The sequence below is a fragment of the Sorex araneus genome, chromosome 2 (assembly GCF_027595985.1).
Source record: "Sorex araneus isolate mSorAra2 chromosome 2, mSorAra2.pri, whole genome shotgun sequence".
Classification (NCBI taxonomy): Eukaryota; Metazoa; Chordata; class Mammalia; order Eulipotyphla; family Soricidae; genus Sorex; species Sorex araneus.
The window spans coordinates 6,778,733-6,850,821 of NC_073303.1; the positions used below are offsets into that span (position 1 = coordinate 6,778,733).

At 42.2% G+C, this 72,089-nt stretch overlaps 4 protein-coding genes and 1 pseudogene across 4 annotated transcripts in view; 3 read left to right on the top strand and 2 right to left on the bottom strand.

The window, feature by feature from the left end:
- LOC129402399 (leukocyte elastase inhibitor-like) overlaps nucleotides 1-459 on the bottom strand; it is a 7,105-nt gene extending 6,646 nt beyond the window's left edge. The window contains exon 1 of the mRNA XM_055128904.1: nucleotides 292-459. Within this exon, the coding sequence (XP_054984879.1) occupies nucleotides 292-459 (168 nt within the window). The remainder of the gene's footprint in view (nucleotides 1-291) is intronic.
- Nucleotides 460-10,673: 10,214 nt separating this feature from the next.
- LOC129402401 (putative olfactory receptor 1F12P) lies at nucleotides 10,674-11,875 on the bottom strand (annotated as a pseudogene).
- A 22,608-nt stretch (nucleotides 11,876-34,483) lies between these two features.
- Nucleotides 34,484-35,443, top strand: LOC101540607 (putative olfactory receptor 2B8). The gene has a single exon (XM_055129222.1). It carries the CDS (start codon nucleotides 34,484-34,486, stop codon nucleotides 35,441-35,443), a length of 960 nt encoding a protein of 319 aa, XP_054985197.1.
- Nucleotides 35,444-47,309: 11,866 nt separating this feature from the next.
- Nucleotides 47,310-48,254, top strand: LOC129402486 (putative olfactory receptor 2B8). The gene has a single exon (XM_055129232.1). It carries the CDS (start codon nucleotides 47,310-47,312, stop codon nucleotides 48,252-48,254), a length of 945 nt encoding a protein of 314 aa, XP_054985207.1.
- Nucleotides 48,255-61,130: 12,876 nt separating this feature from the next.
- LOC129402488 (putative olfactory receptor 2B8) lies at nucleotides 61,131-62,075 on the top strand. The gene has a single exon (XM_055129235.1). The coding sequence runs from the start codon at nucleotides 61,131-61,133 to the stop codon at nucleotides 62,073-62,075; it is 945 nt and encodes a 314-aa protein (XP_054985210.1).
- Nucleotides 62,076-72,089: the final 10,014 nt, after the last annotated feature.

A 72,089-nucleotide genomic window follows, 5' to 3' on the forward strand; every position in this document is an offset into this window, starting at 1 on the left:
GGGATGCCCGAGTCTGCGTGGCCCTGCACAGCGACAGTCTCCCACCAAAGCCCCCGTCCCAGAGGGTCCTGACCCCTAGACTTCTGGGGGGACAGCTGTCCGCACTGCCTGCCTCAGACACCCGCAGGCCTGCCCAGCCTCGGTGCCCAGTGCTGGCCCCAGCTGCTGCCAGCTTGCCCTGAAGCTACAGTCTGGGCTGGAGCTGGGATCAGCCCCTCTATCCCCCACCCTGGCACCCGGAACCCCATGACACGGCTGTCAGAGAGCAGGAGTAGCCCGCCCTGGCCTGACCTTGGCCAGCTGCGCCTCGGTGCTGCCCCGTGTGCCCAGGAAGACCATGGCCAGCGCCGAGGAGACACTCAAGGGGGAGAAGAAGACGTTGGCGGCGGGGTCATCCTGGCTCAGGGCGCGGAACAGGTCCAGCGCGAATTGGGTGTTGGCTGCGCTCAGCGGCTCCATGGTCTCTGGGCTGTGGACAGAAGAGAGGCTGCGGCCCAGGCCGCAGGTGAGGCCACCCCCTGCCCAGCCTGGATCCCACGCAGCACGGGGTGGGGCGAAAGCAGGACAGTCCCCGAGCCCCGCCCAGCTCCCGGGCACCCCGCAGCTCTACCTGCTTCTCTGCGGGGTCTGCGGACCTGGCCAGAGCTGCAGCCTTATAATGGAGGACGAGGGAAGGGCCGGCCCAGCGTGGCCTCCGGGGCTGCAGTTCCTGGAAGGCAGGGCAGGAGGTGGGCACGGGGAGGGACGGGGCGCGCCCAGGACCTGGTGGGGAACGTGGGAGAAGGGGCCGGGCCGCGCCCAGGGTCCTGGTGGGGACGGGGTCGGGATGGGCACCCCGGGGCTTGATGGGGAAGGTTGGGAGGGCTGCTAAGGAAGCTAGCTGGCACAGGGAAATTCCAGGACTAGATAAACCAGAACCGGTTTCAAATCACAGGGACCAAGTCACTGTCTTTCAGGAACTAACGCGTCTCTCCAGCCCCGCCGCGCCCCTCCGGGCCCCTCTGGGCTGTGTCTGAACTCGCGGCTGCTGAGCAAAGCATTGGGGACCCTGCACGCAAGCCTGAGACTCACTGCGCCTCTAGGATGAGCCCACAGAGTGCCAAGGGGGGCAGAAAAATGAAGGCAAGAGCTATTGGGCGGGGGTATTTCAGGGGTGTGCCCCCTTTGTATACCACTGGTTGAAGTTTCCCCTGAATGGTCAGTGTTGGCGGGTGTGAAATAATTCTGTGCACCTTACTCCCCCCTCCCACCCCCTACCCACGTTCTCGACATCTCCTTGTGGGAAGGAACAAAGGGGAAAACACTTGTGCTCAATGTGAAAATACCCTGGGAAAGAGATCCATCGTGGTTTCGACTTTGAGAACTTGTCTGTGATGAAAGGGGCAGGAGAGCACGGCAGGGAGGGATAAAGTGCTTTCGTCCTGTTGAAAAGCAGCGAGACCTGAGTGTAGACTGGAGAGCGTCTGCAGCTTCTCAGCGCCCAAGCGGACCCTTCCCAGGATGCATCTGCCCGACAAGGGCTTCAGCGATCTGGCTAGACCCCCAACCCCAAGTGAGGGACCACTCACAGGGCCCAGAGATCAGTCAGGAGGGGGAGGCAAACCACACCAGCAGGACGCCACACTCTGGCGTCTCAGGCGTCCGTGCGCTCCTGGCCTCTCCTCCGGCTGCTTCAGAGAGTGAACACCCCCCGGCTCAGGCTCACAGCGAGGAGGCCCGGGGCTGCCCAGCGGGCCTTGGGGCGGCTCTGCCAGCCTGGCCTTCCCATGTGAATGGCCTTTCCTGTGATAGTGACCCCTGACACTCGAGTGAAGCACCTGGATCCCACCGTGACCCCTCCTCTCAGCCTCAGTTTCCCCATACACAGCAAGGAGAATAGTGCTCTGTGGGGGGCTTCGCTGCTGAGACACGGGACCCCTCTCCGTGTGTCGCCCAGTGATGCTTCTGCTACTCAGCCGCTCCCAGAAGAGGCCCCATGCGAGACTCCCAAAGCTCAGGGAGGGGTTTCGGGAGAAAGGAAGACGTTCCCGTCAAGCTCTCGGCCGCCTGCCCCCTGTCTGCCTTGGGACCCGCTGGCCTTGAACTCATTTGCAGTGGACTAGAACCTGTTCCTGCTGGGGCATGAGGATGCAGGGGTGGCCCTGGGGGTGGCCCTGGCAGGCAGCTGTGCTGGGCAGAGATGAGGCGTTCAGAGCCCTCGGTGGTCCTCTCCTGCCTGTCCTGAATCCATGGGTGCCCCAGCCTCCCCCCGCCTGCCGCCCACCCTGCTGGCATGCATGGAGCAGTGGGGCTTTCTGAGCCCGAGCCTGGCATGTCGGCGCTCTTACAGCTGTGACAGCAGCCTAGGGCAGCGCCAGGGCGGGGGTCCTTCCCCACCAGCACTTCCTGCAGTGTCCAGCCTCCCAGGGGCAGCCATCTGGGGAGAAATGGGCAGCAGCCATGCCTGGTGCCTGCCTTGACCCTGCACCTCTCCCGGTTCTCAGAGAAGGAAAGGACGGGCTGTTTCTCACGGAGTGAAAATGGCCAATCCAGTGCCCACTCGTGACAGCAAGTTTGCCCCTTTGGACTTTAGTGATTCATCTACCTCAGTCCCCAGTGTGCACCCACCTTTTAGATTTTTAATGTGAATCTTACTGGAGAAAGAAGTTTGCACAGGGCCAAGAAGGGAACTTAGCTCACTTCTCTGTGGTATTTGGGTAGAAGGATGAGGAAATGCAGGATATAAAGTGTGTGTGTGGGGGGGAGGGGCACCTAGATTATTCAGGACAACAGATTCTTGAGAGCAAGGGAAGGACAGAAATCAACAGGGACATAGGGAATGGGGAAGGACCAGAGTCCCAGGAACTTGGAGGGGCGAGGTCTATGCCCTCACTAAACACAGAGCCAAGGGCACCCCAGGTGGGACCCCTGCCTGGCCTACCAGAGGGGGCTCTGCCGCACTGCCACCCTGGCTATCAGCATGGACCCTAGGGGCCACCCATGCCTGACCTACCCAAGGGGGCTCTCATGCATCCCCCCTTGTTGCCAAAAGCAGGAGATCCCAGGAGGGACCATGCGGGCCTGTCCAATTGGGCTCCACCTGCCCCTACTGGACGCCAGTGGTAGATTCCAGGGGGGACCTCTGCCTGGCCCATAGGAGTGGGCTACAAGGGGCTCACCCACACCCAACCGCACTCTCAGAAGCCTGCAGGGAAACCCAGGGGGTACCTGGGTATGGCCGGCATGAGGGGGCTCCCCCCATGCTCACCTTGTGAACACCAGCAGCGGACCTGGGGAGAACCTTGGCCAGGCCAGCACAAGTGGCTCCCCCCTCCACTCCCCCTCATTCATGACAGCAGGGAACCCTGGGGGACTCTGGCCCAGCCAGCATAAGGAGGTCCCACCCACTCCCCCTAGTTCATGCCAGCTGGGAACCCCAGGGGGGCCCTGGCCCAGCCGGCATGAGCAGGTTCACCCCCATTCCTCCTCCTGGATGCCAGTGGGGGATCCCAGGGGGAACCCCTGCCTGGCTGACATGAGGGGGCTCCTTTGCATCTCCCCTTCGTGGATTCCATAGGGGACCCCAAAGTGTAACCCTGGCTGGCTATCAATGGGGGCTCACCAACAACCCCAAATTGTGGACCCCTGGAGTAAAACCCAGATGTGTCCCTACCAGGAAATCTGGTAGGGTTTCCTGGCAGATGCACACCCCTGATGTACGAGGGCATTACTCATCCCCCGATCGGTGCCACGTAAGAGAGCCATAGGGGAAACCCCTTTTGAACTATCTAGGAAACTCCCCTCCTGGATGCCAGCATCAACTATCTTTTCAGACCATGATGCACTGAGGATAGAAGTTAATCACACACAGAAACAGAGAATCAAAACAAAAACCTGGAAATCAAACAGCTCAATGTTGACCAATGAGTGGGTCAGAGAGAAAATCAAGAATTTCAGGCCAGGTTAGTCTTTCCTAACCCCAGCAGGGTCCATATTCAGTTACTTCTTTTGGGATCATGACAGAGTTTGTTCCATGACCATGCACTTAGCTTGTCCCTTTCTGATGTCAGTGTAGCTTACAGCTTGCCCTGGGTCATCCAAGTCCTTTGTCGGGATCCTGATTTTGGAGTTCTAGGAACTAAGGGCAACTGAGGCTTAAGTCAAGTAAATAAGGATGCATACCCAGAGTAAATATTATTTGAAGTCAATTAACTCCCATGTTACAAAGATTAGCATCAATTGTCCTCCTGTGTCTTTACAAAAAGAATATTGCTAAACCATGTAGAGTCTCCTGACCTCGTGCCTGGCTGTCTTCACCAGGGCCCCTCGGAGGGGGGCAGGTTGAGTTTCCCTCCCCGCCCCAAGCAGAACCCTGGCAGCCGAAGATCTCGGGAACCCAGCCACAGCCATGCTCAAGGCCACTCTCCACATGCTCGGACAAGCCTCACACATGAAGGAACTGGCAGAGGAACCCAGGTGTGCAGGGCCCGGGGCTGAGATCTACAAGCCTGCTTGGAATGGGACTGGGCCTCTTCCACCCAGATCCCCTTTTTCCAGTAGTTAGGCTATCACACCCACAAACTGCCTCTGGCGCCATGTAATCCTATCAACAACCTACATCCAGAGACTATAAAAACAAAACTCCCGGAAGCACGCTGCCACGACCTCTTATTGTCTAGTTCTCCCTCTTGGAGAACCCATCAAGCCACTGAGAGTATCCTGCCCAATCGGCAGAGCCTGGCAAGCTCCCTGTGTTGTATTTGATATTCCAAAAACACTAGCAATGATGGGTCTCTTTCCCCTGACCTTGAAAGTGCCTCCAATGCAGCACCTTTGGGAAGAATGAGTAAAGAGAGGCTGCTAAAATCTCAGGGCTAGGACAAACAGGGATGTTACTGGCATCCGCTTGAGCAAATCGACGAACAACAGGATGACAGAGACAGTGACAATGACAGTGATGCAAGTGACATAAAGGAAAGAGAAAAGCAATAAAGGATGATTACTGTTTGATGGAATTAGGTGTGTCTCAGGGGCACTGTTGTAGAAGTAGCTCAATAAACCTAAGCTCCCTGTGGGAGGAACAAGGACAACCCAATATTATTGAACACTGCTGCCTCCAAGATACGTATTTGAACATTCAGAAAAACAGACTCAAAGTAAAAGGATGGAAAACTGTAGGATATCGCTGATTTGTTCTTTCTCCCTTGCTACAAAGAGTTTAGGTTAATCTGGTAATAATCTCTAAACATTTTAAGGCAACAATGGTGCAACATTGGTCCTGTTCCCCTTACCACAAGGAGCTTAGGTTTATCAGGTCACACCCATCAAGGTGCTCCCGAGTCACTCCCATTCCTTCGTCTATCTGTAACCACTTCTCTACACTCTCTTCCCCAACCAATTAATCAGCTTTTACCCCTAATCAGACTCTGTTAATTTGTAAGGTCAGATCTTTCTAGGACACTGAACTTGTATTGTAAATTAATATTGCCTTTCTCCTCTTCTTGTGTCTTTTGAATAGTTTACTTTAAAGCAATGTACTTTTTGTATGGACAAAGAAAGACAGTTGCCAATATGCTTTTGTAACATGAGATTTAATTGGCTTCGAATACTATTCACTCCTGGGTATCTGCTTTCTCAACTTAAGCCTCAGCTGCCCTTACTTCTTAGCACCCCCAAAAGCAGGGTCCAGACGAGGGATGGGACGGACCCAGGGCAAGCAGTGAGTTATGTGCTACCCTGGCATGGAGATGGGCCTGGCCAAAGTGCCTAATGCTTAACTATAAGTTAAGAGCTTGGTCATGGACAAATGCTGTCATGATCCAAAAGCAATGATGAGACTAGGACCCTGCTAGGGATCATGATCACCATCACAATCACGAAATCCCGTTGATCACTGAGTTGCTCGAATGGTCTCAGTAACCTCTACATTTGTCCTATCCACAGGGTTAGGGGAATGAGATTCAGCTGGTTACTGGCTTTGGCATATGGATACACCATGGGAAGCTCGCGAGGCTGTCCCATGTGGGCAGGAAGCTTTCAGTAGCATGGTAGTTTATCCCAGAGGGAAAGGTACGTTATAAGATATTGCATGGTCGCAAAGTGGTTGTGCGCTTCTGGGAGTTTGCTTTTAAGTCTCTGGATGTTGGCCTTTGATGAGATTATACACACCTGGGTTCCTCTGCCTGCACCTTCATGCGTGAGGCTCATCCAAATGTGTGGAGAGTGGCCTTGAGTATGGCTGTGACTAGGTTCCAGTGGTCTTTGGCCACATGGAGCTCTGCTCGGGGCGGGGAGGGAAGCTGGAGCCCATCCCCTCCAAGGGGCCCTGGGGAAGACAGCCAGGCATGCAGGCAAGAGACTCTAACCCAGCTAGGATAGGAAAGACTAATCTGGCCTGAACACTGTAGTCTGAGATTGAGATGACCCCAGAATAGCAATTCTATAAGCTTAATGCATCTCTTGCTGTGTCCATACAAAATGATCAATATTATGAATGCTTATATGTTAGTTGGGCAAGGAGAGGAGAAACACACCCATGGGACTCTGCTCTTGGGCGGGTCATTCTGCTGAAAGAGAATCTGTCCTAGAAGAAGCATCCCCTGAGGGAAAGAATTTTACCCCTTATTAATTGTGACCATACCTATGTGTAAGCCCCAACCCCTCATGCTGGGGGATTTAACTAGGCTGTAAGAGTGGGCTGGGGGCCGGTTCCAGTGCCAGATCTGGAGAAGCCAGATTGAGATCCAGATCCAGAGGAGAAGGAGAATGAAGTAGCATGGGAGAGGAAGAAGCAGGAGGAGAATCAGAGGAGAACGAAGATGGGAATGGAATAAACTGCAACTGAAACCAACCAGCCTGACCCTCGTTCCTTCCTTCGCCTGCCTCATCATCGCCATCAACCTCCCTGGGGTGGGGAAGCGGCTGGAGACTACCAAACTTGGGCAGCGAGAGAGATAGAGCGCTGCTGCCCTGTGCCCGGTGTACCCCCCCTTCTTTTTGTGTGTGTTTACACAGAAAACGATCCTTCAAGCGAATAACTCCCTCAAAAAAGCTGGGTTTGCCAGACTAGTATCCTACAACATATATTTCAGGATGATAAAGATTACAGGGAAAGAGATGGCTACATTTTAAAAAAATAGTTATTTTCATTATATTCACTTACTGTAGCACTGTAAGCACTGTAAAATTGGGGAGAAGAAATGAACAGAACTTTCCTCAAAAAATACAAATAGCCAAAAGACACATGAATAAATGCTCCACATCACTAGTCATCAGGAAGATGCAAATCAAAACAACAATGTGATATCATCTCATACCACAGAAACTGGGACATATTCAAAAGAACAAAAGCAACCAGTGCTGGCGTGGATGTGGGGATAAAGGGACACTCTTTCACTGTTGGTGGGGATGCTGACTGGTCCAGCCTTTCTGGAAAACAATATGGACAGTCCTTCAAAAACTAGAAATTGAGCTTCCATATGACCCTGCAATACCACTTCTGGGAATATATGCCGAGGATGCAAAAAAGCACAGTTGAAATGACATCTGTACCTATATGTTCATTGCAGCACTGTTCACAATATCCAAAATCTGGAAACAACCCAAATGCCCTAGAACAGATGACTGGTTAAAGAAACTTTGGTATATCTACACAATGGAATACTACACAGCTGTTAGGAGAGATGAATTCATGAAATTTGTTTATAAATGCATAAACATGGAGAGTATCATGCTAGGTGAAATGAGTCAGAAAGAAAGGGACAGACATAGAAGGACTGCACTCATTTCTGGAGTATAGAATAACATCTATAACCAAGGACAGTAGATACAATCCAGGAGGTTTGCCCCATAGCTGGAAGCCTGCTTCAGAGCAGAGGGGAGAAGGCAGATGGAATAGAGAAGGGATCATTGAGAAAATGATGGCTGGAGCAATCAGTCGGGATGGGAGATGTGTGCTGAAAGTAGATAATGGACCAAACATGATGACCTCTCAGTGTCTGTGTTGCAGGCCATAGTGCCCAAAAGTAGAGAGAGAGTATGGGGAATATTGTCTGCCATGGAGGCAGGGGGAGGGTGGGTAAGTGGGGTATTGGTGGTGGGAAATGTGCACTGGTGGAGGGATGGGTGTTTGATCATTGTGTGATTGTAACCTAAACGTGAAAGCTTGTAACTATCTCACGGTGATTCAATAAAATTAAAAAAATAAAAATTTAAAAAAGAGCTGAACTTGCAAAGTGGTCCTCAAGAGAGGCCCCGCAGAAAGGAGTGTCTGGGCAAAGTTGACAAAAACAGAGTGTCAGCACCAGGTGTCTGGCCTTGAGCCTCACCCCACCTCCTAATCGCATACGCCCAAGACGCAGAAACTGTCAGGTAGGCTTAGCATACCATCCTAACTGCAGCATCTAGCCCTGAGTGGGATTGGACCCGGGCAAAACAGAGTAGGCCAGGTGTGATTGGATCTTCCTGTCAAGCAGAGGCTCTATAAAATATGTGTGTGTTTTGCAAAAAGGTGAACAACCATCAGCTGCTCCCGAGGGGGTTTCTCTGCATATGCAATCCTTCCTGTCAAGTCTGATTGCACAACGTGTCCGGACGCCTTGGGGAAAAACTGTTCCCCAACAGTCCCCTGCTTTCAATTTTGACTGCTTGAGGCGAAAACCCCACCAGTACAGCCGGTGTGTTTTATTAGCCTGCTCCTCCGGCTGCAGCTCAGTCGAGAAGCATTTCAGCACTCAGAGTCCAGTGCTCCCGCAAACATCTCTTGCCCCGTTCCTCATCTTCATGTGAGAGCTGAGCTGTGGTGGCCAAGCACTGTCCCTGGGTGGCAGCGGGCTGAAATGCAGTCCCAGGTGGGGTGAAAGGGTGTTTGTTGCTGTGTCGTCCTGGGGTTGCATATTTGGTTGTGGCACTTGAGTCCGTGCTGGTGGTTGTTTGGGGACTTGATGTGGTGCTCACCCGTGTCTCCTGAGCCGAGTTACTCAGACCCACTTTGTCACAAGGTGCCCGAGATTGCCCTTGGGATCAAGCAGAACAGCAGTGCGGGGAGTTACTAAGGAAGTGGATTTATTCCTTCGCTCTGGGTTCTCGAGTCTTCTATCAAAGACTCGCATATGAAACTCAGCTGCTAAAGGAGGTCCAGTTTATTGTACAGCTTACGCAGATGGACCTGGGGCCCTCCCCAGTGTCCAGACCTCTCCTTTCACCCCTGTGACTCCTGCATCTGTCTCTCGCTGGGTGCCCAGGCCAGACTGCGGTGTCCTGGCCATGTCCCTCCACCAGGCTGGATGCACAGCGCCCGGTCTCCCTGCACTGTTATGGCTGGAGACCTTTTTGGTGGGCGGAATTTAAAATGAGCAAATAAATTGTCCAGTTTCTTATATCCTCCCCACTCCCACCATAACACTTTGAAGGTGGAACAGTGCTGGGGATCAAACTCGGGTCCCTCCACCTAAGAGTCAGATACTCCATGGCTGAGCCACACTCCCAGGCCCTGAGCATCTCGCTTCCCCTCCATTTCATCCCCTCCCTCCCTTTTCCTCTACTGTCTTCTATTCTTCTCCTCTGTCCTTTTTGGTCCTTCTTTTTAAAATCAGCTGTTTGGTGGTATGATTTAAATACAGAGCATACAGGAAAGTGTGCTGTGGAGGTTCTGAGTACATTGTGGGCTTGGGAAACGGTCTGTTAGTCGCACACCAGCATATGCGTTCCATCACTGCTGTAATCTGCTTCTGATGGGTAATTCTATGAAGATTTTGTAATAAGTAGGACCAAAACTCTTAACATTTTAAAATGATAATGGTCAGTTTTCTAGACAAGTCCTAGACTGCTATGGAGATCTATATAGATATAAACATAGACATACATACAACCCTACTCTTTGCACAAGGGACAAGGAGAGTTTGGAAATAATATAATTTGAAAACTGAGTATGTATAGAATGCCCGGGTGAGAAGTAAATTGTCTCTTATTTCACCAGACTAATATAAATGCTTCATTGTATTTAGATTATTATACATCTCATTATCCTTTTTGCCTACTAATATTCCTCACCTGTATTGATTATTCTCATTGTTCCTTTATAAAAAGTATCTATGTCCAAGATCTAGATGAGTGCTATGTTTTCCCTGAAACTTAATTTGGCCTTGTAAGCCTTCATGAATATTTCTTTCTTTGCCTTCACGTTAAAGTTATGGTGTGAACCTTTAATTATATAGCAGGTTTATTTACTGTGTCTCATGCATACTAATGTGATTATTTTCTCCTATTTACACAGTTCTAGGGGAGATGCCTTTTTTCCTGCTCTCTGCATCTTAATGATTGAAAATTTTAAATATTGATTTCCTACAAGCTACCTGTGGTGTATTCAATATGCCAAAAATAGTAACATCAAATCTCACAATGGAGACGTTACTGGTGCCCACTTGAGCAAATCGATGAACAACAGAAGGACAGTGCTACTTGTTATTTTCAGGGACACAAACACACACACATGCCCACATCATTAAAATCATAGGAGACTCAATGGTCTGTTATTATCATTCCTAGAACTTGTAGCGAACTTTGATAGCTGACTAGGTTCATTAGGTACTTGATAACACTGTGTTTGTTATGAGAATGAAAACGAAGATCTCTTTAGGAATTGCGCTTCTGTTAAACTCCTGTCATTCAGAATCACTGGGAGGTTTTCCCCTCCCCTACTGGGACGTTTTGCTCTGGCCTAGAACCCTCCTTAAAGCTGCCTTCAGCTCATTATTCCTGAGATTGTAAATGAATGGATTCAATACAGAGGCTGTAGCACTGTAGCACTGTCGTCCCGTTGTTCATCGATTTGCTCAAGCAGGCACCAGTAACGTCTCCATTGTGAGACTTGTTGTTACTGTTTTTTGCATATCAAGTACACCATGGGGAGCTTGCCAGACTCTGCCATGTGGGCGGGATACTCTTGGTAGCCTGCCAGGCTCCCCAAGAGGGACAGGGGAACCAAACCCGGGTTGACCGCGTGCAAGGCAATACAGTGGTTACATACAGAGTATGTAACCTTACCCACTGATTCTATGAAAATCACAAAGCAGTGGAGTGTTTTTTGGTGGAGTGGTTTGATTTGGGCTCATGTACACCCCTGTGACTGCCCCATAGAAAAGAATGACCAAGGCCAGGTGAGAGTTGCAGGTGGAGAAAGCCTTGAGTTTTCCTTGGGTAGATGGGATTTTCAGGACAGCAGAGATGATGAGGATATAGGATGCTAGGATACAGCCGGATGGTACCACAAAGATCGGCCACATGACAGCCAGGACCATGATCTGATTCAGATTGGTGTCAGAACAGGATAGAGGCAGGAGAGAGTTGATGTCACAGAAGAAGTGGTGGATGACATTGTCAGAGCAGAAGTGCAGACGGGAGATCAAAAGGGTGTGCAAGAGGGGGTTCGGAGTGACCACGACCCAGGGCATGGCCACCAGAGAAGCACAGAGCTTCTGGGTCATGATGGTGGAGTGTGACAGCCATATGCAAAGGGTGACATATGGCTACATAACGGTCATAGGCCATGACTGTGAGAAGGAAGTTGTCCATGTTGGCAAACATCATGCAGAAATACATCTGAGCCAGACAGCCAGAGTAGGAGATGGACTGTGTCTGTGTTTGGATGTTTTGCAGCAACTTGGGAACTGTAACTGAAGGAAGACAAGGTCGACCAAGGACAGGTTGGCAAACAAGAAATACATAGGCGTGTGAAGGCGTGGCTCTGAGCCAACTGCCAACAAGATGAGTAAGTTTCCAACAGTCCTGTTAAGAAGAGACACAGGAAAAGAGCTAAAAGGAGGCCCTGCTGTCCTGGCCAGGTTGGGAAGCCCAGCAGGAAAAATTCAGAGACTGTGGTTTTGTTTTCCTTTTCCATTGCTCAGATGTATCTGCATGAAGACCCAAAAGATAAAATATTTCTGTGGGAAAATTTTCTCATGACAATTTTTATACCAAGCCTAGACCCCCCAAATTATTATTTTTCTATTTAGACTCCCCTTCTCTGTTACTACTCCCAAACACTGGGCTTGTCTTTCCATTTTTTGGTGGGTGACACATGGCGATGCTCAGGGGTTACTCCTGGCTCTGCACTCAGAAATTACACCTGGTGATGCTCAGGGGACCACATGTGATGCTGGGAATCGAACCCGGGTCAGCCATGTGCAAGACAAACTCCCTACCTGCTGTGTTAATGCTCCAACTGTCCTGTCTTTCTATTTTTTTCAGTTGCCTTTTCATTTATCCTTACCTTACCCAAGGTAGAGATCGGGTAAAATACCTTACTCAGGAGGTAGAGATTCTTCCTTCTCGTGCTGCTGAGACCAACTCTGGCATGGTCCTCATCGTGCATGGCTGCTGGATCAGTGTGTGGTGACACACACGTGAATGGTACAACATGACAAGTGTTGAGATATAATTGAGAATGCTTTCCTAAATATTAGTCCAGTACTCTATGAACTTTCCTCCTTGGAAACCAGTAAGACGTGTATGATCATTTAAGATTTACAAGAAGATAAAGTATTTTGACTTTTTAAGAATCAAAAGAAAAATATATTAGTATGTTTATTAGATGTATAAAGTCAAGCCTCCAATTAAAGTTTACAAAGGCTGGAGTGATAGCAGAGCCCTTTGCTGTGGGAATGGGAATTTTGGCAATGGGAAGTTTGGAGTCTGAGAGTTGGTTAAGTTTCTTTCTTAAAACTTTCCCAGCAGATTTCAGTTGTTTTCCATCAAATCTCAAATTCCCTGTCATGTCTTCAGCTTTTTTCATCACGTTTTCCTCTAAGATGAAGCAGAGCTCATCCTAGCTCTTGCTAGTTTCCCACCCTTAGAATTCCCTGACACACACTGAAACTTGGTCTCTCTGACTTTTCTCATTTTGGGATTCCTTGATCACATATTTTCCCTTCACCCATTTTTGCTGCATTCCCCTTGCTTTTTTTGTCTTCATATCAGTTACTGCTCTGGAACTTTCTATTTACTAAAAAATGAATGTTCTTTCTTCAATAAAATGTAAGGGCAATGCAAACAGGAAAAAATATATTTTCTTTACCACTGTGCATGCAGAATTGTACCTGATATATGGTGGGTGCAAGGCAAACACCCTACCCGCTGTCCTATCGCTACAGTTCGTCCCTCTCGAAGAGCCTGGCAAGCTACCAAGAATATCCTGCCCACATGACAAAGCCTGGCAAACTCCCCATGGCATATTTGATGTGCCAAAAACAGTAACAAGTCTCACAATGGAGATGTTACTGATGTCCGCTTGAGCAAATCGATGGAAGACAGTGCTACAGTGCTACTTACCACATATGCATATCAATAGTCTTCTGGAAAGAGACTTTAGCTTCCAAGTTTCACTCAAGGAAATGGGAAAAATTAAAGAGCAAATGTTACCTTCCTCCCAGGTTGTGCACGGATGAGAGTGGGATTACTGGGGGAAGGTATATTGGTGAAGTGAGAATGGGAGTGACCCTAGGACTCCCTCCATAATGAAATTTATGCCTTCTTGCAGTCCCTGGGAACCCAATTTTTTTCCCAGAGGAGTGTAGCCCGAGAGAGGTATTCTTTCCATTTATTCTTTTTAATTTTTATTTTATTGAATCACCATGAAAAAAGTTACAATGCTTTCAGGTTTAAGTGTCAGTCATATAATGATCAAACCCCCATCCCTTCACTAGTGCACATGTTCCACCACAAAGAACCCCAATATGCCCCCCGACGTAAACCCACCCCCGACTTGAGTGACTAATGATCTTCACTTTATTCTCTCTATATTTGAATACATTCAATATTTCAACAGAGAACTCACTATTATTATTTGGAATTTCCCCCCAACAATCAACCCTGCTGAAGAGGCATCATTTGATAATTTGTTTTCCATTGCTAAGAATGAAGATTATATGAGCTGTTGCTGCCGCATGGTTTTGGATTTCTGATATTTTAGATGAGCTAACAGTCTAGACACATTTCTATAAGAAGCCGCTGGGTGCCAAAATGGGTTAGTAGACCTCCCGGATCATAGTCTTTAAGGAGCATGGGGCCGTTTGGAGCGCGGCTGCTCCGGATCTCATCTCTGGGAACCCAATTTTGACAAGCTTACACAGCTGCAGTAATAATTACTTCATCCCTCTATTAGGTTTCCCTGCAGTAACCCTAGGGATAATGTTCATGACAGACAGTTCTCCAGGGACAATTAAGGACTTAAAAAAATCTGAAAGTTGGGGCTGGAGCAATAGCACAGGAGGTAGGGTGTTTGCCTTGCATGCAGCCAACCCAGGTTCGATTCCCAGCATCCCATATGGTTCCCTGCCAGGGGTAATTCCTGAGTGCAGAGCCAGGAGTAACCCCTGTGCATCGCCGGGTGTGACTCAAAAAGGAAAAAAAAATCTGAAAGTTGTTTATAGCCTTCCAAAGAGGTTGTAACACATTCTATAATATTGCAACCTCTGCAACACCCAGAGACAATAAATATCCAGCATTATATCAACAAGTAAATTTATGGCAAGTTGACTTATTTTTTAAATAGAAGATTTGTCTTCTCTGCCTAACGTATTCCATCAACAACACCACTGTTGGGACTGCAAGTACCTGATCTATCAATTTTATTTAGCAAGAGAAAAAAACCCATTTTATAGAAAGTGAAGAGAGACAATAGGTACATGGTCAGGATTCACTGGTATTATGCCATATTGCATCCTCACAGCACACAGCCTAACAACCTCACAATGGAATGGGTTCTAAATCTTTTATTTTTGAGAAGTGGCGTGGCATCCACCATATTATGAGGACTTTAAGCAGGTACAAACTTGGTGGCGTGGGAAGAAAAAAAAAGAGAGAGAGTTATGTACTTGGAACAGCGGGACACTTGGGCAGTCTCGGGCCGGGGCCAATACTGGCGCACACTCCGCAGAGATTCGACCCAGGTGGCCACACTTTGGTGCGGCCTCTTTGCTGCTGATTGACCACGATCCAGAGGCCAGCTAGACTACTTTTGGTCCCAGAAACTGCTTGCAGCCATGTCTCTAGACTGTGAACTAAGCCATTGCCCCATACTGCCCCAGGAAGGGAAATGATGCAATTTCTAGCATAAATCTCCCTGGACTTAATTACTAAAATAGTAAAATACAGAAATCCTAAACCACAGTAGCACGACTTCATATCTCTTCATTCTCAGCAATAGAAAACTAATCATCAAATGCTTCCTTGTCATAGGGCTGTTTTTTTTTTGGGGGGGGGAAACTCCAACAACAATAGTGAGTTTTGTGTTGAAATATGGAATGTACTCAAGGTAAAGAGAAAATGGGGTGAAGTTTATCAGTTACACAGGAGGGGGTGGGGTGTGGGGGGGTGGGAAGTATACTGGAGTTTTTGGTGGTGGAATATGGGCACTGGTGAAGGGATGGGTGTTTGAGCATTGTATAACTGAGACATAAGCCTGAGAACTTTGTAACTTTCCACATGGTGATTCAATACAATAAATAATTAAAAAAATAAATGTTTTATTTTTGATTTCTGTTTTTGGACCACACTTGCCTGTGTACAGGGCTTATTTCTCGCCCTACACTCAGGGATCACTTTTGGCAGTCTCAGGATGTCTGTGGTGCCAGGGATGGAACCTGGGTTGGTCATAGCAAAGCAAGTGCCTTACCTACTGTGGTATCTCTCTGGCCCTAAATTACAAATCTTAGGTTATATGTTATCTTAGAAATAATACCCAAGAGCTCTTGAATGCTATACTCCAAAATGCTGTATATGCATTGAAAAAATAATCAATATATAGTTCTGTTTCCACTTCTATTATGTATGTCTAGATGGAGAAAGTGCATATTATATATTAGCTTTTTCTAAATAATGAACCACGCTAAAACTCAGTGGTTTAAAATGCCAACTTATAACCTGCTGTACTCTCTGGCCACATTTCTGTTTTTGTTTATTGCTCTGGCCCCTCAAATATTTATTAAATTCACTGGGGTGAATTTTAACTCTGAAAGAGATAACTCTGGTGGCGCTCGGGGGCATTTACAGTGCCAGGAATTGAACTAGACTGGCCTCGTGCAAGGCAAGCACCTTATCTAATGAAGCATGTCTCCCACTCTGGTTGAAGTCATTTTATCCCAGTTTCCCCCACTTGTATGTTAGTCAAGGGCTATTGTACCATTAAACATATTGCAAGAGGCAAGGTGAAATAAGTGTTTTACAGAGATCATCTGCAAAGGGGTGAGCATTGAAAAAAGAGAGGCCTTGGGGCTGGAGCAATAGCACAGTGCGTAGGGCTTTTGCCTTGTACGCAGCCGACCCAGGTTCGAATCCCAGCATCCCATATGGTTGCCTGAGCACCACCAGGGGTAATTCCTGAGTGCTGAGCCAGGAGTAACCCCTGTGCGTTGCTGGGTGTGACTCAAAAAGCAAAAGAAAAAAAAAAGAAAGAAAAAGAGAGGCCATAATGTCAAGCAGACTCTTCCAAATTTGTTCCTTTAATGAGAATTTATTCTCAGATTTTTGTTCTTGGAATTATTTTTTTTTCTGTGAAGCAAGAAAGATTTTATTGAAACTTATTTAGAAAGATGTGAGAGGAAAGTATGAGAATTACATGTTCAAAAGAGAACACGGACTTCTCCTGAGTGGAAACAAGGCATCAAAGTAACAGAGATAAGCAAGTGAGATTTGTGTTTAAGCAAGAACATGGGCTTGAAGAGCAAGCCTTGAAGTCTTATTTTTAACCCTTTTTATATGCATAAAAATTTAAACCTGGGAGGCATTCTGGTGAGCAATGCGGCCCGGAAAATGCTCCGGACCCGAATTGGGGCCAACAACACCGGGGAGCTGGAAGGAGGAGGTGCAGCCAGCACACCTTCTCCAGATGGAGCCCTGGCGACACTGAGCAGCAACTAACACGGCTCCGGGATTCGGGACTGGGACACATCCGAGCCACTCGCCCGCTAACTCGGCTGCGCGACCTTTTCTAAAACCTGAAAACATACAATCTTTTAATGGAAAACTAATTATCAAATGCTTCCTTAATAGGGTTATCTTGTTTGGGGGTATAACTCCCACAACAATAGTGAGTTTCGTGTTGAAATATGGAACGTAATCAAGGTGAAGAGAAAATGAAGTGAAATTCATCAGTTATACAGTTGGAGTGGGGGGCGGGGGATATACCGGGGATTTTGGTGGTGGAATATGGGCACTGGTGAAAGGATGGTGTTTGAATACGGTATAACTGAGACATAAACCTGAGAACTTTGTAACTTTCCACATGGTGATAAAATAAAATTAAAAAAAATTTAAACCTGGTAGGTGAGGAATAAATATATGTAGCAGAATTACAACTTCTTAAGTTAGAAAGAGTTGTAAGAACTCTTCTAGAAAATCTCCTTAAATCTGAATAAAGAATCCAGAGTGAGTAGGTGAACTTCTTACGGTCACAGAGCTAATACACAGGAAAGCTTTTCTTATATCTTGAATTCTAACTTTACAATTGAACTAAAAATCAAATTGGGGCTGGAGTGATAGCACAGTGGGTAGGACATTTGCCTTGCACATGGCCGACCCGGGTTCAATTCCCAGCAACCCATATGGTCCCCTGAGGACCGCCAGGAGTAATTCCTGAGTGAAAAGCCAGGAGTAACCCCTGTGCATCGCCAGGTGTTACCCAAAAAAAAGCAAAAAAAAAGAGGGCCAGAGAGATGGTACAGTGGGTAGGGTGCTTGGCTTTATGTGCCCAACTCAGGTTTGATCCCCAGCACTCCTTAAGGTCCCCTAAGCACTGCCAGGAGTGATTGCTTGACAGGGCCAGGAATAAGCCATGAGTACAGCTCGGTTTGACCCCAAAACAAACAAAAACAATTTGAGTAAGAAACATCTTGTGGAATTCAAGGAAATGTCAGGCAGGACAATATGTGGTAACTAACTGTAGGCTTTATCTGCTTTTCCATTTATGAGTTTGGACACATGAAGCCTTCACATGTGTCTCCACAATAGCTTATCATTCAAAAAGAGTCATGGGAAAAGATGGTTTTCACAAACAGCGAGGGGCTTAAAAGTTGTATCTAGTCATGTAGCAACTCATGGCCCCAGTAATTTGACCGGTGTTGGAGGATAGAGGCACCACATATGCATTTAAACTAGAACATGCTATGCCTGTGTCCAGAGGGAAGTGAATAGTTTTACCTGCCAACGCCAGTGTTACCCTAAATCCCCTTCTGCAGTGCTGATCATTTTCCTGGAATTTACCAGAAGCACAAAGCCCTGCTAGTCATCCTCCGGCAAGATCAGCTGGACTGTGAATGACCTGCTCTACCTTCTTTGACTCAGGCGACATTCTTGCAACCAGTGATCCTTTCCACTCTGTGAGTAGGGTCCTGGTGGGGGAATCTTCTTGTTCAGACAGTTGTTCTTCCAGGGCCTGTCTGGTGGCAGCAGTGGCACTTCCCTTGAGAGGTGGCAGAAGGAAGGCTGCAGGTGGCTGGTTTAAGAACTGCAGCCAAGATGTCACTTTCCTTTCGTCCCTTCTTCAGGACCTTCTGGGCCTCCTTCTTGTTCTTGTTTCTAACAGACTGAGGAATCATTAGTTTCATTAGTTTCATTCACACTGTCATTAGTTTGCTTAGACTAGTCCTGATTCGGAAGTGTTTTCCTGATGTCTGGGGCAGCGTGAATTTGTTCTATGGAGTCACGCTCCAGCTTATTTAGGTCTTTCCCAAAAGGCTGTAATTTTTTTTGTAATGTTTTTGTGATTTTTTTGTTTTGACTTTTTGTGTCACACCCAGAAATTCTCATGGGTTACTCCTGGCTCTGCACTCAGGAATCACTCCTGGCAGTGCTTCGGAGACCATATAGGATGCCAGAGATTGAACCCGGGTTGACCGCATGCAAAGCAAATGCCCTACCTGATGTTCTATCTCTCTGGTCCCAAGGCTGTACACTTTTATTTCATTCTTGTCCACTGATAGCTAATTTCCTGTTGTTAATTCCTATTGTTATGGTTTATTCCTGATTCTTTTCAACCCCTCCACTAGACAAGCCTGGAAATGTGCCAAGTGTTTTAAATCTTCCTGGCTGTAATCCCATTCTGGGTCAACCCAGGGAGCCACAGTGACTCCCAATGCGTAGGCAGAAATCATTAGCTGAAACAAGTCCCCAGAGGCTTCTGCCATCGTCTAGGAATTTATATTTTCCCTTTATTATTGGGATTTGAAAATGAGCATCAGGTCTTTCATTTAAAACACCTGTATCAGACCATGAGAGCCTTCTCTGTACTTATCAGAAGTATCCAGTTTTTTTCCCCTGAAGTCTAACTTTGCTTTAAATTCTTCAAAGAGAAAGAGATGTGAATTTTGGTTGCCCCAAACTACCAGGGGTGCCTCCTAAAGAGGGCACAAAGCCTTGATTTTGAATGATACAATTTACTGGGTGCAAGGGGGGAGAGGGAGGGGGCGAGAGAGAGGGAGAGAGAGAAAGGGACAGAGAGAGGGAAAGAGAGAAAGGTAGAGAGAGAGGAAGAGGAAGGGAGGAAGAGAGAAAGGGAGAGAGAGGGAGGGAATGAGAGAGAGAGAGGGAGAGGGAGGGAGCGAGCTGGGTCTTTCGGCAACACCTCACAATACAGTCAGATCCAGCCAGCAATTTTGGAAGATGTCGGTTTTCCATAATAGGGCAAATAAGATTTGGATGTAGGGGACTTCACATTCTTGAACATTCTCTTGCAAAACTGATCCAATCCCCACGTAGTATGAGAGTTTATACTTCCTAGTTCTAGCTATACTCCCTCATCTCCCAATTTGTGTTGTGGCCAGACCTTACTGCAGAAATAAGATGAGATATTCATTACTCAGAAACTGTGGTTCAAATTTTCCTCAAATTTCCCTAGATATTCTAAGTGAATATCATCTGGAATCATTTGGCAGTTCCCCATCTAAAACGCATGAGCAAAATAAACATCTTGGTGGCAAGACTTGTGACCTCTCACCAAGTCCAGGACTTGTCAATTCAGGTTGGGGAAAACCCAACGGCATGGATTCTACAGATGAGGTGCTCCTTGTCCGTGGGTCAGACGGAGTCACCTTCCCATGGTTTGAGCCCAGACGCATTGTGCAGAGACTATATACAGGCAAATGCCTCTGAACAAGAAGCACGGAGCAAAACCCTGGGTTAATCCAGACCAAGTGTGATGCAATAGAGGTTGAATATGACAACTGTTTGGTTTTGTTTTGGGCCACAGCCGACAGTGTTTAGGGGTTGCTCTTGGCTCTGGACTCAGGAATTACTCCTAGTGGTGTTCTGGGGATGATATAGGATGCCAGGGATTGAACCTGGGCTGGCTAGGTGCAAGGCAAGAGCTCTACCAACTATACTGTTGCTCTGGCCTGACAACTTTTCTGAACGTGAAGTCTGACCAGCCAATCCAGAGGACTCTGTGAGGTGCTGTGGGGTTAAGTTTATACATCGCATGATATGCAAAGGGGAAAAGTAAAGGAAAGAATAGCCCTAAAGCATTGGTAGTGGGCCACTGTTCAGGCATTATCCAATAGAAAAGGAAAGTACTTGGAAGGGTTATGCAGATGGAGAGGGGATAGGGAGAGAAAGTGAGTGGACTTTTCAAAAGGAATGAGAATGAAGAGGAGGAAGTATGGTATGATATGGTCTGAATATACCATAGGAGGGCCTCTATTAGTGTCAGCTGCAGGTGTGACATGGAACAGGAGGTGGTGGCCCTGGAAGACCAGTGATTGCCACATACAGTCAAATTCCACAGAGCCATCAGTGCAGGAGAGAATTGTTTATCTCTGTGTACCTTATAGCTGATCTACCTCCTGGCTGTCGGCTTGCCAAATCATGTTCTTGTGGCTCACTGAAGACCTGTGTGGGCTGCACGTAGGCACCATATCTGTCACAGCGAATTTCCTGTCGGTTCTTATGAATGATGAGCGAGAGAGGCACAGCATCAACCAGAGGTTTTCTGTTTCTCAGCAATTTATTTACAGCTTCCAGAGGCTCCACAGTAACCTCCATTTCCAAGACAGTAACCACATAAATCAAGCAACTCTAAGAGACCTGAGCAGGGATATATCCTATATCCCTGCTTTTTATTTGTTTCTGCTATTTGATTGGTTAGGTTTTATGTAAAGAAGGTTTGTGGAAGTGGTCAGATCTTGTATGTCCTCATGGAACTAAGGTTTTGTAAGATGACAAAGTGGATCACATAGGCTATTATGCAAATAATGGTTTGTAAAACACCCAATGGATCACATATGTCCTTATAGATATAAGGTTTTACAAGTGATAAATTGGAGGTGTTGATTATATAGCTTTACCTTTCTCATTTCATCATTCACTTGCCTTGCAACATCTGACCTGAATTTGATCCCTAGCACCCATATGGTCGACCAAGCTCATGAAGAGTGATTTCTGAGTGCAGAGCCAGAAGTAACTCCTGCGCATTTACAAGTGTGGCCCAAAAACCAAAACCAAAACCAAAACCAAAACAAAACAAAACAAAACAAGACAAAAACAAACCAAAACCAAAAACCAGCCAACAAATAAAACCCCTAAACAATAATGTTTCACTATTAGATGAGGTGAGAGGGGACCTTAATGGGTAGTTTTCAGGGGTGTGTGCATCACAAAGATAAGGTGCCACTAGAAAATGGTGTAAAGGCTTGACCTGTTAAACTTCAGAAGCCAGTGAAGTTTGCAGCTTTCTTCTCTGCCTATTTTTGCAATCCTAGAATTATCTCGAAAACTTATTATTTTATTGTTATAACTAAGGTAACGGGCTGGAGCGATATCACAGCGGTTGGGCGTTTGCCTTTCATGCTGCCGACCCGAGTTCAATTCCTCCGCCCCTCTTGGAGAGCCCGGCAAGCTACCGAGAATATGGAGCCCACGTGGCAGAGCCTGGCAAGCTCCCTGTGTGTATTGGATATGCCAAAAACAGTGACAATAAGTCTCTCAATGAGAGACATTACTGGTGCCACTCGAACTAAGGTAACATGTTTACAATAGTGTTAATGCTTTAAGATCTTAAGGTACAGTTCCTGCAACTCATCACACCAAGTCCCAAATGCAACAAATGCCCTTATTTTACTTTTATCCCCTTTTCATTCTGTCCCAGTGCTTCCCCACACCAACTTGGCAATCTGTTTTGTAATCCATCAAGGATATATCATTGTTCATTCCTGTCTGTTCTCTTTGTTGTACTTCTCTACATGTTTCAAGGGAGTTCTCCCTGTACCCGTCCTCCCTTTGACTTACTTTGCTTAACGTGTTACCCTCTAGGGCTGAGTGATAACAGCAGGCAAGGTACGTGCTTGCCTTGCACCCCACAGAGCCCCTGATAATGGGTAGAAGTGATCTCTGTGAGTATAGCAGGAGTAAGCCCTGAGAACTGCCAGGGGTGGCCCCCAAACCAACCCCTCTCCCTAAATGTCACCCTCCAGTTCCATCCATGTTGTATCAAACTGAAAATTTTTTCATCTTTCTTATAGCTGAGTAGCAGTCTGTTGCAAGTATGTGCCACAGTTTATAGCTTTTTTTCCTGTCCAGTTTTCACTTAGGCATTGACTCATAATACTGTTACAATAAAGTTTTAGGCATACTGTATTCCAACACGATACCCACCCAAAGTGTGTCAGCATCCCTCCATCAATATCTCCATATCCCTTCCTATCCCTCATTCAATCTCCTTGGTGAACACAGTTGACTGACTCTCAGAGTCAGTTGCCATTGTTCATTTCTTATTCCCTAACTTCATGGTTTTTTTAAAGTCAGCATATGAGGAAGATCATTCTGCATCTATTCCTCTTCTTCTGAATTAGTTCATTTGGCACTATATTCTCTAGTTCTAGTCACAAAGCTGTGAATTTTATCTTATTGATGAGAAGTATTCCAGTGTGTATATGTGTGTGTATGTGTGAGTGTGTGTGTATCACAATTTTTTTATCCACTTACCTATTCTTTGACACTTGTGTTATTTCTAGATCTTGACTACTGTGAATACTGCTGTAATTAATATAGGAATGCAAATATCCTTTCAAAATAAAGGTTTTGGGTTAGTAGGGTAGATTCCCAGTGGAATTTCTGGGTTATACAGAAACTCAACTCTTAGTTTTTCAGGAAGCTTGCACACTGTTTTTTGTTAATAGAGGATGAACCAGATAACCTCCCAATTAACAGTGTGTGTGGGTTCCTTTTTGCACCTACTCTGGCCAGCATTGATTATTTCTATTGTTCTTGATGTGGTCCATTCTCACTGGTATGAAGTAATATCTCTTTGTTGTCTTGACTGTGTGTTCTGGATAAATGATAATGAACACTTTCACTTTTTTTTTTTTTTGGTCCACAGGGGCAGTGCTTAGGGCTTACTTCTGGCTCTGTGCTCAGGGGAACCATATAGGCTGTCAGGGATTAAAACCCAGATCAGCCACATGCCATGCAAGCACATTACCTGCTGTACTATCTCTTTGGCCCAAATAAACTTTTGCATATATCTGCTCAGCTCTGCAGCCAATTCTCTGGCTGGGTTTTTCGTTTTTGCTGTTAAGTTTTTCAAGTGCTTTATATATCCTGGGTATTAACCCTTAGCCATATTTGTGGTGTTTTTTTATTCCAGTTCTTAGGGTGTTTTTTAATTTCAGTCATTGTTTATTTTTCAGTGCAGATGCTTCTCTTTTGTTTATTTACTGAATTACCATGAGAACAGTTACAAAGCATTCAGGTTTAAGCCTAGGTCATACAATGATCAGACACCCATCCCTTCACCAGTGCACATTTTCCACCACCAAGAACCCTGGTATACCCCTTATCCCCCTCTCCCCCTGCCTGTGTGGCAGATGGTTTCCACTTTATTCTCTCTCTACTTTGATTACATTTAATATTTCGACAAAAGACCCACCATTATTATTTGGAATTTCCCCCCAACAATCAGACCTGCCTAAAAGGCATCATTAGATAATTTGATTTCTGATTTGCCGATAATTTGCTGATAATGAAGAGCATATGATGTCACGTGGCAGCAATATTTTAGTATATTTTAGTAATTAAATCTGGATGGATTTCTGCCAAAAGCCACTGGGTTCCAAGATTGGTTTGTGTGCCTCTAGGATCATGGCCGTTGAGGAGCTCGATAAGTAGCAGGAGGAACCATTCGTGGGCAGCAACTCGAGGTCTTGTCGTGGCGGGGAAGAGGGGACAGTTCCAACTCCCCCCCCCCATTTTCTGAGGCCCTGCGTGTCTCGTCACTGCAGGCTCATACCTAACTGTCCAATAGGCTCTTAAAGATGGCAGCCACCGTGCTGCTGGGGTGGGGCGGGGGGAATGCGGAAGGAACAACAACTTTTCCCACCCGGGGTGGCACGGCCTCAGAGTTCAATGCACAGTCCGGACGCATTTCTGCCAAAAGCTGCTGGGTTCTGAGATTGGTTTGTTTGCCTAAGGGATCGTGGCCGTTAGGAGCTTGATACGTAGCAGGAGGAGCCGTTTGTGGGTGACAACTCTGGGTCTGCAGATGCTTCTAATTTTATGTATCCACTTTGTTTATCTTGACTTCTGTTTGCTTGGCCAATGGCCTTGTGTTACTGATGATGTCCCTAGAGGCAATATTATGTAGAGTTCTGTCTGTGTTTTGCTTGATATAGTTTAGGGATTTGGATCTAATGTTGAGTCTTTAATTCACTTTGAATTAATTTTTGTGTACAGTGTGAGACAGAGACCTGAATATTTTTTTCCATGATACCCCAATTGTTTTTTTTTTTAAATCTATGCGTCTGTTATTGGACATTTGGGTTGCTTCCATAACTAAGTTATAGTACTACGTGCAACAAAAATATTGGTGTGCAATATCTTTTGGGGGACCACACCCAATGGTACTTAGGGTTTATTCCTGGCTGTTTGCTCAGGGATCACTTTTAGTGAGACTTGGGAGACCATGTGGGTGCCAGGGATCAAAAATGGCTTGGCCTCTTTAACAAATGGTGCTGGCACAACTGGACAACCACATGTAAAAGAATGGGCTTAGACCTCGACCTGACACCATGCACAAAAGCCAGATCAAAATGGATTAAAGACCTCAACATCAGACCACAAACCATAAGGTACATTGAAGACAAGGTCGGCAAAACCCTCCACGATATTGAAGACAAAGGTATCTTCAAAGATGACATGGAACTAAGCAATCTAGTAGGAACAGAGATGGGACTACATTAAACTAAAAAGCTTCTGCACCGCAAAAGATACAGTGACCAAAATACAAAGACAATCTACAGAATGGGAATGGATCTTTACACAATACCCATCAGATAAGGGGTTGATATCAAGGGTATATAAGGCACTGGTTGAACTCTACAAGGAGAAAACATCCAACCCCATCAAATGGGGCAAAGAAATGAACAGAAACCTTCCCAAGGAAGAGATACGAATGGCCAAAAGGCACATGAAAAAGTGCTCTACATCACTAATCATCAGGGAGATGCAGATCAAAACAACCATGAGATACCACCTCACACCACAGAGACTAGCACACATCCAAAAGAACAAGAGCAACCACTGTTGGAGAGGATGTGGGGAGAAAGGGACCCTTCTACACTGTTGGTGGGAATGCCGACTGGTTCAGCCCCTTTGGAAAACAATATGGACGATTCTCAAAAAACTAGAGGTTGAGCTCCCATTTGACCCAGCAATACCACTGCTGGGAATATATCCCAGAAAAGCCAAAATGTATAGTCGAAATGGCATCTGCACTTATATGTTCATTGCAGCAGTGTTTAAAATAGCCAGAATCTGGAAAAAACCCGAGTGCCCTAGAACAGATGACTGGTTGAAGAAACTTTGGTACATCTATACAATGGAATATTATGCAGCTGTTAGAAAAAATGAGGTCATGAAGTTTGCATATAAGTGGATTAGCATGGAAAGTATCATGCTAAGTGAAATAAGTCAGAAAGAGAGAGACAGACATAGAAAGATTGCACTCATCTGTGGAATATAGAATAGTAGACTAGGATTCTAACACCCAAGAATAGTATAAATAAGTACCAGGAGGTTGTCTCCACGGCTTGGAGGCTGATCTCTCATTCTGGGCAACTCAGAGAAGGGAACACCAAGTAAAATGTGGTTGGAGGTCATGCGAGGGAAGGGTGACGCGTGCCGAATGTAGACTGGAGACTGAACACAATGGCCACTCAACACCTTTATTGCAAACCACAACACCTAATCAGAGAGAGAGAACAAAAGGGAATACCCTGCCATAGTGGCAGTGTAGGGTGGGGGGAGACGGGACTGGGGAGGGTGGGAGGGATGCTGGGTTTACTGGTGGTAGAGAATGGGCACTGGTGAAGGGATGGGTTCTCTAACTTTGTATGGGGGAAACATGAGCACAAAAATGTATAAATCTGTAACTGTACCCTCACGATGATTCAGTAATTAAAAATTAAAAAAAAAGAAAAAAATAAAATAATTAAAAAAATAAAAATAGGGGGCTGGAGCGATAGCACAGCGGGTAGGGCATTTGCCTTGCACGCGGCCAACCCGGGTTCGATTCCCAGCATCCCATATGGTCCCCTGAGCACCGCCAGGGATAATTCCTGAGTGCAGAGCCAGGAGTACCCCTGTGCAGAGCCAGGTGTGACCCAAAAAGCAAAAAATAAATAAATAAATGAATAAATAAAAATAATTAAAAAATTTTTAAAAATGGCTTGACTGTATGCAAGGCAAGTGCCTTATGTGCTGTACGATTTCTCCAACCTCAGCACATATCTTTTCTTTTCTTTTTGAAAACATTTATTGAAACACCATGGGTTACAAAGTTGTTCATTATAAGTTGTTACAGGCTTCTGCTGTTTCAGCATCATTCCCACCACCTGACCTTTTCTCCACCACTGTCCCCATTTTCACAAGCACCTGCCTCCCCAGCCTGTCCCCTTAGCAGGCACACAATAATTTGTTTAATATTGCTTGTTACAACCAAATGGCTAAAGGAAGTCACTGTCACTGTCACTGTCCTCCCATTCATTGATTTGCTTGAGCGGGCACCAGTAACGTCTCCATTGTGAGACTTGTTACTGTTTTTGGCATATTGAATATGCCATGGGGAGCTTGCCAGACTCTGCTGTGTGGGCGGGATACTCTCGGTAGCTTGCCAGGCTCTCTGAGAGGGATGGAAGAATCGAACCTGGGTCGGCCGCGTGCAAAGCATACATCTTACCCGCAGTGCTATCACTCCAGTCCAGCTAAAGGAAGTATCAAAAATATTTCAGTAAATGAAATTTTGTGAAAATTGTTATATCTCACGTAGCTGACCCGTGTTCGATTCCTTGGTCCCTCTTGGAGAGCCTGGCAAGCTACCAAGACTATCCTGCTCACACAGCAGAGCCTGGCAAGCTCCCCTTGGCGTATTCAATATGCCAAAAACAGTAACAACAAGTCTCACATTGGAGACGTTACTGGTTTCTGCTCGAGCAAATCGATGAACAAAGGGACACAGTGCTACACAGTTATATCTTACACAGGGTTGTTTAATCCTTGTCTGAGGGTTTACAAAGCTGTTCATTGCTAGTTGAGCCTTTAATGTTACTGTTTCTGTTTGTTGAGTTTAGTTGACTTCTTTGTTAGTTTCCCATCTAATTGGTGTGCTGCTACTGGAATTTCATTACTGTGGAATTTGGAGGTGTTGCAATATGTGGTTGTGGGGCCCAGAGATTTCACGATCTGTAAAATTGGACCATGAGTTTACATGGTGTCAGCTATGGGAAGTGGGTATGGCTTCCGGGCTTTCAGGATGTATGAGGTTGGGTGTGGTAGGGTGGAGGGAGGATTCCCGTCCCATTCCAAGAAGACCCCGAGTTTTCAGTCCAGTACATGTCTGGACTAATGCTAGCTCTTTCCAGTCCTTTGGATAAATGCCATTTTGACTGATGTGAGATGATATCTCATGTCATTTTTATTTGCATCTCTGTGATAAGTGACAGTGAATCTTTACATACATTTCTGGTTCTCCCGGTGCTCTCTTCAGGAAACTATCTGTTGGTCTCCTTGCCACATTTTTTGATGAGGTTATGGATTTTCTGTTGAACTTTGTGAGTGCTTTTTATATCTTGAATATTAGTTTTCTTTCCCTATCTGTGTACAGATATTTTGTCCCATTTAGTAAGTTACCTTTTAATTTTAGCCTGAGATACTTTTGAATTTAAAAGTAAAAACTTTTAAATTCAATGCTGTCTCTCTACCCTCCCAACCATTTTTTGTTACCTTTTCCCGTTAGGGTTGCCTCCCTGTCCTTCTGGAACTCCAATGATTCTTATATTATTCCTCTTGGCATCATCCCCTAGGTCTCTGATTCGCCCTAGAGCTATCTTAAGATCTTTTCCAATTGTCTGTTGTAGCCTATGGAATTTTGGTTGCTCATCTTCAAGCTCACTAATTCTCTCTTCATTCTACTATTGTAGAATGTAGAATAGTAGAATGTAGTCATTCTACTATTGAGGGCTCCAACTGTGTTTTTTATTTCGTCTACAGTGTCTTTTATTCGTGACATTTCTGAATGTAGCTTTCCTATTTCTGCTCTCATTTCTTCCCGTAATTTTTTCGCTGACTGCTCCACGGTTTCTTTAAGTTTGATGAACATTCTGAGAATTTCTTCCCTGAATTCTTTGTCAGAGAGATCACATTTGTGGGAAACTCCGGCAGAGGTTTCTGGACTCTTTTCTTCATCTTCTCCTTGCTGTGGGGATTTGCGCTGTTTCTTCATGCTGTCTCGGTTGTACAGAGATGGGACCTTCCAGTTCACTAACGTTAATCTCTCTTTCCCTGAGTATTTGATATTTTGGTGCAATTGGAATAGGCTAGTGGCTAATTTAGTCTTTTGGGTTTGAGGTAACTGGGGAGATCTCCAAAAAGTTAGTTAATGGGGATTGCGACTTCTGTCAAGTATACTAGTAAAGGGGAAAATAGCTCCCATCGACACGCCCACTGCAGCGGGCCACGCCTACTACCAAAGAGGCCACGCCCCTTTTGGCCAGTGGCCACTGGCTGGAGATGGGGGTGGGGGGCCGCGTGCAAGCACAGTGCACGGGCACCTACGGCTGGGAAGCTCAGGGGGAGAAAGAGGCAGCGCACCTGGATGAGGAAGCAGGAGACTCTTCTCAGTTTTTGATGGAGCGGTTTGTTTCTTTCTTGCTGAGTTTTATAAGTGCTTTATATCAATATTTGCCAGTTGAGTGGTGGACAAACTTTTTCTTCCAGTCTGTGGTGCATCTTTGGACACTAGAGATTGTCTTGCATTTTAATTAAAGTTTTTAATGTTAAAATTTAACTTAATTTTGAATTTTATTTAATTTTGGGTTTTGGGCCACATGCTGGCAGTGCTCAAGGCTTGCTCTATGTCTCTATGCCCCAGAGTCACTGCTGAAGAGGTTCGGGGACCATCTGGCATGCTGAGGGTCGAACCTGAGTTGACCTTGTGCAGGGCAACCGCCCCACCCACTGTACTATCTCTCCTGCTCCAATCTAACTTAATTTTAATTCAGTCAAGATTCATATTTATTTATAGTCATGTTTAAACTATTTTTGAAATGTGAGAAAAATGACTTTTTTAAAAAGACACAAATGGTTTAGAGATGAGGTGTAAGGTAACTGTCAAGTTTAAGGAATGATCTATCCTCTGTGAAGTATATGACATTATAGAACAGGCAGGTTAGCTATCTGTTGGCATTTTCTTTGATATTTACCATCCCCAAGGATGGTTATCTCTGGACAGCTTGGTGACATCAGCTAATTAGCAGTACAGGAGATACATCCCTAGAGACTTCCCACAGGTAAACAGGTTTGGTCCTTGCCCTGTACAGCCCGTTCACGGTGCAGTTTCATGTCACTGTATCCTGTTGCCCATAAGGATCTCTCTGTCATATAGGCACTGTTTTGGGGAAATAGTATTGAAAGTGTGAAAGTGTCTTTCACAACTCATATCACCTAGAAACAAGAGTACAGGCCGTTCTACCATGTGAAGATATGTGAAGTCAGCCTGAGAAGGTGGCCTCATACTTAAGAAAAGGTTCTGCATAATCCAGTGCCGGTATAATTAACCTTTCCACTCTCTCCATATGGCCTGACTCCTGAACGCTCATGTCCAGGATGCATCTCTGTACTATATAAGGTAGCAATTTGGAAATAGGTAGGAAAAGGGTTTAGGACTCATAGGAAAGGTGAATATCAGTGAATGGAATGAAATTCAGTCTCCGTGTTAATTTAGGAATAGGCAATTTTGTTTTATGTTCAGTAGAAATTGTATTTAAACCAATACCCACAGTTTTTTGCATTTATTATCTGGCAGGAGTAGATTACAGAAAAGCCTCAAGTTAAAGAACTAAATTTGATTCATTTTAGAAGTCAGTTATTGTTCCCAGAGATTTCATCCTACTGTAGTACATTAATTAAACCTCTATATGTAGATTTGGGAAATAGTTTAAATATAGAGCATATTTAAGTGTCATAAAACATGCCTTTCAGTGGTAGAATAACAGTATGTTTCTTTTTCTTCTTTTGGGTCATACATGGCAATGCTCAGGGGTTACACCTGGCTCTGTTCTCAGGAATTACTCCTGGCGGTGCTTGGGGGACCATATGGGATGCTGGGAATCGAACCCGGGTCGGCCACGTGCAAGGCAAATGCCCTACCCGCTGTGAAAAAGAAAGCCTAGGTATTAGATTATATTCTTCCATTCTTTCTCTGGCTTCTTAGTCTTGATAATTTCTGCCAATATTTATTCTTTCTTGAAATTTATTATAAGTGTCTGTAGGTTAAAAAATTTAAATATTGTCTTAAATTTTTTCTTAATTTTTGTTGAGGTCCACAGAGGTATTGGACCACTATTGTGTGGTGCCACACAATCTCTCCACCAATATGTCAGGGTCTGTCTCACAGATTCTATCACTGTCCCATCACCCCCTAAATGGCCTCAATTCTCAGTATATGTACTTTTAAAACTTTTATTTCTTCTCTGAGAGAGGTACAGAACTACTTAAAATATCTGTGAAGTCTTCAAAATGCCAGGCTGAAGATTCCAATAGAAAGGTTCCACCCTGAGGATAGTGTATCAATAAATCTATATTTTGAGTTGATTATTAACAAGAAGTGCTTATTCTTCAACTGATTGAGAGTGCTAATGTGAAAGGGAAAAAGTCCAGGAGGAGAAACTGTGATCTAAAAGGCTAATAACCTAGTGAAATAGGCACATGACAATGTTCCTATGGGGTGACACTGATAAGATGTGTTTTCATCATCTCATCAGCACTGTGCATGCTGCTGAGTGACTTTAGTGACCGGCTCTTATTCTCTGGCTAGCGTGCCATCCGAACTCTGTTCATTTTGTGAGTATTGGCTACTAGGTTCACATCTGTTTCTTTGGTCAGTAATTAGTTCTCAGATAAAAGGGAACCTCGTGGCAGGGCACAGAGGGTGGGGGCCAGCTTGGGGAGGGTGGTTCTGGCCCCCTCCCCCAACTCAGCACAGTCCCCACTTCATCTTCTTAAGGTTTCTGGAACCTAGTGGGGCAGTCATTGCCCCTTAAGACTCATGGACTACACAATAGACTGTTTTTGTTGCTTTTGCCAGATTATAATGTTCTCTTTTATACTATTCTTGTGGGTTTCACTGTATTTATTATCTGGCAGGAGATAATAAACATCACATTTGTTTAATGTGATGTGTTAGATTTTCATTATGCACATCTTTATACATAAAATTATATCCTCTTGGTTATTTTCCTTGTAATAAATTATTTGAGAATGTCAATTATATCCATTATGTTTGCAATGGAAAATTTTCTAAGTGTGCTCCTACCACTAACTGTTTATCACTTTTCTTACTCAGGTTTTATTAACATGTATGTTAGCCAATATTATACTATTTTTAATACATAAATGAGCTTATATCCGAACCTGATTAATATCTTAAGAATTATTAGAATAAACTAGAAATGATCACATTGAATACGAACTGAGTGTTAAAGTAGGTAAAGGGGTATTTCTGATAACCTTTCAGAATCTGTATTGCAAACCACAATGCCCAAAAGGAAGAGAGAGAGAGAGTTATAGAGGCAGGCTGGGGGGTGTGGGGGGTGGTGGGAGGGAAACTGGGGACACTGGTGCTGGAAAATGCACACTGGTGGAGGGATGGGTGTTGGAACACTGTATGACTGAAACCTAATCATGAACAGCTTTGTAAGGGTCTGTCTCATAGTGATTCAATAAAATTTTTTAAAATTCGAGAATAATTAAAACTTACTTAATGCATAAACATATGAGTATAGTAGAATCTAGTGATACGATACCACTTATTTTGTTGTATGACTGACCTTGTGAGTCTGAAGTAGCTGGATGAAATGGTAATTCCTTAATCTTATTGTAGGCAATATTTGGGCTGTGTAACTAATTCTTCTAGAGAGCTCCCAGAAAGATACAGATATGAAATTAACAATTAACTAATGAGGAAAAAGTCTTAACTTTTATGATACTAAAATATTATTTGATATGTGCATTTCTTTGTGTTCCTTTTAAATTTTATGTGTATACCTTTGACCTGCTATTGTTTTGACAGTACATATAGGAATATCTCTGTACATTTATCTGTTGAGGCATTTTATCTTAGGGAGTGAAGTAATGCCTACTTTTAAAACTTAGATTATCACTGTATCACTGTCACTGTCATCCTGTTGTTCATAGATTTGCTGGAGCGGGCACCAGTAAGCTCTCCATTGTGAGACTTTTTGTTACTGTTTTTGGCATATAGAATACATCACAGGTAGTGTGCTGGGCTCTGCCATTCGGGTGAGACACTCTTGGTAGCTTGCCAGACTCTCCAAAAGGGGCGGAGGAATCGAACCCGTGGCCAGCCGCGTGCAAGGCAAACGCCCTACCGGCTGTGTTATTGCTCCAGCCCAAAACTTAGATTATACAACTGAATAATTTAAAGAATGTTTACATAGATAAAATTTTTATAGGCTATAGTTTCACCTCCATCAGGAATTGCATGAATCCTATTATAAGTACTATGTGAAAATGAAATCAGAAGAAAAGGAAATTGTTGGTTACTGGATTTTTGAGTTCTTATTCAAAGTGATTATGTATAGCCAATGAATTTTAGGAGTTCTTCCTAAATTGCTATTGTAGATGTAGACATCTTGAGGACAATAGTTAGTGTAATTGAATGGTATTATTTTCAGGTTCTGTCAGAATGTTCACTTATAAATACCCTACAGAAGATCAGGGTGGCATGAAAAACATAGTAGATTAGCTGGAGCAATGAGGAAAAAGTTAAAGTTTTATATATATAAAGCACTATTAGTGATAGACATATATGTTAAAATTTATTAGAGGTCAGGTAGTTATAATATTATTAAAGTTTATGGCTTAGTATAGAAAATTACGGCACCTCACCATCACCAAGGTACCCACGAGCCATCATCAATGCTACTAAATCTCTTGTAGGAAGTTCCCTCACCTCCAGTTTGTGGTTTCATGTTCCTGTGCCAAGAGTTCGTCATTGTTCAGCACCATCAATTCACTTGTTCAGTCTCTACTCCACAGATGAGTGAGATCATATCTGGCACTTATCCTCTCTCTGACTTATTTTGCTTAACATCACACCCTCCAGTTCTGCCTACATTGCAGTGAACTGCATGATTCATCTTTTGTTGCTGCTACATAGTATTCCAAGTGATGTTTGATGTTTTGAATGTAATTTAATTCCCTATGGGAGTATATTCTAGATTATGAATTTGTGATTTTTAAATAGAGATTATGTTCTATTACCTTTTTTGTCTGTGAGAATTATAAAATAACCGTTTAAAACCTCCCCTCTCTCTAGCTCCTTATTTTTTGAGATCTTGCTTTCTGTTTTTTTCATCGTTTCCAGTTTCTTCAGAATAGACACATAATCCATATACATTAAATTCTATTAAGCTCAATATTAACCATATATTTCATGTCTATGACTGATACTAATAATTTTCTACTGTTCAATTTTCTTATATAAAATATCATAATGAAGACTTCTTGTGATAAAGTAGAACTAAGTTGATATGTCAGTTGTATTAAACTATCACTTATCCAGTAGTTGCTATAAATCAGGGCTAAAACTTTTTGGATTGTTTGTTTGTTCTTGGGGTACATCCAGTAGTGCTTAGGGCTTACTCTTAGCTCTGCACTCAGGGATCACTCCTGGAAGGGCCAGGGATCATATGAGGTGCTGGGGATCAAACTCAGGCCGGCAAACACCCTACCTATGCTTCAGTCCTAGGGCTAAAAATCTTTTGATGATGGATTACTTTCACTCACTTTTATTAGAAATTCCTCCTCTTTTTGTGTTGGTTTTATGGGGCTATACAAGATCAAAACACAGGGCATCGCATATACTGGGCATTGAATACCGAGACCACATACTCACTCCTGAAGATACTTAATGAAAATTGTTCAATGCTTTCTCATGACAGGAGGCATGTACTTACAAATGATGGAAGAGAAAAATGAAAGTTCTTTCACTGGATTCATCCTCGTAGGGTTCTCTGACAGGCCTCAACTGGAGTTCATCCTTTTTGTGGTTCTTTTAATACTTTATATCTTCACTGTGCTCGGGAACACCACCATCATTACATTGTCCTACCTGGACCCAAATCTCCACACCCCAATGTACTTTTTCCTCTCTAACTTAAGCTTTTTAGACTTGTGTTATACTACCAGCACTGTCCCTCAGTTTTTGTATAATCTCAGTGGACCTGATAAATCTATCTCCTATGTTGGTTGTGTGGCTCAGCTGTTCATCTTTTTAGGGTTGGGATGCACAGAATGCATGCTCTTAGGGGTCATGGCGTTTGACCGCTATGCCGCCGTGTGCAGGCCCCTCCACTACACTGTCATCATGCACCCCCGGCTTTGCTCTCTGATGGCTTCAGCCTCATGGATCTTTGGTTTTACCAACTCTTTGGTGCAGACGGTGCTCACCTTCATTTTACCACTGTGTGGAAGGAATAAAATAGACCATTTCCTTTGTGAGATTCCTGCACTGATCAAAATCGCCTGCGTCGACACCAGAAGCACAGAGTCTGAGATGTTCTTTGCCAGTGTTGTTGTTCTTCTCATCCCTGTTTCATTGATCATGTTCTCCTATGGTCAGATCGTGAGGGCCATCTTAAGAATTAAGTCTGCAGCAGGAAAGCGCAAAGCCTTTGGGACCTGTGGCTCCCACTTCATCGTGGTCTCTCTGTTCTATGGCACAGCCATCTACGCCTACCTCCAGCCCAGCAACAACTACTCTCAGGATAAGGGCAAGTTCACGTCTCTCCTGTATGGTATTTTTATCCCCATGATAAACCCTGTCATCTATACACTGCGGAACAAGGATGTGAAGGGAGCAGTGATGAAAATTCTTTGGAAGATTCATGGCTTGACAAATGTATGAGAAAGACACTTAAACAGAAGGAGTTTTGAATGCCACAGTCTGTAAGATGCAGATCTTCATATATCACTGTATCACTGTTATCCCGTTGTTCATCAATTTTCTTGAGTGGGCACCAGTAATGTCTCCATTGTGAGACTTCTTGTTACTATTTTTGGCATATCGAATTCGTCATGGGTACAGTGTGGACAGGATACTCGTGGTAGCTTGCCGAGAATAAGGAAGAATCGAACCCGGGTCAGTCACGTGCAAGGCAAACGCCCTACCCACTTTGCTATCGTATCCTACCAAAATTACCCTAACAATTTTCATTTGGTGTCATATATAGAAATCAGAGTTGTAAAATGTAAGTTTATGAATTCTATTCTTTCAATTTCTAGAGTGGCTGGAAACCTTCTCCCTTAGCATTGCATTATATTTATCATTTTATACTGTCCTACAAGTTTATTAATTTTACATATGATGATCCCCATTTGTTATTATTATTTCATTTGACTTGCAAAAAGACATCAAATACATACTATAAAAGGCATGGTTAAAATAAGAGTATGGGCGAATAAAATGCTGTATTGAATATTAACAACTTAGCATTTATTCATGGCTCTTTTATAAAGTAAGTGTTGGCTGTTTCTGGGTCTTTTCTCAGAATTAGTTGAATGTCTTATGAAAATACAAAATATAAGTTCAAGGCAAAACTTTCTCCAGTGGATGTTGATAAAGTCATTGAGAAATTCATCTATCTTTGATCTCCTCATAATAATCATATTTCATAGTATTAATTTCTCAGGCTCTGCATGAATCACTAGGTGAAGAAATCTTGTTGCCAGTGACAATGGTACCTAAAGTTGTAATAACAAAGGGAATGTTTTTTTTTTATCCTGGGATATTAATTAATTAATTAATTAATTAATTTTTAATTTTTTATTAGATAATCACTATGATGTAGTTACAAACTTATTAACTTTTGTGTTTACATTTCACTCATATGGTGATCGTTTACCCATCCCTCCACCAGTGCCCAGGGAATGGGTTTTTTTTGTTCTTTGACATATTTGTACATTGCTAGAGGAAGAGGTATGTATAATATCTGAATTGGTTACTTTACATTTGTGAGCCATATTCTTCTTCTTCCCTTTTAAAATGATTATCTAGAGTGGAACCACAGGAGCCCTGGGTTCAGTCCCAGCCACTGAATGATCCCCTTAGCACCCTAGGGAGTGGCCCCTGAGCACTACTTAATGTTGTCCTGGAATGAAAGGAAAAAAATCTTATGATTTTTTTATGTGACTGAATGACCCTATTCTTCTCATAGTTTATACAAAATCACCAAAAGTAATGTAATAAACATTTAAAAAATACTTTTAGAGCTGGAATGATAGTACAATGGGCTGGACACTGCCTTGCATGTGGCTGACCTTAGTTCAATCCCTGGCATCAATGTGGTCCCCTGAACTCACAAGGAGTGATTCCTGAGTGCAGAACAGGAAGGAGTCAGCACTGTCACATATTATCTGATGTTTATTTAGATTCACCAAAAGAAAATTGAAAGGATAAAATGCATATTAATTAAAAATCTACAGAAGACTAAATTAAAGTTGATCTTATAATAAAATAACCGTGATTCAATTATGGCCTGTGAGTATTAATATAAGTACCCTAGAGAAATTATCTCACATTTAATTCCCATGCCATTGACTCAAGCTTAAATGTGCATAAGTTTATTTTGAAGCTTGGTTCCTGGCCTTATACATTTTTAATGTCATGATCAATGTTTATATCTATGGAGGTTAGAGTTTTGACCTTACCTTCATCACATTACATGAAAAGTTTATGTAAATATAGGTTTTGATTCAGATAAACACACTGTATCTGCATAATAACAGAATAACAGAAACTTAACAATGATCATGTACTTTTCTATGCTGACAGCTAATATACACCATCCTCGGACTTGAAACTTCTGAGATTATCGTTGTTGACATGATAAGTGTCATTTAAAAAAATTTTTACAATAACATTTTAATTTTTATTCATTGTATTTATTTTATTATTTTATTTTCATAATTTTTTCATGATTTATTACATTCAATATTCCAACACCAGTGCACTTTCCCACCATTATTATTTCCAATTTTCCAAACCATTCCTCAAGCCTGCCCCTATAGCAGTTTCTGAATGACTTATTTTATGTTGCTCGTTTTTATGCGCTAAAACTGATTAAAAAATATTTCCTTAGAGAAAGGTGTGTGAATATTGTTTTATCTCACCATTGAGCCATTAAACCCTTGTAGAAGACATTACTAACATGTTGTTACAAGTTAAGTCTTGTGTGTTTATATTTTCTTGAGATTGGTTGCCTTCTACTTTATAGCCCATCTAATCTGGTGTGCCACCCCTGGTTCATCAGTTTGAGATGCCATGCAGCAGCATGCTCCAGGAATTCAAAATTTTTGAATGGGGTACTACAGTTGGAGTGAATTTTTTTTTTTTTTTTTTTTTTTTTTTTTGCTTTTTGGGTCACACCTGGCGATGCACAGGGGCTACTCCTGGCTCTGCACTCAGGAATTACCCCTGGCCATGCTCAGGGGACCATATGGGATGCTGGGATTTGAACCCGGGTCAGCCGCGTGCAAGGCAAATGCCCTACCCGCTGTGCTATCTCTCCAGCCCCAGAGTGAATTTTTTTTTAATTCGGCGATGCACAGGGGTTACTCCTGGCTCATGCACTCAGGAATCACCCCTGGCGGTGCTCAGGGGACCATATGGGATGCTGGGAATCAAACCCGGGTTGGCCGCTTGCAAGGCAAATGCCCTACCCACTGTGCTATTGCTCCAGCCCCCTGGAGTGAAATTTTTAAGTGGACAGTGATTATGGGTTCCCTTGATGACTCAGCCTGATGCTGCATCTGGAAGCATCTCTGCAACTTGTTTATGTCTTTTAAGACTTATTTATGACTTATATCCCTGGAGATGGCCTGTTTGTTTTTTTTTCTGCAAATACACGGGGTTTATTCAAGCCAACATGCTGGGACCCTTCGTTGTGCCTGAGAGCCGGCAGGGCTGAGGGCCCCGAACTCAAAAAGCAGGCAGTTTTTCTACCATTTTGGGGAAGAAAAGGGGATCACACATATTGGATCAAAGGGAATCACACATATTGGATCAAAGAAGTAAGTAACTCAGAACTGTGCCTCCTATGCCATTGATAATTGGTTCTTGTACCCTGAGCACTTAAACATTTGTCATTCGTTCTGCCTCCAAGGTTTGGTCATATCAAAGTGGCATCCTTAGCCTAACTGATGTGATTTTTCAAATTCATTGCCTGGGGTTCACTGAAAACTAAGGTAGTCTGAGATTTCACTCCTTGTGCAGGGCAGGGTCAGCGTCCCTGTGTCAGCAGGAAGCAGCTCCAGAAGACGGAACTTTGACCATTTTCTCTTTAAGGATTAAAGGTGGTGGAATCTCTAGGGGAATACGAAGTAGGTAGCTAGATTAAGGAAGCCCCTCCCACCTTGAAAATCCCAACCGCCCTGTTGTGAGTGTGAACCCCAGTAATGGAGGAACTCTGTGCCCTTTTAAATTTTTTTGGGTCAACTGCCACTGTTCCAACTTAACCTTGAAAAGGAAGTGTAGGCCAGAATGTTTGATCTCTCTCTTTTCCGGTTATTACTAGTCTTTACAGGTATCAGATCCAACTCCATAGGGGTTGGGAGCACACTGCCAGAGTGAACTCCTCATCCCTATGCATTGAGACATCTGGTTTGAATCAGGTGATAAAAACTGCCACCTGAGAACCTCTGTGGAGAGGTCTTCACATTTTGATCCTGGATGATGGCCTGTTAATGAGCTTATTTGGCCTAAGGAAGTTCCTGGATGTGAGGCTCTGGAAGAACAGAGAGATGGGTGGGATAGCCCATGCCCGACTCCATGAGAACCTGGAGATTTCAGATCATGAGCAGTATTATTTTTTAAAAAATTATTAGAGAATTGTGATTTGTAAAGTTGTTGATAGTTGAGTTTTCTATAGTATTCTAGCAGCCTTCCCAGCTTCTCAGAGTGCTACCTTGACAGGCATATTTTTAAGTTGGTTTGTGATCATTTGAATCTCACATTTTCAGTGTTGTTGACTCTGTGATTTGTATAAAGAGCTAAGTCATTCCACTATGCATCTGCTATTGGATGTTTGAGTTGCTTCCATATCTAATTGTACTAAGTGCAACACAGAGGGCCAAAGACTACTCAGGCCATTTGGCACTGATTGGCTGTTGCAGCCTCCTTTTATTGGGTTAATGATCAAAACATCTAGCATACCTCAGAGTACATCACTGTATCACTGCATCACTGTCATCCTGTTGCTCATCGATTTGTTTGAGCGGGTACCAGTAATGTCTCCTTTGTGAGACTTGTTGTTACTGTTTTTGACATATAGAAAATGCCATGGGTAGCTTGCCAGGCTCTGCCATGCAGGTGGGATACTCTCAATAGCTTGCCGGGCTCTCCAAGAATGGCAGAGGAATTGAACCAGGGTTAGATGTGTGCAAGGCAAACACCCTACCTACTGTACTATTGCTCCAGCCCCTCAGAGTACATAAGATCAAAATATGTAAGATATTAAAGTACATACTATCTTATAGCCTCTTGACACACAACATTCATAATGAAGTATTTCAGACGGCCTTGTAAATCTTTACATCCCACTTCACATCAAAATCTATGCAAGCTTACACAATAGTCCAATACGGTTTTTATTTACCTTTTATCCAAGCATAGCACAATTAATTGATAACAAAGAGTGGCCTCATTGGGACATGCTGACCCCAGCCCAGTTCATTCAGACTTCCTAGCTGTTTGCAGCTTTGACATGGTCTTGTTTGCAAGGCAGCGTCCCCAGAACTTTCTCATGATTCTAGTCAGGCTGCAACAATCCAGCCATTTGTTTTTGGAGACTTTGTGTTGTTTCCAGATCTGGAAGAAAGGGAGTACAAATGTCTTTTAAAAGTAGTGTTTTTGAGCCCTTAGGTTAGATATCAAGAAGTGGAATTGTTGATTATCTGAAAGCTCAATTCATAGTTTTTTGAGAAGAGACCATGTTGTTTTCCAAATGGCTTGAACTGGTTGACATTTCCACCAACAGTGGATAATGATTCTTTTTCCCCACATCCACACCAGCACTGTTAGTTTTTGTTCTTTTTAATGTATACTAGTTTTAGTGGTATGAGATGATATTTCATTGTTGTTTTGATTTGACAAGGATAAGATGATAAATGGTAAGAGCATCTTTTCATGTGCCTGTTGACCATCCATATACATTCTTTAAAGAAATGTTTGTTCCATGAATCCATAAAGTATATGGAGGAAAACGTAGGCAGAACCTTCCATGACATTGAAGCTGAAAACTTCTTTAAGGATGAAACACCACTGACCCAGCAAGTGGAAACAAACAAAAACAAATGGGACTACATCAAACTAAGAAGTTTCTGCACTTCAAGAGAAACAGTGACTAAAATAAAGAGAGAGCTTACAGAATGGGAAAGAATATTTACTGCTGGGGGGGTGGGGGGCAGGGGAGAAGGCAGTTGGAATAGAGAAGGAATCACTAAGAAAATGATGGTTGGAGAGATCAGTTGAGAAGGGAGATCAGTTGAATGTGCCAAAAGTAGATAAAGGACAAAATGTGATGGCTTCTCAGTATCTGTATTACAAATCTTAATGCCCAAAAGTAGAGAGAGAGAATGGGGGAAATTGTCTGCCAGGGAAGCAGGGGGAGGGTGGGAAAGGCAGGGTATACTGGGGAGATTGGTGGTGGAAATGTGCACTGGTGGAGGGATGGGTGTTTGAACATTGTATAATTGTAACTCAAACATGAAAGCTTGTAACTGCATCTCATGGTGATTCAATAAAAATTAAATTAAATTAAATTTAAAAAGAAATTAAAAAGAAATGTCATTTCATCTCTTCTCATTTTTTGATGGAGCGGTTTATTTCTTTCTTGCTGAGTTTTTTTTAAATTTTTTAAATTTTATTGAATCATCGTGAGATAGTTACAAGCTTTCATGTTTGGGTTATAATCTCACAATGATCAAACACCCCATCACTCCACCAGTGTACATTCCCCACCACCAATATCCCGGGTATACCCCCCCTTTCCCACTCTCCCCCTGCCTCCATGGCAGACAATATTCCCCATACTCTCTCTCTACTTTTGGGCATTATAGCTTGCAACACAGACACTGAGAGGTCATCGTGTTGGTCCATTATCTACTTTCGGCATGCATCTCCCATCCCAATGATGGCTGGTTCCTCCAGCCATCATTTTCTTAGTGATCCCTTCTATTCCATCTGCCTTCTCCCCTCCGCTCATGAAGCAGTCTTCCAGCTATGGGGCAATCCCCTAGGTCCTCGTATCTACAGTCCTTAGGTGTCAGCCTCATGTGATGCTACCCTACACTCCACAAATGAGTGCAGTCCCTCTATGTCTGTCCCTTTTTCTGACTCATTTCACTTAACATGATACTCTCCATGTTTATCCATTTATAAGCAAATTTCATGACTTCATCTCTCCGAACAGCTGCATAGTATTCCATTGTGTAGATGTAGCAAAGTTTCTTTAAACAGTCATCTGTTGTAGGGCACTCGGGTTGTTTCCATATTTTGGCTATTGTGAATAGTGCTGCAATAAATATATACATACAGATGTCATTTCTACTGTGCTTTTTTGCATCCTCGGGATATATTCCCAGAATTGGTATTGCGGGGTCATATGGAAGCTCAATTTCTAGTTTTTGAAGGACTGTGCATATTGTTTTCCAAAAAGGTTGGACCAGTTGGCATTCCCACCAACAGTGAATGAACATCCCTTTTCCCCAACATCCATGCCACCTTGCTGAGTTTTAAAAGTGCTTTATATCAACATTTGCCAATTGAGTGGTAGACAAGCATTTTCTTCTAGTCTGTGGTGCATCTTTTGACCCTAGAGATTGTCTTGCATTTTAATTAAATTTAAGGTTTTCTTTTAACATTAAAAAAGGTTAAAATTTAACTTTATTTTGATTTTTATTAATTTTTAGGTTTTGGGCCACACGCTGGCAGTGCTCAAGGCTAGCTCTTTGTCTCTATGCCCTGAATCACTCCTGAAGAGGCTCGGGGACCATCTGGGATGCTGAGGGCCGAACCTGACTAGGCCTTGTGCAGGGCAAGCGCCCTACACACTGAACTATCTCTCCTGCTCCAATCTAGCAATTTTAATTCAGTCAAGATTCTAATTCATTTACAGCCATTTTAAAACTATATTTTAAATGTGAGAAAAAATGAATTTTTAAAAAAGACAGTGAAATTATTTAGATATGAGATTAAAGTAACTCTCAAGTTTAAGGAATGATCTATCCCCTGTGACGTATATGACATTATAGAACAGATAGTAAATCTCTGGACAGCTTGGTGACATCAGCTAATTAGCAGTACAGGAGATACATCCCTGGAGACTTCCCACAGGTAAACAGGTTTGGTCCTTGCCGTGTGCAGCCCATTCACGGTGCAGTTTCATGTCACTGTATCCTGTTCCCCATAAGGATTTCTCTGTCATATAGACACTATTTTGGGGAAATAGTACCGAGAGTCTGACACTGTCTTTCACAACTCATATCACCTAGAAGCAGAGTACAGGCCATTCTACCATGTGAAGATATGTGAAGTCAGCCTGAGAAGGTGGCCTCTTATTTAAGAAAAGGTTCTGCATAATCCAGTGCCGGTATAATTAACCTTTCCACTCTCTCCATACAGCCTGACTCCTGAACGCTCATGTCCGGGATGCATCTCTGTACTATATAAGGTAGCAATTTGGAAATGAGGTAGGAAAAGAGTTTAGGACCATAGGAAAGATGAATATCAGTGAATGGAATGAAATTCAGTCTCCGTGTTAATTTAGGAATAGGCAATTTAGTTTTATGTTCAGTAGAAATTGTATTTAGACCAATACCCACAGTTGTTTGCATTTATTATCTGGCAGGAGTAGATTACAGAAAAGCTTCTAGTTAAAGAACTAAATTTGATTCATTTTAGACGTCAGTTATTGATCCCAGAAATTTTATTTTACTTGGAAAATAGTCTAAACATAGAGCATATTTAATTGTCATAAAATATGCTTTTCAGTGAGAGAATAACAGTATGTTTTAATGTAAAAGGGAAAGCCTAAATTTTAGATTAGATTCTTCCACTCTTTTTCTGGCTGCTTAGTTTTGATAATTTTTTCCATGTTTATTCTGTCTTGAACTTTATTATAAGTGTCTGTTGGTTAAAAACTTAAATGTTATTTTAAAATTTTTCTGAATTTTTGTTGAGGTATTATAGTTCACAGTGGTATTGGAGCACTGTTGTGCGGTGGCAGAGGTGCCCCACACTCTCTCCACCAATCTGTCAGGGTCTGTCTCACAGATTCCATCACTGGCCCATCACCCCCGAACAGCCTCAGTTCTCAGTGTATGTAGTTTTAAAGCTTTTATTTCTTCTCTTAAAGAGGTACAGAACTACTGAAAGTATCTGTGGAGTCTTCAAAATGTTAGGCTGAAGAGTACAATAAAGAGGTTCTACCCTGAGGATAGTGTATCAATAAATCAATATTTTGAGTTGATTATTAACAAGAAAGGAATATTCTTCAACGGATTGAGAATGCTGATTTGAACAGACAAAGGTACAGGAAGAGAAACTGTGATCTGAATGGCTAGTAACCTATGATAGAGGCACATGACAATGTTTACATGGGTGACACTGATAATGTGTTTTCATCATCTCATGAGCACTGTGCTTGCTGCTGAGTGATTTCAGTGACCAGCTCTTGTTCTCTGACTAGCGTGCTATCCAAACTCTGTTCATTATGTGATATTGGCTACTACGTTCACGTCTGTTTCTTTTGTCAGTAAGTAGTTCTCAGATGAAAGGGACCTCGTGGTGGGGCGCAGAGGGTGGGGGCCAGGCGGGGGATTATAGTCCTTAAGACCCAAGGACTAGACAATAGACTTTGTTACTTTGCCAGATACATAATATTCTCTTTTATACTCTTCTTGTAGGTTTCACTATCAGTTAGATTTGTTTAATGTGATGCGTTAAACTTTCATGATGTACAACTTTATACGTTAAATTTGTTCTTCTTGGTTATTTCCGTTGTAACTAAAGTATTTGAGAATGTCAATTATGTCCATTATGTCTGCAATGGAAAATTTTCTAAGTGTGCTCCTACCACTAACTGCTTATCACTTTTCTTACTCAGGTTTTATTAACATGTATGTTAGTCAATATTATACTATATTTACACATCAATATCTAAACCTGATTAATACTTTAAGAATCCTTAGAATAAACTGTAAATGATCACGTTGAATAAGAACTGAGTGCTAAACATAGGTAAGGGGATATTCCTGATTACCTTTCAGAATCTGTATTGCAAACCACAATGCCCAAAAGGAAGAGAGAGAGACAGAGAGAGACAGAGACAGAGAGAGTCAGAGAGAGGAGAGAGAGTCAGAGAGGCAGGCTGTGGGGGTGTGGAGGGTGGTAGGAGGGAAAAAAGGGACACTGGTGCTTGGAAACATATGCCGGTGGAGGGATGGGTGTTGGAACACTGTATGACTGAAACCTAATCATGAACACTTTGTAAGGGTCTGTCTCAAAGTGATTCATTAAAAAAATTAAAAATTCTTAGAATGATTAAAAATTACTTGATGCATAAACATATGAGTATAGTATCCAGTGAACTGATGCCATTTATTTTGTTGTATGACTGTGCTTGTGAGTCTGAAGTAGCTGGATGAAATGCTAATTCCTAAACATTATTGTTGGCAATATTTGGGCTGTGTAACTAATTCTTCTAGAGAGCTCCCAGAAAGATACAGATATAAATTAACTAATGGTGGGATTGTCTTTTAGCTTTTATAGTACTAAAGTATTATTTTATATATTCATTTCTTTATATATTCATTAAATATTCTTTGTATATCTTTGATCTGCCATTGATATGACAGTACTTGTATGAATATCTCTGTACATTTATCTGTCGAAGCATTTTATCTTAGGGAATAACATAATGCCTACTTTTTGAATTTAGATTATGCAACTGGATAAATTAATACATGTTTCAATTGATAAAATTTTCTTAGGCTATAATCTCACCTCCATCAGGAATTCCATAAATTCTATTGTAAGTACTATGTGGAAATGAAATCAGAAGAAAAGGCAATTGTTGGTTACTGGATTTTTGAGTTCTTATTCAAAGTGACTGTGTATAGTCAATGAATTTTAAGAGTTCTTCCTAAATTGCTATTGTAGCTGTAGACATCTTGAGGACAATAGTTTGTGTAGCTGAATGATGGTATTTTCGGTTTGTCAGAATATTCACTTAAAAATACCCTACAGAAGATCAGGGTAGCATGAAAAACATAGTAGATTAGCTGGAGCAATGAGAAAAGAAGAGTTAAAGTTATATATATAAAGCACTATTAGTGATAGACATATATGTTAAAATTTATTTGAGGTCAGGTAGTTACAGTATTGCTAAAGTTTATGGCTTAGTATAGAAAATTACAGCACCCCACCATTACCAAAGTTTTATGAGTCTCGATCATCAATGCTACTAAATCACCTCTAGTCTGTTCCCTTCTTCCAGTAAGCAGTTTTGTGTTCCTGTGGCAAGAGTTTGTCATGGTCCAGCACTGTTAATTCGTTTGTTTAGTGAAACCTACTCCACAGATGAGTGAGGTCATCTGGTACTTATCCTCTCTCTGACTTATTTTGCTTAACATCACACCCTCCAGTTCTGTGTACATTGTAGTGAACTGCATGGTTCATCTTTTGTTACTGCTACATAATATTCCAAGTGATATTTTGAATACAATTTAATTCTCTGTTTGAGTATATTCAAGGTTATGAATTCATGATTTTTAAATAGATATTATATTCTATTACCTTTTTAGCCTGTGAGAAATATAACGTAAACATTTAAAACTCCCCTCTCTATAGCTCCTTATTTTTTCAGATCTGGCATTTCTTTTTTTTCATCGTTTCCATTTCCTTTAAAATAGACACATAATCTAGATACATTAAATTCTATTAAGCTCAACATGAACCATATATTTCATGTCTATAATTGATTCTAACATATTTCTACTGTTCAATTTTCTTATATAAAATGTCAATAATGACACTTCTTGTGATAAAGTAGAACTAAGTTGATATGTCAGTTCTACTAAGGTATCACTTATTCAATAGCACTGTTGCACTGTCGTCCCATTGTTCACTGATTTGCTAGAGCAGGCACCAATAATGTCTCCATTGTGAGACTTGTTGTTACTGTTTTTGGCATATTAAATACACCATGGGTAACTTGCCAGGCTCGGCTGTGTGGGAGGGATACTCTCAGTAACTTGCCTGACTCTCCAAGAAGGATCAGGAATCGAACATGGGTCTGCCTCACGCAAGGCAAACACCCTACCTGCTGTGCTATCGCTCCAGCCCACTTATGCAATAGTTATATCAGAGCAGAAACTTTTTGTTTGTTTTTGGGCTACACCCAGAAGTACTTAGGGCTTACTGCTAGCTCTGCACTCAGGGATCAAACTCAGGTCTGGGCCACTTATAAGGCAAACACCAATGCTCTGGCCCCAAGGCTAAAACTCTTCCCATGATGGACTACCTCAACTCCGTTTTTTTTGGAATTCCCCCCCCCTTTTGTGTTGGTTTTATGGTGTTATAAGAGATCAAAATGCAGGGCACTGCACAGCCTGGACACTGCATATAGTACTACTGAGGCTACATTCTCTCCTGAAGATACTTTATAAAAATTGTTCATTGCTTTCTCTTGACAGGAGATAAGTACTTATAAAGGATGGAACAGAACAATGGGAGTTCTTTCACTGGATTTATCCTACTAGGGTTCTCTGACAGGCCTCAACTGGAGTTCATCCTTTTTGTGGTTCTTGTAATACTTTATATCTTCACTGTGCTCGGGAACACCACCATCATTACATTGTCCTACCTGGACCCAAATCTCCACACCCCAATGTACTTTTTCCTCTCGAATTTAAGCTTTTTAGACTTGTGTTATACTACCAGCTCTGTCCCTCAGTTTCTATATAATCTCAGTGGACCTGATAAATCTATCTCCTATGCTGGTTGTGTGGCTCAGCTGTTCATCTTTATAGGGTTGGGATGCACAGAATGCATACTCTTAGGGGTCATGGCATTTGACCGCTATGTCGCTGTGTGTAGGCCTCTCCAGTACACTGTCATCATGCATTCTCGTCTGTGTGCCCTGATGGCTTCTGCTTCATGGTTCTCTGGTTTTACCAACTCCTTGGTGCAGACGGTGCTCATATTCCATTTACCAGTATGTGGGAGGAACAAAATAGACAATTTTCTTTGTGAGATTCCTGCACTGGTCAAGATCGCCTGCATCGACACCAGTAGCACAGATTCTGAAATATTCTTTGCCAGTGTTATTATTGTTCTCATCCCTTTTTTATTGATCATCTTCTCCTATGGTCAGATCGTGAGGGCCATCTTAAGAATTAAGTCTGCAGCGGGAAAGCGCAAAGCCTTTGGGACCTGTGGCTCCCACTTCATCGTGGTCTCCCTCTTTTATGGCACAGCCATCTACGCCTACCTCCAGCCCAGCAACAGCTATTCTCAGGATAAGGGCAAGTTCACGTCTCTCCTTTATGGCATTTTTATCCCCATGATGAACCCCGTCATCTATACACTGCGGAACAAGGATGTGAAGGGAGCAATGACAAAAACCCTTCAGAAGGTTCATCTCTTGATGTGTGTATGAGAAAGACATTCAATGGAAGGATTTTTGAATGCTAGAGTCTCTAAGATGTGTTTACCTTCATATATGCTACCAAAATTACCCTAATAATTTTCAGTGGAATTTTCTTTTGCTGTCACATAAAAATCAGAGTTGGAAAATGTAAGGTCATGGATTTATTTCAATTTCTAGAGTGGCTGGGAACCTGTTCCCATAGCATTGCATTTTATTTATGATTTCAAACTGCGGTACATATGTTCTAATTTTTATATATAATGATCCCCATTTGGGATCATTATTTAACTTGATTTACTAGAAGACAGTAAAAGGCATGGTTAAACTAAGGGTAAGGACCACTAAAATACCGTATTAGATATTAGCATTTTAGGATTTATTCATGGCTGTTTTATAAAGTAAATGTTGGCTGTTTTTGAACCTTTTTTTCAGAATTAGGTGAATGTCTTATAAAAATACAAAAAACGAGCTCAATACAAAACTTTCTCCAATGGATGTTAATAAAATGATTCAGAAATTCATCTACCTTTGACCTTCTCTTCATAATAATCATATATTAGAGTTTTAATTTCTCAGGCTGTGCATGTGAATCACTATGTGAAGAAATCTTGTTGCCAGTGACAATGGTGCCTTAAGTGTAATAGCAAAGGGAATGGGTTTTTTGTTTGTTCTTTGGCATATTTGAAAATTGCTAGAGGAAAGGGTATGTAATTATTAGTTACTTTACATTTGTGAGCCATATTCTTCTTCTTCCCTTTTAAAATGGTTTTCTAGAGTGGAACTACAGGAGCCCTGGGTTCAGTCCCCTGCACTGAATGATCCTCTTAGCACCCTAGGGAGTGGCCCCTGAGCCCTACTTAATGTTGTCCTGCAATGAAAAGAAAAAAATCTTTTGAGCACGCTATTGTGACTGAATGGCCCAAGTCTTCTCATAGTTTACACAATTACCAAAAGTAATGTATTACTTGTATCACTTGTCTTCCCGTTGATCTTTGATTTGCTCGAGTGGGCGCCAGTAACATCTCCATTAGTTCCTGTTGCTCCTGTCGGGAGCTAGTGTAGTCCAATGATATCTGCTCGCTCCAGGAACAGGAAGAGCCTCAAATCTTTCATTCAGGGTTTTGACGAAAAAGTCTGACCATCTTGTTGGTGGGCAGCCTTGCGGTCTTTTGAAGTCCCATGGAATCCAGTCACTAACTGCTCTAGTCCAGCGCCTGTCTCTGAATCGCATTACATGTACGGCCCATCTGATTTTTGATGTCTTGGCAAAGGAGATAGGGTCTCTGATTCTTTTTTTTTTTTTTGTCCCTGATTCTTGACCATCGACAGAGGTAGGAACTCCAGATTCCTACACTCACTTGAGTGAGACGTGATACTCCTAGCATAGCTCTTTCAAATCCTGTTTGGAATACCCAAATAGGGTTCTCATCCTGTTGCGTAGGGCCTATGTCTCTCAGGCATACATTAGTGTAGGAAGAACAGTGGAATAGAAAAGATGTGCGTGGAGTCAGAGGTCCTTCGTCCTCTTCACTACTTCTTCGACACTTTTGAAATGCTGCTCTCTTCCTTCTGCACAGTTCTGGCGCCAAGTCATTCCTCATGTTGAGCTCTCATGCCAGGTATACATAGCTGATGCATTCATAGATGTTCGTTCCATTGAGAGCAAATGGAGCTTCAGGGACTAGTTCGCTTTTCATGAGAATTGTCTTGTTTAGATTCAGTTGCAGTCTGACCAATCCACACTCGCGGCTGAAGTTTGCCAGCATTTGTGCCGCTTGGCTAATGTTTGGCATTATGAGAACGATGTCATCAGAGAAGCGGAGGTGGTGTAATTGCCGACCGTCTATCTTCACTCCCATTCCTTCCCATTCCAGTCATCGTATGATGTTCTCGAGGGTGGCACTGAAGACTTTCGGTGAATTGCCCTGCTGAATCCCTCTCTTTATGTCAACGATCACTTCCTTGTAGAATGGTGAGATCCTGGTGGTGAATCCATAATAGAGCTCATAGGGGATCCTAATGTACTGTGTTTGAACGCCCTGTTTGACTAGGGCTTCGATGACCACTTCAGTCTCAAAAGAATCGAAGGCCTTCTTTAAGTCGATGAACATTAGACAGAACGGCATCTTGAACTCTCGTGAAATTTCAATGAGATTAGTCACTGTGTGGATATGGTCAATCGTGCTGAATCCTTTTTGGAACCCGGCTTGCTCACATAGTTATCCTTAGTCTAGTGTTCTGCCTATTCTATTCAGGATGACACGAATGAACAACTTGTAGACGACAGACAGCAGACAGATTGGGTGATAGTTGCTGATGTCGTGGATGTCTCCCTTCTTGTACAACAGAATTGTCCTGCTGGTTTTCCACTGGGATGGAACTTTGCATTCATACAGGTAGCATGTGAAGAGCTGAGCTACTGTATTGATGAGTACTGGTGGCAGATTCTTCAGGTGTTCGGGTCTGACCTTGTCTGGACCTGGTGCTGTACGGGTCTTTAGTGATGAATTGGCATGTCAGATTTCGGAAGGGAGGATGTTGGGAATGACATATCCATCCTACAGAATTTGGTATGTGGGCATGTGGATGTGGCTGTCAAAGAGATCCGAGTAGAAGTCCTGAATAATCCTCTCCGTTGCCTTTCTTGAAGATGTGATAGATCCATCAGGACATCGGAGGGCAGTCATCTTGATCTTGTAGTTTGCGAAGGACAGGCGAGCGTTGCGAATACTTTTCCCGACTTCTGCCACATCGACCAACACTGCTGCTCTTCTCTCTTCGAGGTCTTCCTTTATCGCTTCTCTGCACAGCTTTGCGAGCTCAGACATTAGCTTGTGGTTGCCTGAGGCTTGTGCCAAACCACATTGATGAATGAACTCAAGAGTTTCCAAAGACAGGTTTGTGGTTTTCTCACTCTGGGCATTCTTCGCACAGTCATGGAGGTGCTGAACCAGTCGATCATATTTCTTGTCGATGTTGACAAGGACAGTATCTTCCCACATTGCCGCAATAGTGCCAAAGAGCTCCCAGTTTGTGGTCATTCTGGGAGCTCCTTTCTTAAATTTAAACTTTGCAGACCTTTCTCCCCGCTCTGTGAAGTAAAATTTTGCACGAAGGAGACGAAGTCCGGTCCCGTTTGAAATTTTGGGACAACAGCAACATCTGTCAGGCAAAACCTTTAATTGGATATGATGTGGTCAATTTCATTGTTGAACTGTCCACCATTAGAATCTCATGCCCAACGTCTATCTAATCTAAAGGCGATGTAATAAACATTTAAAAAATACTTTTAGAGCTGGAGTGGTAGTACAATGGGCTGGAAACTTGCCTTGCCTGTGGCTGACCTAAGTTCAATCCCTGGCACTCCATATGGTCCCCTGAACGCACAAGGAGTGATTTCTGAGTGCAGAACAGGAAGGAGTCAGCACTGCCACATGTTATCTGATGTTTATTCAGATTCACCAAAAGAAAATGGAAAGGATAGATAAAATGCATATTAGTTAAAAATCTACAGAAGACTAAATTAAAGTTGATCTTATAATAAAATAACTGTGATTCAATTACGGCCTGTGAATATTAATATAAGCATTCTAGAGAAATTAAATCTGACATTTAATTCCCATGCCATTGACTCAAGCTTAAATGTGCATAAGTTTATTTTGAAGCTAGGTTCTTGGCCTTTGTATATGTTTAATGTCATAAACAATGTTATATCTATGGAGGTTAGAGTTTTGACATTACCATCACCACATTAAATGCAAAGTTCATATAAATATAGGTTTTGATCCAGATAAATACACTGTATCTGCATAATAACAGAATAACAGAAACTTAACAATGATCATGTACTTTTCCGTGCTGACCGCTAATATACACCATTTTGTGCCTTGAAACTTCCGAGATGATCATTGTTGACATGAGAAGTGTCTTTTTTTATTCTCACAGTAACATTTTAATTTTTATTCATTTGTATTTATTTTATTATTTTATTTTTATAATTTTTTATGATTTATTATATTCATTATTCCAACACCAATTCCATTACCAGTGCACCTTCCTACCATTATTATTTCCAATTTTCCAAACCATTCCTCAAGCCTGCCCCTATAGCAATTTCTGAATGACTTATTTTATGTTGCTTATTTTTACGTGCTAAAACTGATTAAAAAATATTTCCTTAGAGAAAGGTGTGTGAATATTGTTTTATCTCACCATTGAGCCATTAAACCCTGTAGAAGACATTACTAACATGTTGTTACAGTTAAGTCTTGTGTGTTTATAATTTCTTGAGATTGGTTGCCTTCTGCTTTATATCCCATCCAATCTGGTGTGCCATCCCTGGTTCATCAGTGTTGTAGAGTTTGAGATGCCATGCAGCAGCATGCTCCAGGAATTCAAAATTTTTGAATGGGGTACTACAGCTGGAGTGAAATTTTTAAGTGGATAGTGATTATGGTTCCCTTGATGACTCAGCCTGATGCTGGGTCTGGAAGCATCTCTGCAACTCGTTGATATCTTTTAAGATTTATTTATGAGTTCCTGGATGATGGCCTGCTAAGGAGTTTATTTAGCCTAAGGCAGTTCCTGGGTGTGAGTTCCAGGCTCTGGAAGAACAGGGAGATGGGTGGGGTAGCCCATGCCTGACTCCATAAGAACCTGGAGATTTCAGATCATGAGAATTATTATCATTTAAAAAATTATTAGAGAGTTGTGATTTGTAAAGTTTTTGATAGTTGAGTTTTCTACAGTATTCTAGCAGCCTTCCCAGCTTCCCAGAGTGCTACCTTGACAGGCACATTTTTAAGTTGGTTTGTGATCATTTGAATCTCACATTTTCAGTGTCGTTGACTCTGTGATTTGTATATGGAGCTAAATCATTCCACTACGCATCTGTTATTGGAGGTCTGAGTTGCTTCCATATCTAAGTTATTGTACTAAGTGCAACACAGAGGGCCAAAGACTACTTCAGGCCATTTAGCTCTGATTGGCTGTTGCAGCCTCCTTTTATTGGGTTAATGATCAAAACATCTAGCATACCTCAGAGTACATCACTATATCACTGCATCATTGTCATCCTGTTGCTCATCAATTTGCTTGAGCTGGCACTAGTAATGTCTCCTTCATGAGACTTGTTGTTACTGTTTTTGGCATATTGAAAACGCCACAGGAAGCTTGCCAGGCTCTGCCATGCAGGTGGGATACTCTCGGTAGCTTGATGGGCTCTCCAGAGGGGCAGAGGAATCGAACCAGGGTTGGCTGCGTGCAAAGAAAACACCATGCTCACTGCACTATTGCTCCAGCCCCTCAGAGTACATAAGACCAAAATATATAAGATCTTAAAGTACTTATATTATCTTATAGCCTCTTGACAAACAACATTCATAATGAAGCACTTCAGACCACCTTGTAAATCTTTACATCCCACTTCCATAAGTTCCACATCCAAATATATGCAAGCTTACACAATAGCCCGATAAGGTGTTTATTTACCTTTTATTCAAGCATAGCACAATTAATTTATAACAAAGAGCAGCTGCATTGGAACATGCTGACCCCAGCTCCGTTCATTCAGAGTTCGTACCTGTTGCAGCTTTGACATGGTCTTGTTTGCAGGGCAGCATCCCCAGAACTTCCTCATGACTCTGGTCAAGCTCCAACAATCCAGCCATTTGTTTTTGGACACTTTGTGTTGTTTCCAGGTCTGGGTCATCATGTTTAGTGCTGCAGTGAAGAGAAGGAGTACAAATGTCTTTTAAAAGTTGTGTTTTTGAGCCCTTAGTTTAGATGTCAAGAAATGGAATTGCTGATTATCTGGAAGTTCAGTTCTTAGTTTTTTGAGGAGAGACCATATTGTTTTCCAAATAGCCTGAACCGATTGACATCTCCACCAACGGTGGATGACGATTCGTTTTCCCCACATCCACACCAGCACAGTTTGTTTTTATTCTTTTTAATGTATATTAGTCTAATGGTAAGAGATAATATTTCATTGTTGTTTTGATTTCATATATAGGATAAGATGATAAATGGTAAGAGCATCTTTTCAGGTGCCTGTTGAGCATCCATATACATTCTTTAAAGAAATGTCTGTTCCATGAATCCATAAAGTACATGGAGGAAAATGTAGGCAGAAACCTCCATGACATTGAAGCTGAAAGCGTCTTAAAGGGTGAAATACCACTGACCCAGCAAGTGGAAACAAACATAAACAAATGGGACTACATCAAACTAAGAAGCTTCTGCACTTCAAGAGAAACAGTGACTAAAATAAAGAGAGAGCCCACAGAATGGGAAAGAATATTTACCCAATACCCATCTGACAAAGGATTATTATCCAGGATATACAAAATACTAATAGAATATTTCAAGAAAAACTCTCCAACCCCATCAAAAAATGAGGAGAGGAAATGAACAAAATCTTCCTCAGAAAAGAAATACAAGTGGCCAAAAGGCACACAAAAATAATCCACATTGCAAATCATTAGGGAGATGCAGATCAAAATAACAACGAGATATTATCTCTCACCACAGAGACTGGCACACATTCAAGAGAACAAAAGCAACCAGTGTTGGCGTAGACATGGGGGAAAAGGGACACTCTTTCACTGTTGGTGGGGATGCCAACTGGTCTAGCCTTTCTAGAAAACAATATAGAGATCCTTCAAAAACTAGAAATTGAGCTTCCATATGACCCCACAATATCATTTCTGGAAATATATCCCGATGATACCAAAAATGCAAAAAGAAAAAAACAGTGCTTTTGGAGCAATAGTACAGCAGGTAGGGCATTTGCCTTGCACATGGCCGACCCGGGTTCGATTCCCAGCATCCCATATGGTCCCCTCAGCACCGCCAGGAGTAATTTCTGAGAGCAAAGCCAGGAGTAACCACTCTGCATCACCAGGTGTGACCCCAAAAAGCAATAAAGAAATTAATTAATTCATTAATTAAAAAAAGCACAGTAGGAATGACATTTGTGCCTTTATGTTCATTGCAGCACTGTTCACAAACGCCAGAATCTGGAAACAAACCTGAGGACAGACGACTGGTTAAAGAATCTTCAGTACATCTACATAATGGAATACTATGCAGCTGTTAGGAAAGATGAAGCCATGAAATTTGCTTATAAGTGGATAGACCTGGAGAGTATCATGTCAGAAAGAGAGGGACAGACATAGAAGGACTGTGCTCATTTGTGGAGTATAGAATAACATAACATGAGACGGACCCCTAGGATAGTAGACAGAAGAGCCAGGAAGATTGCCCCATAGTTGGAAGCCTGCCTCATGTGTGTGGGTGGGCGGGGCGAGAAGGCAGTTGGAATAGAGAAGGGAGCACTAAGAAAATGTTGGTTGGAGAGATAAGTTTAGAAGGGACATCATTTGAGTGTGTCAAAAGTAGATAGGGAACCAAATGCTATGGTCTCTCAGTATCTGTATTGCAAACCTTAATGCCCAAAAGTAGAGAGAGAGAAAATGGGGGAAATTGTCTGCTAGGGAGGCAGGGGGGCAGGTGGGAAAGGCAGGGTATACTGAGGAGATTAGTGGTGGGAAATGTGCACTGTTGGAGGGATGCATGTTTGAACACTGTATGATTGTAACTCAAACACGAAGCTTGTAACTATCTCACGGCGATTCAATAAAAATTAAATTAAATTAAATTAAAAAATAAGTAAAAGAGAAATGTCTGTTCATCTCTTCTCATTTTTTGATGGAGTGGTTTGTTTCTTTCATGCTGAGTTTTAATAGTGCTTTCTATCAACATTTGCCAGTTGAGCGGTGGACAAGCTTTTCCTTCCAGTCTGTGGTGCATCTTTTGACCCTAGAGAATGTCTTGCATTTTAATTAAATTTAAGTTTTCAATGTTAAAATTAAACTTAATTTTGAATTTTATTTATTTTTGGGTTTGGGGCCACAACTGGCTGCGCTCAAGGCTAGCTCTTTGTCTCTATGCCCTGGAATCACTCCTGAAGGTGCTCGGGGGACCATCTGGGATGCTGAGGATTGAACTTGAGTTGGCCTTGTGCAGGGCAAGCGCCCTACCCACTGAACTATCTCTCCTGTTCCAATCTAGCAATTTTAATTCCGTCAAGATTCTTATTTATTTATAGCCATTTTTAAACTATATTTTAAATGTGAGAAAATTACTTTTTTAAAAAGACACTGAAATGATTTAGAGATGAGATTAAGGTAACTGTCAACTTTAAGAAATGTCTATCCTCTGAAAGTATATGACATTATAGAACAAATAGTAAATATTTGATAATTACTATCTCTGAGATTTATTATCTCTGGACAGTTTGGTGACGTCAGCTAATTAGCAGTACAGGAGATACATCCTTAGAGACTTCCCACAGGTAAACAGGTTTGGTCCTTGCCCTTTGCAGCCCATTCACGGTGCAGTTTCATGTCACTGTATCCTGTTGCCCATAATGATCTCTCTGTCATATAGACACTATTTGGGGAAATAGTACGGAGAGTCTGACACTGTCTTTCACAACTCATATCACCAAGAAGCAGAGTACAGGCCGTTCTACCATGTGAAGATATGTGAAGTCAGCCTGAGAAGGTGGCCTCCTACTTAAGAAAAGGTTCTGCATAATCCAGTGCCGGTATAATTAACCTTTCCACTCTCTCCATACAGCCTGACTCCTGAACGCTCATGTCCAGGATGCATCTCTGTACTGTATATGGTAGCAATATGGAAATGAGGTGGGAAAAGGGTTTAAGACCATAGGAAAGATGAATATCAGTGAATGGAATGAAATTCAGTCTCCGTGTTAATTTAGGAATAGGCAATTTAGTTTTATGTTCAGTAGAAATTGTATTTAGACCAATACCCACAGTTGTTTGCATTTATCATCTGACAGGAGTAGATTACAGAAAAGCTTCTAGTTAAAGAACTAAATTTGATTCATTTTAGAAGTCAGTTATTGTTCACAGAAATATCTTTTTACCGTAGTACATTGATCAATCCTCTATACATACATTTGGAATATAGTCTAAATATAGAGCATATTTAATTGTCCATAAAACATGCTTTTCAGTGATACAATAACAGTATGTTTTAATGTAAAAGGGAAAGCCTAAGTATTAGATTAGATTCTTCCATTCTTTCTCTGGCTTCTTAGTTTAGATAATTTTTTCAATATTTATTCTGTCTTGAAATTTATTATAAGTGTCTGTTGGTTAAAAACTTGAACGTTATTTTAAAATTGTTCTAAATTTTTGTTGAGATATTATAGTTCACAGTGGTATTGGAGCACTGTTGTGTGGTGGCAGAGGTGCCCCACACTCTCCTCACCAATCTGTCAGGGTCTGTCTCACAGATTCCATCACTGGCCCATCACCCCTAAACAGCCTCAGTTCTCAGTATATGTAGTTTTAAAGCTTTTATTTCTTCTCTTAAAGAGGTACAGAACTACTAAAAGTTTCTTCAAAATGTTAGGCTGAAGACTACAAAAGAGGTTCCACCCTAAGGATAGTGTATCAATAAATCGATATTTTGAGTTGATTATTAACAAGACGTGATTATTCTTCAACGGATTGAGAATGCTGATTTGAACAGACAAAGGTACAGAAGAGAAACTGTGGTCTGAATGGCTAGTAACCTATGATGTAGGCAAATGACAATGTTTACATCGGGTGACACTGATAATGTGTTTTCATCATCTCACGAGCACTGTGCTTGCTGCTGAGTGACTTTAGTGACCTCTCTTGTTCTCTGGCTAGCGTGCCATCCAAACTCTGTTCATTATGTGATATTGGCTACTAGGTTCACATCTGTTTCTTTTGTCAGTAAGTAGTTCTCAGATGAAAGGGAACCTCTGGGGCACAGAGGGTGGGGGCCAGGCGGGGGAGGTATAGTCCTTCACCCAAGGACTCTACAGTAGACTTTGTTACTCTGCCAGACATATAATGTTCTCTTTTATACTCTTCTTGTAGGTTTCACTATAAGTTAGATTTGTTTAATGTGATGTGTTGAACTTTCACGATGTATACCTTTATACATACAATTAGTTCTTCTTGGTTCTTTCCCTATAACTGAATTATTTGAGAATGTCAATTATGTCCATTATGTCTGTAATGGAAAATTTTCTAAGTGTGCTCCTACCACTAACTGCTTATCACTTTTCTTATTCAGGTTTTATTAACATGTATGTTAGTCAATATTATACTATTTTCACACATCTATATCTAAACCTGATTAATATTTTAATAATCCTTAGAATAAACTGTAAATGATCACGTTGAATAAGAACTGAGTGCTAAATGTAGGTAAAGGGATATTCCTGATAACCTTTCAGAATCTGTATTGCAAACCACAATGCCCAAAAGGAAGAGAGAGAGAGACAGAGAGAGACAGAGAGACAGAGAGACAGAGAGAGGAGAGAGTGAGTCATAGAGGCAGGCTGTGGGGGTGTGGGGGGTGGTAGGAGGGAAACATGGGACACTGGTGCTTGGAAATGTGCACGGGTGGAGGGATGGGTGATAGAACACTGTATGGCTGAAACCTAATCATGAACACTTTGTAAGGGTCTGTCTCAAAGTGATTCATTAAAAAAAATTTAAAAATGCTTAGAATCATTAAAAATTACTTGATGCATAAACATATGAGTATAGTATCCAGTGAACTGATGCCATTTATTTTGTTGTATGACTGTGCCTGTGAGTCTGAAGTAGCTGGATAAAATGCTAATTCCTAAACCTTATTGTTGGCAATATTTGGGCTGTGTAAGTAATTCTTCTAGAGAGCTCCCAGAAAGATACAGACATGAATTAACTAATGATGAGATTTTCTTTAAGCTTTTATGGTACTGAACTATTATTTCATATATTCGTTTCTTTATATTTCCTTTAAATTTTATGTGTATATCTTTGACCTGTGATTGATATAACAGTATATGTATGAATATCTCTGTATATTTATCTGTCGAAGCATTTTATCTTAGAGAATAACATAATGCCTACTTTTTGAACTTAGATTACACAACTGGATAAATTAATACATGTTTCAACTGATAAAATTTTCATAGGCTATAATCTCACCTCCATCAGGAATTCCATAAATCCTATTGTAAGTACTATGTGAAAATGAAATCAGAAGAAAAGGCAATTGTTGGTTACTGGATTTTTGAGTTCTTATTCAAAGTGACTATGTATAGTCAATGAATTTTAAGAGTTCTTCCTAAATTGCTATTGTAGCTGTACACATCTTGAGGACAATGGTTAGTGTAGCTAAATGATGGTATTTTCAGGTTCTGTCAGAATGTTCACTTATAAATACCCTACAGAAGATCAGGGTAGCATGAAAACATAGTAGAATAGCTGAAGCAATGGGGAAAAAGAGTTATAGTTATTTATATAAAGCACTATTAGTGATAGACATATATGTTAAAATTTATTAGAGGTCAGGTAGTTACAGTATAGTTAATGTTTATGGCTTAGTATAGAAAATTTCGGCACCCCACCATTATCAAAGTTCTTATGAGCATTGATCACCAATGCTACTAAATCACCTCTAGTCTGTTCCCTCCCTTCCAGTAAGCAGTTTTGGGTTCCTGTGGCAAGAGTTTGTCATGGTCCAGCACTGTCAATTCATTTGTTTAGTGAAGCTTACTCCACAGATGAGTGAGATCATCTGGTACTTATCCTCTCTCTCTGACTTCTTTTACTTAATATCACACCCTCCAGTTCTGTCTATGTTACAGTGAACTGCATAATTCATCTTTTGTTACTGCTACATAATATTCCAAGCGATATTTTTAATATAATTTAATTCCCTGTTTCAGTACATTCAAGGTTATGAATTTATGATTTTTAAATAGAGATTATCTTCTATTACATTTTTTGCCTGTGAGAAATATAAAATAAATATTTAAAACTCCCTCTCTGTAACTCCTTATTTTTTCAGATCTTTTCTTCTGTTTTTTCACCGTTTCCATTTCCTTTAAAATAGACACATAGTCTATATATGTTAAATTCTATTAAGCTCAATATGAACCATATATTTCATGTCTATAATTGATTCTAATATATTTCTACTGTTCAATTTTCTTATATAAAATGTCAATAATAACACTTCTTGTGATAAAGTAGAACTAAGTTGATATGTCAGTTCTACTAAGGTATCACTTATTCAATAGCACTGTTGCACTGTCGTCCCATTGTTCACTGATTTGCTAGAGCAGGCACCAATAATGTCTCCATTGTGAGACTTGTTGTTACTGTTTTTGGCATATCGAATACACCATGGGTAGCTTGCAAGGGTCTGCCATGTGGGCGGGATACTGTCAGTAGCTTGCTGGGCTCTCCCAGAAGGTTGAGGAATCAAACCTGGGTCAGTCTCATGCAAGGCAAACACCCTACCTGCTGTGCTATCGCTCAAGCCCGCTTATGCAATAGTTAAAGCAGAGCTGAAACTTTTTATTTGTTTTTGGTCTACACCCGGCAGTGTTTAGGGCTTACTCCTAGCTCCTAACTTATCCAATAGTTAACTAACTTAGTTAATTCCTACTTATCCAATAGTTAAATCAGAGCTAAAACTTTTTGTTTGTTTTTGGGCTACACCCAGCAGTGTTTAGGGCTTACTTCTAGCTCTGCACTCAGGAATCAAACTCAGGTCTGGCCACTTATAAGGCAAACACCAGTGCTCTGGCCCCAGGGCTAAAACTCTTCCCATGATGGACTACCTCAACTTTATTTTATTGGAATTCCTTCCCACCTTTTGTGTTGGCTTTATGGTGTTATAAGAGATCAAAATGCAGGGCACTGCACAACCTGGGCACTGCATATAGTACTACTGAGGCTACATTCTCACTCCTGAAGATACTTTATAAATATTGTTCAATGCTTTCTCTTGACAGGAGATAAGTACTTATAAAGGATGGAACAGAACAATGGAAGTTCTTTCACTGGATTTATCCTACTAGGGTTCTCTGACAGGCCTCAACTGGAGTTCATCCTTTTTGTGGTTCTTTTAATACTTTATATCTTCACTGTGCTCGGGAACACCACCATCATTACATTGTCCTACCTGGACCCAAATCTCCACACCCCAATGTACTTTTTCCTCTCTAACTTAAGCTTTTTAGACTTGTGCTACACTACGAGTACTATCCCTCAGTTTCTGTATAATCTCAGTGGACCTGATAAATCTATCTCCTATGCTGGTTGTGTTGCTCAGTTTTTCATCTTTTTAGGGTTGGGATGCACAGAATGCATGCTCTTAGCAGTCATGGCGTTTGACCGCTATGCTGCTGTGTGCAGGCCTCTCCACTACACTGTCATCATGCATTCTCGTCTGTGTGCCCTGATGGCTTCTGCTTCATGGATCTTTGGTTTTTCCAACTCCTTGGTGCAGACGGTGCTCATCTTCATTTTACCACTATGTGGGAGGAATAAAATAGACCATTTCCTTTGTGAGATTCCTGCACTGATCAAGATCGCCTGCGTCGACACCAGTAGCACAGAGTCTGAAATATTTTTTGCCGGTGTTTTTATTCTTCTCATCCCTGTTTCATTGATCATGTTCTCCTATGGTCAGATCGTGAGGGCCATCTTAAGAATTAAGTCTGCAGCAGGAAAGCGCAAAGCCTTTGGGACCTGTGGCTCCCACTTCATCGTGGTCTCCCTGTTCTATGGCACAGCCATCTACGCCTACCTCCAGCCAAGCAACAACTACTCTCAGGATAAGGGCAAGTTCACGTCTCTCCTTTATGGCATTTTTATCCCCATGATGAACCCCGTCATCTATACACTGCGGAACAAGGATGTGAAGGGAGCAATGACAAAAACCCTTCAGAAGGTTCATCTCTTGATGTGTGTATGAGAAAGACATTCAATGGAAGGATTTTTGAATGCTAGAGTCTCTAAGATGTGTTTACCTTCATATATGCTACCAAAATTACCCTAATAATTTTCAGTGGAATTTTCTTTTGCTGTCATATAAAAATCAGAGTTGGCAAATGTAATGTCATGGATTTATTTTAATTTCTAGAGTGGCTGGGAACCTGTTCCCATAGCATTGCATTTTATTTATGATTTCAAACTGCCGTACAGATTTTTTAATTTTTATACATAATGATCCCCATTTGGGATCATTATTTAACTTGATTTGCTAGAAGACAGTAAAAGGCATGGTTAAACTAAGGGTATGGACCACTAAAATACTGTATTAGATATTAACATTTTAAGATTTATTCATGGCTGTTTTATAAAGTAAATGTTGGCTGTTTTTGAGCCTTTTTTCAGAACTAGATGAATGTCTTATAAAAATACAAAAAACAAGCCCAATACAAAACTTTCTCCAATGGATGTTAATAAAGTGATTCAGTAATTCATCTATCTTTGACCTTCTCCTCATAATAATCATATATTCGAGTATTAATTTCTCAGGTTATGCATGTGAATCGCTATGTGAAGAAATCTTGTTGCCAGTGACAATGGTGCCTTAAGTGTAATAGCAAAGGGAATGGGTTTTTTGTTTGTTCTTTGGCATATTTGAAAATTGCTAGACGAAGAGGTATGTAATTATTGGTTACTTTACATTTGTGAGCCATATTCTTCTTCTTCCCTTTTAAAATTGTTTTCTAGAGTGGAAAACCATCTAGGAGCTCTGTGTTCAGTCCCAGGCACCGAATGATCCCCTTAGCACCCTAGGGAGTCTCCCCTGAGCACTACTTAATGTTGTCCTGGAATGAAAAGAAAAAAATCTTTTGAGCACGCTATTGTGACTGAATGGCCCAAGTCTTCTCATAGTTTACACAATTACCAAAAGTAATGTATTACTTGTATCACTTGTCTTCCCGTTGATCTTTGATTTGCTCGAGTGGGCGCCAGTAACATCTCCATTAGTTCCTGTTGCTCCTGTCGGGAGCTAGTGTAGTCCAATGATATCTGCTCGCTCCAGGAACAGGAAGAGCCTCAAATCTTTCATTCAGGGTTTTGACGAAAAAGTCTGACCATCTTGTTGGTGGGCAGCCTTGCGTTTTTTTGACGTCCCATGGACTCCAGTCACTAACTGCTCTAGTCCAGGGCCCATCTCTAAATCACATTACATGTCCGGCCCATCTGCCAAATTTTTTATGTGTTGGCAAAGGAGATAGTGTCCCTGATTCTTGACCATTGACAGAGGTAGGAACTCTGGATTCCTACTCTCACTTGAGTGAGACGTGATACTATTATCATAGCTCTTTCTAATCCTCTTTGGAATACCCAAATAGCATTCTCATCCTGTTGCGTAGGGCCCATGTCTCTGAGGCGTACTTTAGTGCAGGAAGAATGGTGGAATCGAGAAGATGTGCCTGGAGTCAGAGGTGCTTCGTCCTGTTCACTACTTCTTCGACACTTTTGAAGACGTTCCACGCTGCTCTCTTCCTTCTGCACAGTTCTGGCGCCAAGTCATTCCTCATGTTGAGTTCTCATGCCAGGTATACATAGTTGATGCATTCAGAGATGTTTGTTCCATTGATAGCAAATGGAGTTTCAGGGACTAATTCGTTTTTCATGAGCATTGTCTTGTTTAGGTTCAGTTGCAGTCTGACCTATCCACACTCGCGGTTGAAGTTTGCCAGCATTTTTGCCGCTTGGCTAATGTTTGGCATTATGAGAACGATGTCATCAGCGAAGCGGAGGTGGTGTAATTGCCGACCGTCTATCTTCACTCCCATTCCTTCCCATTCCAGTCATCGCATGACGTTCTCGAGGGTGGCACTGAAGAGTTTCGGTGAAATGGTACTGCCCTGCTGAATCCCTCTCTTTACATCAACGATCACTTCCTTGTAAAATGGTGGGATCCTGGTGGTGAATCCATAATACAGCTCGTAGAGGATCCTAATGTACTGAGTTTGAACGCCCTGTTTGGCTAGGGCTTCCATGACCACTTCAGTCTCAAAAGAATCGAAGGCCTTCTTTAAGTCGATTAACAATAGACAGAACGGCATCTTGAACTCTCGTGAAATTTCAATGAGGTTAGTCACTGTGTGGATATGGTCAATCGTGCTGAATCCTTTTTGGAACACGGCTTGCTCACATAGTTATCTTTCGTCTAGTGTTCTGCCTATTCTATTCAGGATGACACGAGTGAACAACTTGTAGACGACAGACAGCAGACAGATTGGGTGATAGTTGCTGATGTCGTGGATGTCCCCTTCTTGTACAACAGAATTGTCCTGCTGGTTTTCCACTGGGATGGAACTTTGCATTCAGACAGGTAGCATGTGAAGAGCTGAGCTACTGTATTGATGAGTACTGGTGGCAGATTCTTCAGGTGTTTGGGTCTGACCTTGTCTGGACCTGGTGCTGTACGGGTCTTTAGCGATGAATTGGCGTGTCAGATTTCGGAAGGGAGGATGTTGGGAATGACATATCCATCCTACAGAATCTGGTATGTGGGCATGTGGATGTGGCTGTCAAAGAGATCCGAGTAGAAGTCCTGAATAATCCTCTCCGTTGCCTTTCTTGAAGATGTGATAGATCCATCAGGACATCGGAGGGCAGTCATCTTGATCTTGTAGTTTGCGAAGGACAGGCGAGCGTTGCGAATACTTTTCCTGACTTCTGCCGCATCGACCAACGCTGCTGCTCTTCTCTCTTTGAGGTCTTCCTTTATCGCTTCTCTGCACAGCTTTGCGAGCTCAGACATTAGCTTGTGGTTGCCTGAGGCTTGTGCCAAACCACATTGATGAATGAACTCAAGAGTTTCCGAAGACAGTTTTGTGGTTTTCTCACTCTGGGCATTCTTCGTGCAGTCACGGAGGTGCTGAACCAGTCGATCATATTTCTTGTCGATGTTGACAAGGACAGTATCTTCCCACATTGCCGCAATAGTGCCAAAGAGCTCCCAGTTTGTGGTCATTCTGGGAGCTCCTTTCTTAAATTTAAACTTTGCAGACTTTTCTCCCTGCTCTGTGAAGTAGAATTTTGCACGAAGGAGACGAAGTCGGTTCAGTTTGAAATTTTGGGACAACAGCAACATCTGTCAGGCAAAACCTTTGATTGGATATGATGTGGTCAATTTCATTGTTGAACTGTCCACCATTAGAATCTCATGCCCAGCGTCTATCTAATCTAAAGGCGATGTAATAAACATTTTAAAAAAACTTTTAGAGCTGGAGTGGTAGTACAATGGCTGGAAACTTGCCTTGCCTGTGGCTGACCTAAGTTCAATCCCTGGCACCCCATATGGTCCCCTGAACGCACAAGGAGTGATTCCTGAGTGCAGAACAGGAAGGAGTCAGCACTGCCACATGTTATCTGATGTTTATTTAGATTCACCAAAAGAAAATGGAAAGGATAGATAAAACGCATATTAATTAAAAATCTACAGAAGACTAAATTAAAGTTTATCTTATAATAAAATAACTGTGATTCAATTACGGCCTGTGAGTATTAATATAAGCATCCTAGAGAAATTAAATCTGACATTTAATTCCCATGCCATTGACTCAAGCTTAAATGTGCATAAGTTTATTTTGAAGCTAGGTTCTTGGCCTTTGTATATGTTTAATGTCATGATCAATGTTTATATCTATGGAGGTTAGAGTTTTGACATTACCATCATCACATTAAATGCAAAGTTCATATAAATATAGGTTTTGATCCAGATAAACACACTGTATCAGCATAATAACAGAATAACAGAAACTTAACAATGATCATGTACTTTTCCACGCTGACAGGTAATATACACCATTTTGTGCCTTGAAACTTCTGAGATGATTATTGTTGACATGAGAAGTGTCTTTTTTTATTCTCACAGTAACAATTTAATTTTCATTCATTTGTATTTATTTTATTATTTTATTTTCATAATTTTTTATGATTTATTACATTCAGTATTCCAACACCAATTCCACTACCAGTGCACCTTCCTACCATTATTATTTCCAATATTCCAAATTATTCCTCAAGCCTGCCCCTATAGCAGTTTCTGAATGAGTTATTTTATGTTGCTTATTTTTATGTGCTAAAAGTGATTAAAAAATTTCCTTAGAGAAAGGTGTGTGAATATTGTTTTATCTCACCATGAAGCCATTAGAACCTTGTAGAAGACATTACTAACATGTTGTTACAGGTTGTCTTGTGTGTTTATATTTTGTTGAGATTGGTTGCCTTCTACTTTATATCCCATCCAATCTGGTGTGCTACCCCTGGTTCATCAGTGTTGTAGAGTTTGAGCTGCCATGCAGCAGCATGCTCCAGGAATTCAAAATTTTTGAATGGGGTACTACAGCTGGAGTGAAATTTTTAACTGGATAGTGATTATGGGTTCCCTTGATGACTCATCCTGATGCTGGGTCTGGAAGCATCTCTGCAACTTGTTGATCTCTTTTAAGATTTATTTATGAGTCCCTAGATGATGGCCTGTTAAGGAGCTTAACAACTGGCCTAGGACAGTTCCTGGATGTAATTTCCAGGCTCTGAAGAACAGGGAGATGGGTGGGGTAGTCCATGCTTGACTCCATATGAACCTGGAGATTTCAGATCATGAGAAGTATTATTTTAAAAAAATATATTAGAGAGTTGTGATTTTTAAAGTTGTTGATAGTTGAGTTTTCTATAGTATTCTAGCAGCCTTCCCAGCTTCCCAGAGTGCTACCTTGACAGGCACATTTTTAAGTTTGTTTGTGATCATTTGAATCTCACATTTTCAGTGTTGTTGACTGTTTGATTTGAATATAAAGCTAAACCATTCCTTACCCATCTGTTTTGGATGTTTGAGTTGCTTCCATATCTAAGTTATTGTACTAAGTGCAAAACAGAGGGTCAAAGCCCACTCAGGCCATATGGCACTGATTGTCTTTTGCAGGCTCCTTTTATTGGGTTAATGATCAAAACATCTAGCATACCTCAGAGTACATCACTGTATCACTGCATCACTGTCATCCAGTTGCTCAGCAATTTGCTTGAGTGGGCACCAGTAATGTCTCCATTGTGAAACTCGTTGTTACTGTTTTGGCATATTGAATATGCCACGGGTAGTTTGTCAGGCTCTGCCATGCAAGTGGGATACTCTCAGTAGCTTGCTGGGCTCACCAAGAGGGCCGGAGGAGTTGAACCCGGCTTCGCTTCATGCAAGGCAAACGCCCTACCCACTCTGCTATCGTTCTAGCCCCTTAGAGTACATAAAATCAAAATATATAAGATCTTAAAGTACATTTATCTTATAGCCTCTTTTTTTTTTTTTTTGCTTTTTGGGTCACACCTGGCGATGCACAGGGGTTAGTCCTGGTTCTGCACTCAGGAATTACCCCTGGCCATGCTCAGGGGACCATATGGGATGCTGGGATTTGAACCCGGGTCGGCCGCGTGCAAGGCAAACGCCCTACCCGCTGTGCTATCTCTCCAGCCCCCAATCTTATAGCCTCTTGATACACAACATTCATAATGAAGCATTTCAGACCACCTTGTAATTCATTTTTTATATATCAATGCATTTTATTCATCCTGCATCTAAAAGTCATGCTTTGCAAGCGAGATGTGAATGACAATGTTCTTTGCTTAATTAGAAGGAGGAGCACACAGTTAATTTCTAGATCATAAACAAAGGAACTGGTACAACTGCTTTCTACTTTAGACCATGACAAAAATAGAAAAATTTGTTTACTGGCCTCATAAAATTCAGTAACTTGATAAGGCACTCCCCCACCCCCGTTGATTTCTAGAAAAATGGTTTAGTGCTACTTTGGTTTTTATTCTTATTAGAATATTAATAATTTTATGCTTACTTTTTTTTACCTTCACCATTTGACATTTATTTTATTTTATTTTTTTCTTTTTTTTATTGAATCACCATGTGGAAAGTTACAAAGCTTTCAGGTTTAAGTCTCAGTTATAAAATGCTCTAACACCCATCCCTTTACCAGTGCACATATTCCACCATCAAGACTCACTGCATACCTCCCCCACACATCCCCAGCCCCCCACCCCGCTGTGTAGCTGATAAATTTCACTTTATTTTCACTTTACTTTTATTACATTTAATATTTCAACAAAAACTCACTATTATTGTTTGGAGTTTCTCCCCCCGAAGTCGAACGTACTGAAAAGGAAGCATTTGATAATTTGTTTTCCATTGCTGAGATGAAGAGATATGAGGTCAAGTGGGCTCAATAGCGGCCGCGAGGTTTTGGATTTCTGTATTTTAGTAACTAAGACCAGAGAAGTTTCTGCCAGAAATTGCATCATTACAAGCTTGTACCTCTCTGCTACTTTATATTCCACATATGGGTGCAATCTTTCTATGTCTCTTTCTTTCTGACTCATTTCATTCAACATGATACTTTCCATGTTGATCCACTTATATGTAAATTTCACGACTTCATCTTTTCTAACAGCTGCATAGTATTCCATTGGGTAGATGTACCAAAGTTTCTCTAACCAGTCATCAGTTTTCGGGCACTCTGTTTTTTTCCAGATTGTGCTATTGTAAACAGTGCTGCAATGAACACAGAAATGCAGATGTCATCTCTGCTATACCTTTTTGCCTCTCCAGGATATATTCCCAGGAGTGGTATTGCTGGGTCAAATGGAAGCTCAATTTCTAATTTTTTGAGAAGTGTCCATATTGTTTTCCAAAAGGGCTGAACTAGTCGGCATTCCCACCAGCAGTGAAAGAGAGTCCCTTTCTCCCCACATCCACGCAACACTTGCGGTTTTTGTTTTTTTGGATGTGGGCCAGTCTCTGTGGTGTGAGATGATATCTCATTGTTGTTTTGATCTGCATCTCCCTGATGATTAGTGATGTCGGGCATTTTCTCACATGCCTCTCAGCCATTCGGATTTCTTCTTTGGGAAAGTTTCTGTTCATTTCATCACCCCATTTTTTGATCGGGTCGGCAGTTTTCTCCTTGTGGAGTTCAACCAGTGCCTGTGGGGTCCCGTCCTGTCCCGCAGGGAGGACCCTTTGTGGGGCTAAGGAGGGGACAAAACCGAATGAACAGATACAGACGCAGAAGGAGGAGGAGAGAAAGAGAGTTTATTCACAGCAGTTACAATACTTATACCTCTTGGTGGGAGGGGGTGGTATGCATGCTTGGACATCCATAGGAATAATAGTAAAATGCAGATCAGGCATGGGTGTTGGCTAGTGAGAGGGGAATGGCAAACTGATAAGATCAGTAAGGTCAGCAGTGGTGACCTTGTTACAGGAATCCCAAGTAAGCCTCCTCTTGGTAAGAGGATAAGAGCCGGTCTTGTAAAATGGCTCCCTACATCTCCCCCTGTTTTGTTTTAAATTAAATGTGGTCAGGGGAGGCATTGTTCAGTATCCCTTGTGACACAAAAACTCCATTTTTGCAGGGAGAGGAGGGAAGGGATGATCAGGTCTATGCAGGCGGCTCCTCACAGGCCCTATCAGTCCCTGGTCTTGAAGCAACCTCTATGCTATACCGGAATACCTCACAGGGAGCCGAGCCCGGGTATCAGCCCTCCCTTGCAGTGCCTGGCAACCTGACCCACAAGAATAAATCCCTGGGAGCCCGGCATCCTCCAGGTAAAGAACTGGGGGGAGATGAGGTTTGAATCTGAATGGAGGTGTGAGCATCCTGCAAATCAAGCCAATGGTAGTGAACCCATATAGGCTTGACTTTAATACCAGATAAAGCTAAAGTCTTTATAGAAGGGAGAAAGGACTAGCCAAAATCAGGCCCAGATTATTAGAGCTATATCCCAGCATCTCCCCCTTTTCTGTTTATAAAGCGCCAAAGATCATAAGAGTTCTGATGGGTCATAGCAGCTACTCTTTTACGAAGGAGGCAAAATCCTAAGACCAATAGAATGAACATTATCAATAAAGCTGTACCAGCACTACCGATAGCATGGGTAATGCTTTGCCACCATGACCTAGGGTCAAGACCCTGTAATGCTTCTGCAATACCCTGGGCTAAGTTTTCATACTGAACTCCTGGGAGTTTATCCTTAAACACTCGAACAATCTCATTCTGAAGGGCGAGAGTGTCTAAAGACATGTTTCCTTTCAGATCTTGCAAATGGTATCTAATTTTTTCCCAAGTGTAAGTGGACCCATTATATCTATGGGGGGTAATACAGAAAGAGGAACTATTCCAGTCACAAAACAGTTTCATTTGTTGCTCTAAGATACCAACCCGGTCCTGGACCCAAAGTAAAGCTTGTTGTAAAGTGTCCAATCGTTGTTCAACATCACGGTTGACAGTTGCCTGCATTGTCCAAAGGTGGTGGGAGTCATTCTGCCATGTTTTGACGAAATCGTGTGTCTGGACCGAGGTTTGAAGAGCTACTCCTGCAACAGCATCGGCAGTGGTTACAGCAATGAGTGCTAGGACAGCTGTGATCAGGAGCCCAAGTAATCGTCGGGAACGCCGGAGCAGTCATGTCACGACTTGTCACGAGCCCTTCAGCAGGGAAGCGTTGCCATTCTCTGGTCAGGTTCACCGGTAACCATATATGTGATCTGGCCTTTAACAAAATTATACTGTAGGGAGAATCTTGGATTGAGAGAGAAGAATTGAGACAGGTGAATAAGGCACAATCACTACAAGAAACCCTTTTTTTGGCAGAGTCAAAAGAGAGGGTGCCTCGAGCAAACACATAAGGATGCTTAACACATGCTTGCATGTAGAAAGAGGAGCTATAACTAACATAATAAGTAAAATTGAACTGCTTAGAGCCATGTAAGTAGCCATCCCAATAGTGGCCAGGGCTTAAGGCTGCAGCCACTTTCCAAAAGTCAGTGTGTTCCGGACAAAGCGTTCCATTTTACGTGTAGCTCGGGGGGGGGGGGGCGAATCCCCCATTGTGCCATTCCAGCAATTTGGGGGTCTGGATGTGTAAGCTTGGAACGACTCTAAAAAAGGTGATACTCCATTTGGCTGCAGGGAGAAAATGACATTTAGCATAATCGGAATCATCAGCACAATCAGGGACGAGCTTGCCTCTAGGTCCCCAATCTATCAACTCATAATCTTCACGATAAGATAGTTTGCCCAGCGGGGATCGGCATTCCGTCCACTCCCCAGAAGAGTATTTCCAATCTTTCATAGAGATAAATTCACAAACTGGAATGGGAGGTTGACCTAGAGAGGTTAAGTTAGTGGGTGTAACGTCAATGGAGAGAATACGTGTAAGAGTAAAATCTTTTTGCGAGTAATCAGAGGTAGTATGAATTAGGGGCTTGGTATGAATCCAAGTCTGAAGGTGAAGAGGGAGACAGGGAGGCACTCCAATGCAAACAGGATCAAGTGAGTATCCTAGAGAAAAATTAAAAGGTGTTCCTTCTTCATTCAGCAACTGAGGCATCTGTGAATCCCATGGAGGGGGTAAAAGAAAGGAATTGTTAGTCCAGACATGGGGTCCTGGCATGGTCCAATCCACAACCTGTAAAAGTGCAGGGTGAGGAATGTAAGTCCAATAGACATGTTTAGCTTCACCTATCACAGGACTGTAGAACAAGATTACCAGGAATAGGCTTTTAGAGGGGAAGAAAGTGTAAGGCGCTCTGGGGGTATTTTCTCCTTTTCGGACCTGATTCTTGGTGTGACCCCAGAATATTTTACAAAGGCTAGAGGCCTTTGTCTGGGGGTTTCTACTGCCAACCTGTAGGGATCGAATTTTCTTCGGCAGATCCTGTTGACAGAAATTCCTCCGGTTTCTTGATTTTTCTGTGAGCAAAACCACAAGTCGGTCACTCCCGACGTGGCTGATGTGCAGTTGCGGGTGCGGTGGCGATAAGGAGAAGCAAATTTCAGGGCAGTGACATTTGCCTAGGAGAGAGCAAAAGGGACACTGTCCTCAGAGGATTCATTTATCTTCTGGGCTGAAGTTGGTTCAACCGGAGCAGGTGCGTCGACCTGCCTTATCAGTC

Excerpts from the sequence above, each read along its gene's own strand:
- LOC101540607 (XM_055129222.1), top strand. The coding sequence starts at position 34,484 with ATGTACTTACAAATGATGGAAGAGAAAAATGAAAGTTCTTTCACTGGA.
- LOC129402486 (XM_055129232.1), top strand. The coding sequence starts at position 47,310 with ATGGAACAGAACAATGGGAGTTCTTTCACTGGATTTATCCTACTAGGG.
- LOC129402488 (XM_055129235.1), top strand. The coding sequence starts at position 61,131 with ATGGAACAGAACAATGGAAGTTCTTTCACTGGATTTATCCTACTAGGG.